The sequence below is a fragment of the Rutidosis leptorrhynchoides genome, chromosome 4 (assembly GCF_046630445.1).
Source record: "Rutidosis leptorrhynchoides isolate AG116_Rl617_1_P2 chromosome 4, CSIRO_AGI_Rlap_v1, whole genome shotgun sequence".
In the NCBI taxonomy this organism is placed as follows: domain Eukaryota; kingdom Viridiplantae; phylum Streptophyta; class Magnoliopsida; order Asterales; family Asteraceae; genus Rutidosis; species Rutidosis leptorrhynchoides.
In genome coordinates, this window is record NC_092336.1 from 584,433,830 (window position 1) to 584,505,918 (window position 72,089).

The following is a 72,089-nucleotide window of genomic DNA, read 5'->3' on the forward strand; positions in this document are numbered from 1 at the left end:
GTTTAGTTTATTGTTGGCTATATAAAGCCATTATTATTCGTTAGTTACTTACGGAGTAATAAATGTAGATTATTGGTTCCAAATAAATACTGTACTTGATTTCTTTTACTTGCATAATACATCAAAGCATTCATACAATAATTTGTTTCTGTAAGTACCTAGTTTGTAAGGGCCTGTCTAACAACCTCCAAGCAATCTAATGCTATAAATAAATATGATAACAAGATGGCCGCATTCTATTCTCATGTAATCAAAGAAAAATGAAGGAACTTGCTTTCGCTTTCTTGGCCTTCAGTTGTGTTGCTTTAGTGCCGTTTCTCTGGTGCATTGGTTGTATTGTTGATACAAAAAGAAAACCCAAGCTGTAACAACCACAAGACCACCAACCGTACGTCCATCCCTCCAAACTGATCGCGAACTTGAAGTTGGTAAAACAAACAAAACAAAAGAAAAGGATGCAGGAATGGTTATTCTTGCAGCAGGAGCTGCAACATCTATAGTTACACCTTCTGTGATTGTCGGCATTAGTGGTGGCAATAGAAGTAGTGGGGTAGGCGGATGTGGCGGTGGTGGGGTAGGCGGATGTGGCGGTGACGGTGGTGGATGTGGCGGTGGTGATGGGTGCGGAGGAGGTGGCTGTTGTTGATGAAGTTATAATCCCACTTCATTGGAAAATATGCATGTTATTATCCGGTGAAAAATCTATGATCGAAACTCAATGGGGTTCTATACAATTTAAGTGGTACTTTGTAGTATTTTAATTTTTTTTCAAAATATGAAATTTTCAAAACCAAAAGCTTGTACGTTCTTCAAGACTTTTCAAACTGTCACATTATACTGCAGTAGAGATAGAAAGAAGGGCATTTGGCTAACCGTTCAAATCTAGTTCAGGTAGAAACAAGTCAATGATTTTCAGGGGGTAAGACAAACCGGTTTGGGTTGGAGCGACCCACAAACAGCTTGACCCAACGCATTCATCCTAACATGTTAATAGGAAGCAGAAACAACCAGCTAACCGTAAAATCAAAAGATGGTAGAAACGAACATGTCTATTGTCAATGCCAAAGTCAATTAGGGAAACTGAGAAACATGTAAATAGAAAATAAATTAGAATCAGCAAAGAAAATGTCACCTCTTATCTGACTGGAAATTCCATAACGCAATTACCTTAAAAAGATAAACCTGATATCTAGAAAGAATTCTGAAGTCTGCCTCTGATCCCCATTCCTGTCTACTAGCATTCTTATCAAGTTCCTCGGTAAACTATCTAAACATGATTTAAATTTATTAGAATACAGAAATATATAATCGTCGAGTTCAACCTGGTAGCAACTGAAACAGTATAAGGCAATTATACATGGTTAGTGTGACAACCCGAAAATTTTCAATCAAATTTAAACTTAATCTTTATTTTTATTTCGATGATTCACGAACAAATAATTTTAAATAAATATATAAACTTGAAATATAATACGACTTAATTGTTATAACTAAAAATGAAAAACTTTATACAAGATAATATTGTTGTTATATTATTACTTTTATTATTATATTTAACAATATTATCATTATCATTTACAATTATCATTATCAGTATTGTCAAAAACAATATTATTATTAATATTTTTATTATTATTATCAAAATTATTATTATTATTATTATTATTATTATCGTCTATTATGATGGTTAGTAATATCATTAACATAATATATATCATTAACATTATTATTAGTATTATCATTTAAGTATTATCATTACTAATATTACTAATAGTATTATTATTATTGTTACTAATATTATTATTATTATTAATATTTTTATTTTTATCATTATTAATGTTATTTTTATTAATGATATTAAAAGCATTATTATTACTCTTATTATTAAATTTTTATTATTAATATCATTTTATTATTTTGAATATTATTATCATTAGTATAATTATTATTACAAATAATATTATTATTGATATGATTATTAGTATTATTTTGATATTAATATTATTATTAATATTATTAATTTTAGTATTATTATTAGTATTATTATTATTATATTTATTAATATTATACAAATAAATATAAAAAAAATATTATGAATACAACAGATACCTAATTGACCTAATCTGTTTATTTTTTTATTTATCGTGAGTCAGCTCCACATAATTTTTTTATCAGATTCGTGATCTGCTTTATTTTTATTTTTATATATAACGTGATTTGCTTTTCATTTTTTTATCAAATCGTGATTATTTTTTTAATCTCTCTACTGGTTATAAATTTGTCCTGGCAAGTTTCCTGGTTATAAAACTATTGATTTTCCATCATCATTATCAATATCAAATACAACAAGTTTAATTTGTTGAATTAAACAGAAAATAAAATAACAAACAGTTGAAACCGTATTCTCTGTTCTTGTTCAATTATTCAAAAGCTCAATTTCAAATCGTTTTTCAAAAACTAGAAATGCAGTTGTGTTAGGAATCTTCAAACAATCTTTCTGCAAAATTCAAAGCTCCAATTCATTCTATCGAACTCAAATTTTGAAGTCAAAGTTTCAATTTTAAAAAGTCAACCAAAGTGTTCATCAAGAAATTCAAGTTCTTTTTAATGTTTCCATTTCAATTAAGGATTTAGAAAGTTTCTAGGAATGATTTATAATCTTTTTCATGTAGAAATTTTCATTTAAAACGGCCTTAATATCGAATTCAAATTTTATGTTCTTCATTTTTTTTTCTTCACAGCGGCTGCTGTTCTTGATTTTTTTTTCTTTATTTATTTTTCTATTAATCACGATCACAACTGATTAATTATGCTTCATTTAGCACACCCTTTAAATTCTCTGTTATGATTAATTTGATTTTGGCCGATTATATTTGTGAAGAAGAATAAGGAATAGAACAGAAAGGAACGAGTTATATATATTTAGGATAGGATAAATTCAGAAAAACAGAAATAGATGAGTGGTCTTGGGTGTTAGCGGGTTATCGAGAGGTCGCGGGTTCGAGCCCGGTTCGTGGCATTTTTTTTATGAAAAGCTTTCCTAAGGTAGTTATTATTATTATTATTATTATTATTATTATTATTATTATTATTATTATTATTATTATTATTACTATTACTATTATTATTATTATTATTATTATTATTATTATTATTATTATATTATTATTATTATATTATTATTATTATTATTATTATGATAATTATTATTATTATCATTAATCTAATTAGTAGTATTATCATTATTATTATTACTAGTATTATCATTAAGTATTGTTATTATTATTATTATTATTATAGTTATTATTATTACTAGTATTAAAGTATTATTATCAAAATTATAATCTTCATTAAAAACTACTGCTATTATAATTATTATTATCAACATAAGTATAATTATTATTATTAGTATTGTTATTATTAAAATTATTATCGTTAATATCATTTTTACAAAAATTAACATTTTTGCTATCATCAAAATTATATTATTATTATTATTTTTAAAACCTTATTATGATTATTATCATTTTTACTACTAGTATTATTATTGTTATTACAAAATAATACAACTCTTTATTCACTATCATTATTGTTGGTTGAGAATCCAATTATAATATTCAAAAGTTAATCACTTTGTTTTGATGATGACACAAAAGAGATAAGTGCTTAATCATATGTAAGACGACATGAGTTCATAAGCCGACACTATCTCTAGCAAAAGATCAATACATAAATAATTAACTTGGTAAAATTGCTATGCGAATGCACCACGGTCGACCGTGGGTCTGACCGTGGATGCCCTGTACCAACGGCTGCAATCCTTCTCAAATTTATGATGTGCGGTCAAGTACACGGTCGACCGCAGTCCGACCGCAGTTTTCTCTGTTACCAAAATCGTCCACTTTACGTTAGACCACTTTGAGGCATCTATAATTTACAAAACCTTTTTAAACATACTTATAATAGTTGCCCTTTTTGATCTCAAAAGAGTTTTGAACCAAAAGATGTTAATCTTGATTAATCACACATAATGACACCTTAATGTCAATTTAACTTGAAACAAGATTAAACACACAAGTGTTATACCTTTTTATCCTATTAAATAATGTCATTTAAACATACTAATAATGGTCATTAAAGTCTTAATTAAAAGGTGCTCTCCCATTAGTTTTAAGTACCATTGTATGTATGTAAATGTAATTAGTTCAAGCTAGTCAAGATTGTAACAAGGATCATTAAGTTCCAACTAGATCCAAACTAGTTCAATTAAGATGTAAAAAGGTTCTAAAGAGCTAGATACTTCCATCAAAGAAAAGACAAATGGTTAAAGTCATGGGTTATGAAGTTTGGATGGTTTCTAATTGTCATGGAGCAAAATTCAGCATTTACCTCTTTTAGAATCAATGACAAAAGTCTCAAGAGAAGATGCTTTCCTCATTTGTAAGCAACCAATGGAGCTTGATACTTCCATCCATGTATTGACAAATTATTGAAGTCTTGGGATATGAAGTTTGGAGTATTATGGTTTGTCACAAGATTAGATGTTGACACATGCATATAAGTCTTACAAAGCATTTGGAAGGTTGCTACTTGTCAAGTACTTACTTGAATATCACATGCATGCTTACAAGAAGTATTTTGGAAGATTGCTATTTGGCAAGTATTATATGCATGCTTCCAAGATCAAATGTTGACACATGCATTGAAGGGTTATAATCAATGAATACTTCCAAGTCAAAGAGAATCTTTGTGTAAGTAACGTTAGGAAGAAACAAGACAAAAAAAAAGATGAAGAAGAAAACTCATCAACGGATATGTGTGCCCACTACTTTGCATTTCTATTGCCTATTTAAACAAGGATTGAAGACAATTGAAGACCACCTCTTTCTAACATACTTTCAAAGTCATATCAACTTATCTCCCAAGCCTTAAGCACAAATCTATGGAGAGATTATAAGAGAGAAAGAGAGATTCTACTTACATTAAGTAGAATTATAATGTAAACTTTATGCTTAACATTTGTATCTTTAAGTTTACATTGTGAGATACTTCCTTGGAGGGGTTAAGTAAGTTAAATGGTTCTTGCGATAGGAAACATCTATCTTACTTAATGATTCAACTTCCTTAAAGGGATCTAGGAAGTTGATTAATTTTATTGGGAATTAATACTTGTCCAATGTAATGACAAGTTTGATCTAAGTAAGATTAGTGTGACCTATTGAAGAACTATATGTGATTGTAAGCTTAGCTATAAGTTTACTTGTGAGCTATCTTCTTAAAGGGATCTAGAAGGTAGTTGTGATTTCACTAGGTTAGAGCATTAGGATCTTGTGGTAAGAGCTTTTGGTGATTGTGAATTCTTCAAAGAGACATAAGGGTTCATAAGTAGCGGCTTATCGAGGAGCTAGTGTTGTATCCGGACACTCCACCGGGTTTGGAGTATCATAGTGAAGAAAACTCTCAATTCGTAGAATTGGGGAGTGGATTAAGGTGAATTAGTTAACATCCACCCGAACCACTATAAATCCTTGTGTTTGTGCATTTTACTTCATTTCATATATAGTCTAACAAACACAAGCATACTATTTTGTTAAAACTAGTTCATTGGACTTGAAAACAACATCATTGTTGAACACAACATCCACGGTCACATCTACGGTCGACCGTAGGATATCCTAAACCAAAAAGTTTTAACAAATCAATTTTTTGGAACTATTCACCCCCCTCTAGTTCCTACAATTAGTATCGGAGCGGTTGCTCGAGCCTTTGCTCTAAAAACGTTTTTGCTTATGTCAAAAATTATTTTGTGCAAAAACCCGAGTTAAAAGGTCTTGGAACTAAACTCTTCATACTTTGGGGAAATCTTGATCCATGGAACTTTATTTAAATGGGGAGTTTGTGTATACAAAGTTCTCAACACGACAAGGGTCAAGTATGGGTTTGAAAAATTGAAGATGGGTCTCAAGAAGAACCTCAAAGGAAAAGTGTCATGGCAACTCAAGCTACATCAAATACAAATGGAACATAGAATGATGGTGAGTATGATGAAACTTGCCTTCTATGACAACACGATAGCGAGAGTCAAGAAAGGAACACGAATGCTCAAACTTACATCCATTACATTATCATCAGAGCATGATGTAATATCCGTGGAAAAACATGTCGACAAACAAATGCTCCACTGTTTTAAATCGATTTCCATATCTGTGATTCATTGTACCCAAATAATATTATATTATTATATTTAATTATTAGAATAGGATTCTTATATGAATATAATTCCTTCACATGTGCATATCCTTGATCCGTGAATGGAATGAGTAAATGTGATTGATATATCACTGTATGTGATTGGTGATTGATACATAATATTTTGTTTCATTCATTGACCATTCATTTAGGATATATATGTAATGTATAATTAAATGACATACACAAAAACATCTCAATATATATATATATATATATATATATATATATATATATATATATATATATATATATATATATATATATATATATATATATATGCTTACATTCTCCAATCCACCACTTCTCTACTTCTATTTTCTAATCAATCACCATTTAAACTACAAACCATCACCGGCCACCTTATAAAGACGACCACCATAATCCATCGTGATTCCATCCCTCAAACCCTTGTCAACTACCATCACCACGTTTTCTTCATCAATCAATAACGAGCGCCGCCTTCAAGATCACCATATCACCACCTTTAACAAACAACAATCCAAATTTCCTTTTCCTGGATTGTTGCTCGTTGGACACCAACACAAAACAAATGACCATCACAAACCCATTTAAATTGTTTCGGTTGCATACTAGTTGAACAAACACCAACTCGTTTACCTATTTTGATCGACAACCATCCACAACAGATCACCACCTTTGAAACCCAAAACACCTTCGACCACCGAAGAACCACCATGGACACATCACCATGAACCACCTTGCACACCTTCTATCTTCGGTTTTAGATTTTGTTTTCTATCGAAAGGATCAAACCACAACAATCACCACCGGAGTATATTCTATTTTGTTTTTCTTTTCTTCTTCTTCTACTCACGAACTGGTTCTATTTTTAACTTGCTTATCGAACACCAAACCAACCCAAATACCCATTTGAACACGTTGTTTTCTGTTACAAATCGAATAAACATTTGTCCTAACTACTGTATTGATGATGGCACGCTACTACCGTTCAACGGGTTGTATTTCTTTTCTTCTTCAAATCACTATGCTCTCGTTAACTAGTTGCTTCAGCTGCGTTCTTTTTATATGTGTTTCTGTTTACTATACGGATGATATTGATGATACGGTGACATGGATGTTTAAGTGATAATGATAATAGTTAATGATGAGACATTCCTCTAGGATATCACTTTATTAGGTCACCTTTTGAAATCTTCAAATATTAAACTAAAAAGAAAATTTCCAACGGCTTAGCTAATTATACGGTTAGGCTGAAAGTTTAAAAACACATAAGGCCATACGAAATTAAGCTTGAATGATTTGGGCTTTTATTAGTTTGATTTGTGTATGAAGAAGAGAGCAATAGAAAAATACGGGCTATAGTAATTAAGCGTGCAGGTTATTCACAAATTGACGAGTGGTTCAATGGTTTGGAGGATGTTTGTTGAATGAAGGGTCCTGGGTTCGAAACTAGCTGCTGCGTTTTTATTTATTTATTTAGCAACATGGGCTCATAGATTAAATTAGGCTTTAAGCGTTTAAATGTTGGACCGTGGTTACAGTTGGGCCGATTCCTTATTTGGTTGTTGGGCTTAGTTAATTAACAGCTTGATTAAAGTATTGGGCCGTAAACACGTTTTAGAAGTTGGGCCAAGAATGGTGATATACTAGTGTTTGTAAAAGGCAATGAAAACGGGAAAATACAGGATAAATAAATTTAGTCCTGACATTAAAACAGAAAAGCATGGGTAGTGACATGGTTAAGAGTGTGGGTGTCGAATGAAAGGTCGCGAGTTCGAGTCTCTCATGGAGCATTATATTTTTTTTTAGCTCTCAAAGAAGGTAGTTCTTTTTTTTTTTTTTTTTTGAAATATTTATCATTATTATCATTTTCATTATTATTATTATTATTATTAGTGTTATTGTTATTGCTATTGTTAGTATTGATACAAGTCTTGTAGTTATTATTATTATTAATACTAAAATAAATATTAGTTACCATTATTATTATTATTATTATTAATACTATTATTTTATGTATTAAGAAAATAAGTATTATTATTATTATTTTTATCATAAGTATTAGTATTATTATTAGTAGTATTATTATCATTATAGTTAGTAATATAAAAATTAGTATTATTATTATTATTAGTGAAATCATTATATATTTTATTATTATTATTATTATTATTCATTTACATTTTTAATATTAATGAAAGATATCATCTTTATCATTAATATTAAAAGTATCATTTTTAACTCTATTATCCTAGTTATTATTTTTATCATTTCTAATATTATTTTAGTATTATCATAATTTTAACAAACAAACGATATATATATATATATATATATATATATATATATATATATATATATATATATACATACGAAAATATATTTAATACATATATTTTCGTTTAACAAAAATGCTAGCATGTTCTGTGACGACCCAGAAATTTCCAACCAAATTTAAACTTAATCTTTATATGATTTCGACAAGATAAGCAGAGTCTGTAATGTTGAGTTACAAAATTTTGAAACAGTTTACATGTATTCATTTAACCTTTGACTGTTCCTGACGATTCACGAACAACTGTGTGTAAACAAATGTGAACATATATATATATATATATATATATATATATATATATATATATATATATATATATATATATATATATATATATATATATATATATATATATATATACACACACACACATATATAAATGAATGTTACATAATTCATAAATTGTAATATTAATATATGTAATTACAAGTTAAAATATAGTTATTATATTAATATTGTTAATATTACTTTCATTAGTATCATTCAAATAAATATTAATATTAACATTAGTATCATTCAAATAAATAGAATGGTGATATACTAGTGTTTGTAAAAGGCAATGAAAACGAGAAAATACGGGATAAATAAATTTAGTCCTGACATTAAAACAGAAAAGCATGGGTAGTGACATGGTTAAGAGTGTGGGTGTCGAATGAAAGGTCGCGAGTTCGAGTCCCTCATGGAGCATTATATTTTTTTTTAGCTCTCAAAGAAGGTAGTTCTTTTTTTTTTTTTTTTGAAATATTTATCATTATTATCATTTTCATTATTATTATTATTAGTGTTATTGTTATTGCTATTGTTAGTATTGATACAAGTCTTGTAGTTATTATTATTATTAATACTAAAATAAATATTAGTTACCATTATTATTATTATTATTACTATTATTTTATGTATTAAGAAAATAAGTATTATTATTATTTTTATCATAAGTATTAGTATTATTATTAGTAGTATTATTATCATTATAGTTACTAATATAAAAATTAGTATTATTATTATTATTATTATTATTATTATTATTATTATTATTATTATTATTATTATTATTAGTGAAATCATTATATTTTTATTATTATTATTATTATTATTCATTAACATTTTTAAAAGTATCATTTTCATGAAAGATATCATCTTTATCATTAATATTAAAAGTATCATTTTTAACTCTATTATCCTAGTTATTATTTTTATCATTTCTAATATTATTTTAGTATTATCATAATTTTAACAAACAAACGATATATATATATATATATATATATATATATATATATATATATATATATATACATACGAAAATATATTTAATACATATAACATAACAAAAATTAATATTTTCATTTATTTTAAATACATAAAAAATGAATATATGAAACATATAGGTTATTAATATAAAAATGATATAACGAATAAATTCATATATATATAAACTTGTTCGATTACAAGTATATGTGTTAATATATATATAAATGATATAGGTTCGTGAATCCGAGGCCAACCTTGCATTGTTCAGTTCCGTCGTATGCATATTTTTACTACAAAATATCGTATTGTGAGTTCATTTGAATCCCTTTTACTCTTTACAATTTTGGGCTGAGAATACATGCAAATGCTTTATTAACTGTTTTACAGTATTTATATGCGTGAGTTCATTTGATTCCCTTTTACTCTTTACATTTTTGGGACTGAGAATACATGCGCTGCTTTTACAATTGCATTATTAAATGCTTTTGAAATATATCTTGAACTGCGAATACATGAAATGCTTTTATAAATGTTTGACGAGATAGACACAAGCAAAACATTCCTCGAATGAATTATGTGGAAGTGATAATTACCACCATTGAATTATGTGGACGTGATAATTGCCACAATTGATATGAACATTTTTCCCCTGATTATTATTGCTTGGTAACCTAAGAATTAGGGAACATCACTAATTTTGAGAATTAGTGCACGCCTAATTGACGCGAATCCTAAAGGTAGCTACCGGGTTTAACACCCCCACCCAGAATGTTCATTAGACGGAAGGGCTAGTGGGCGTAGTGTTTAGTACTTCGAAGTTTATATGATTATTATACTGATGAGATGTTCTGTTTTGGGGATATTATTATGCGCATTATATGTTAAGGTCGGTTACCAAGCCAAACAATGAAAGTAAAGTGAATGTTATGTATCGAGAGAATGATTTTATACACAGGTTATGTGTATGATATTTTTGTGCACGGAATATGTGTACGGTTACTATGATTTATGAAAAATGGATTTCGTACACGAGAAATGTGTACTGTATTTAAAAGATATCGCATGTACATTACAGGTGGGTATAGGATTCGGGCCTATTTGTACCATGCAACATTTAAATCTTGTGGTCTATCAAAATGATGAATTTTATTGTTTTATGATAAACTTATGAACTCACCAACCTTTTGGTTGACACTTTAAAGCATGTTTATTCTCAGGTATGAAAAAAATCTTCCGTTGTGCATTAACTCATATTAGAGATATTACTTGGAGTCACTCATGACATATTTCAAAAGACGTTCCATTCGAGTCGTCGAGTTCATTAAGATTATTATTAAGTCAATTATAGTTGGATATATTATGAAATGGTATGCATGCCTGTCAACTTTCGATGTAATGAAAGTTTGTCTTTTAAAAAACGAATGCAATGTTTGTAAAATGTATCATATAGAGGTCAAGTACCTCGCAATGAAATCAACTATTGTGAATCGTTTGTAATGTATATGAACGGGTCATTTCACGCCCAACACCCCGCTCACTTGGGCGCTATTGGCAGCGAGTCGCCCAGGCCGCCGCCAACCTCTCTCTTGTCCTCATGTGAAATATTGTTGTACGGAATACTACGGAATATTATGAGGTACTTTTTACTTTTATACTTGTACACTTAATAATTAAATAATATAGGGAGTCTCAATTTTTGTGATGAAGTATGTCATTGTTGGTATTGTTTAGTCCTGAGTTAGTCCTAAGACAAAAGCGTTGACGTGACGCTGATGTGGCCGCTAATTCACAAAAGGAAGGAGGAGTACTCTAAGCACTAAAAAAATGTTTTTGTTATTTTGTGAGCTATTGTTTAGGGCAATTTCAGAAACAACAATATAGATGGAGGGGTAGTTATGAAACTCACCAAGGTTACATAATGCAGCAAAAGATGAAACACCCTTGGTGGTGGCGGCTGGCGGTAATGCATCCGTTAAAACTCCTTCCAGTTTCAGATCCAGCCATCCTCAATATAAATATCTATGTATTTCTACTGCATATTAGATAGTTTAATCTTAATATGTGGTTTTTGTTCGTTGAACAGAAGGGAGGTAATATGCTACAGTAAATAAAAGATGACAATGATGATGAAAAAAAAGTTGTCTGATTCTTTGCCTAAATAATAATTGAATTATTACTGCCCAGCTTTTTTTATTATTGCTGCAGGTGGTTTTAAATCTTATTATTATGGTTATCGGTTACATGATGTTAGGTTAACCTTACTCATCTGAGTCTTCTTTTTTGTTCATCATCTTTTGACCAAAAAGTCAAGAGCTTTTAGTTACAAAATATCGAATCTTTATATATAATGGTACATTGAAGCAATGTAATTTACTAATTTATTTAGGGCTGTTTTATGACTGACTCACTAATAGCAGTAATTAGGTCTTCAATATGATGAATTTAATTTAAATTTAATATTACAAAATGGAAGATGATGAAAGATAGCAGGTACTTATGAGGTATCATAATAAGGCTTAGATTAGATGTTCTCCTGGTGCAGCTGTTACAGTTGTGCTGAGCTTCTAACCTAACCTCTTATTATATTACTCCGTATATGCTAATGATTAAATATATTGCTTTCTGATTCCGTCAATGCACCAAAATATAGGCCTTTTTTGCTGATTTCATAACATGGTAATCAACAAATCATATTGGTTGGCTTCTATTGTCGTTTTGCTGCAAATCTATTTACCGAGTTACAATCAATGTTAACATATTACTTTATGTCTATAATTATAATAGTTCTTATTGATTTTTGATTTTTACGTGATAAAAATACTCATCTCACGTCTATGTAGGTTCAAATTCATGAGACGAAAGAAAAGTCCAGCAACCGATTGTAGTTTCGGTATAATGTTTTAATACATGATCTGTCTATTGATACTTGAAATCAATGGTAAATTAAAGATCTGCAACAAATGCTCTTAAAGAAGAAATCATCATCAATTCATCATGACCCATGTATGTTCATAGTTTAAACTGCCATATTTGCTAGTTGCATTTCACATGAACATAGGATTCTAGATTTTGATCACTCTGGCCGTAATTGAAAAAAAATAAATAAATGAAAAGCACAAATTTCTCAAACTATAACCGATTAATCAGTCATCATATACTAATTGGTAGTAATTATTACGAAGATTTTTGTCATCTACGGAAACAGGATAAGTTAGTCGAATGGGCAATTTGACACTGCAAACCAAGAACTTTGTGTGAACTTGACAGTAAAGGTATTTCAATTAAACTTCCCTGAAAATGTTGCATAGTTGACAATGGCATTAACCAATTTTTCAAAAGAATTTAGTTTCCATATCATTTCCCCTGTTTTGACAATATTAGTCATGTATACCACAAGTCAACTGACAAAACTACCCTTAAGAAAACCTGTTTGCATATTAACCTCCAAGCAATCTAATGCTATATATATGATAATAACAAGATAGCATTTTATTTTATTCTTATGTAATCAAAGAAAAATGAAAAAAAATGCTATCGCTTTCTTGGTCTGCGGTTCTGTTGCTTTAGTGCTAATGTTATCGTTCTTTTATTGGCTTGGTTGTACGAAAAAGAAAACGCAACCAACCGTACGCCCATCCGTCCGAACTGATCGCGACCTTGAAGTTGGTAAAACAAATAAAACCAAAGAGAAAGATGGAGGAATGGTTATTCTTGCAGCAGGAGCTGCAGCTTCTGTAGCTACAGCCACTGTAATTGTTAGCTCTAGTGGTGGCGGTGCAAGTAATTGCGGTGGTGGCGGTGGCGGATGTGGTGGTGGTGGTGGATGCGGTGGTGGCGGGTGTGGAGGTGGCTGTGGAGGTGGATGAAGTTATAATCACACTTGGTTGGATATTGGATACTCCTGTGTGTGAAATATGATATTTTCTTTCGTGTACACTATTTTAGTGCTCTAAACGTAATTATTACAATTTACAATGATGATTAAATAAGACTTTAATATGTTACAATTGCTTATAGCTAACAAATACAGTTATTATACTTGCATGGTTCTTTCAATTGATCCTCAACTGTCCAAAGTATGTTCATAATTTCGTAAAAAAATTCAATGCGAACGATCTCCTGATAAAAACAACTTATGGTAGTCATTTATCGTGATCCAACTACATCCAATACTCTTTATTAACCAAGATACATGTCTAGCTGCTAATTCTGCAAGATCAAAATGACAGTGGATATTTTTTTTTTTTTTAAAGGCAAGCCCCCCAAAGTGTAGCAAGTGGGGATTGAACTTGGGTCCTTTTGAAACTTTTCAAGCATCTTACTACCAAACCAACCCTTGAGGTTCTACTAGCACCCAGAAGCGCACCCCAAACTCCAGCATACGGCTCACATGGCATCTAGAAGATCGACCATGCACGCATAAGAACACCCAAAAACGTCACATTGTTTGGCGCTATACTACTCTATGCGATGATTTAATCAAGGCCGTCTCATTAATTTGTAATCTCTATTCGAGACTTATAAAATGGACCCCTATAAATGTTAAAGTTTTCATTACATACAAAAATAAAAATACAAAAAAAAAAAAAAAAAAAAAAAAAAAAAAAAAAATATATTATAAATAAAAAGTGAGCAAAACAATCATAGCAAATTATTTAATTCTAAAATAGTAATCATCTCTATATACGTAAACTACCATTTAAAACAAATATATGTATGTATAACAGATTTTTTAAATATTCTGGCCCTTTAAAAATTTCGGGCCCTGTTCTATTGCCTATCTTTGCACACCCTCTAAGACACCCCTATATTTCAATCATCACAAGATAGTCAACTGATTAGGGCCCTAAGTTCCTTGCAAGAGGTATCAAGTTCGAATCTTGTCTAGGACGAATATTTTGTGGTGACAAGGGAATAGCTGAAAACAGTCAAGGAGTGATCATGCTGGGCTGCGTACATCAGAGTATAGGGTTAGATTACTCGCCTTCCTGATGGAAAACCTTCTATCTTTTTTTTTTTTTTTTTTTTTTTTTTTTTTTTTTTTTTTTTTTTTTTAACATTACATACAAACTTAAGTTGATTCACTTCTGACCCATTTTACTCTCTACAGTTTTACGCATATGTATTTTATATTTTATGTGTTAACCCCCTATATATTCTAAACGTCGTGAATGTTATTGGTCCCTCAAAATACATTTGATGCACGTAAGCAGGGCCGGTCCTGCAATTTCGGATGCCCTGGGCGAGTCGAAAAATGATGCCCCTTATAAACAAATACTACGAATGCATTATATTTAGGAGTTTGGAACCTAGTCAAGCTAGGCAGCTCATCCCCACGCCGATTGTTATTATTATCTAGAAAATTTACAATATGAGGAGATAAACTCCAAATTACACGTTTATACATCACCTAAAACGTTGCCTTTGAGCATTTCTCGAAGCAAAATCATCAATTATCTTTTCATAATCAATATCAGCTAAAAACTTATTCTCAATACTCAAAATTGCTAATCCATTCAGCCGCTCTTGACTCATTGTACTCCGTAAATAGGACTTCAATAACTTTAATTTTGAAAAACTTCTTTCTGCTGATGCTACCGTGACTGATACGGTTAACAAAATCTTGTATGCAAGTAAGATGTTAGGAAACAAATCCATGTCCTTCGTAAACTCCATAATTTGAATAGATGTCCAAGGTCTTTCTCCCTCATACGCTTTTTTTGGCAACATGTCCTTCAAAACTTTTAACTCCATAAACAAGTCATTTCCATCTATATCAGAATCATTATCACATGTCAAAGCAGATTCAAGATTCATACAACATTCTTTCAACTTGACAATATCCAAATAAGCTAACTTTGATGCGTCAAACAAGAAACCAAAAATTGATTCAAAATTTTTCATTTGTTTAAATCTACTATTTAATTGTACAAGAGCCATATCAACTAAAACAATAAAGTAATCTGTTCTAAATTGATCTTTAGCAGATTGTTGTTCTCTTTCAGTATTTGAGATCTCATCAAATTGTTTTTTTCTACAAGATGCTCGTTTTACAGACAATTCAGGTTCTATTTCAACAGTTTCTGCAATTTGTTTAGCTTCGTTAATAGCGTTGTCCAACCCATTTTCCTATAATTTTTAAAATAATCAATCAATCCCTCCAAATTTTTTACTGCAACGTCAAGAAGCATATCTTTAGACTGTAGCTTCTTACTAACTAAATTAATTTTAAATAAAATTTCATACCAAATAACCAAACTCAAAATAAATTCAAAACTTGAAAATTCACCATTTATCAACGATTCGGCATCTCTACACACTTTTGCATCATTACTAACCTCTTTTAATTTTATTAAAGCTTTTTTTACTTTGGAAACTTGAGTTTTTATGGCTTTAACACTCTCTACACGACTTTCCCACCGAGTAACAGATAATGATTTTAAAGTTAGTTCATCAATATATTCATGTAAAATACTCCACCGTTTTGTAGAACTAGGGAAGACGTTATATATTGTTTGACATGTACCAAAAAAAGTCTTCGCTTTATGACAAGAATTTGCCATATCACACAATACCAAATTAAGACAGTGACAACCACAAGACATATAAAAAGCTCTTCGGTTTATTTCAAGTAATCTAGCTTGAACATCTGAATGTTGTCCCTTCATATTAGATCCATTATCGTACTCTTGTCCTCTAATATATTTAATATCTAAATCAAGAGATTTTAAAACATCTTGTAATACTTTAAAAAGACCTAAACCTGTTGTATCTTCTACAATCAAAAACTCTATAAAGAACTCTTCTACTTTAATAGGAGAACTCGACACATCAACACATCTAATAATTAGGGTCATTTGTTCTTGGTGACTTACATCAGGCGTGCAATCGAGAATTACTGAATAGTACCTTGCCTCTTTTATTTTCTTAAGTATTGCACTTTTTACTTTGTATGCTAACATGCTAATTAATTCATTTTGAATTTTATGACTTAGATAATGATAATATTTTGAATTCTTTGCAAATGTTCACTCATAATAGGATCAAATTCACCAATCATCTGAAGTATGCCTAAAAAGTTTCCATTAGAATTTTCGTAAAGTTTTTCATTTGTTCCACGAAACGTCAAATTATATTGTGATAAACATTTAACAACAGCGATTATTCTAACTAAAACGTCTTTCCAATGTTTAGTATCTTTTTTAATAAGCTCTTGCAAGTCTTTATCAATTGTTTGATTTGTACTTAACCTCAAACGCAACTCATACCATGTTTTCAAGTTAATCAAATGTTCAGAACTATTTTCATGCGAGTTTAAAGTATGAGAAAGATTTTTCCAAGCATTTATTCCTTTACTTGCCAACTGACTTTTCGATCTAGCATTTTTAAATAATTTACAACAAAAACAAAATACCCTATCAAGCTCTTTCTAAGATGATAGAAAGTGGTAAACTGCACGTGTCGTCATCTTAATAAATTTTTAACAGGGTCAATTATTTACTCATGTGGTCAACCTGGGCATGCCGCATGCAGTTTCTCAGTGATAACTGATAGCCATCAGCTTTCCTTCAGGCTATTCAAGTTAAGGTTGTAAAAATCGCTACTCGAGGAGTACTCGTGACTTTTTAGGGAGTCCTTGACCTAGTTTGACTTTGACCGATTTTAACCGAGTTTGACCGAATTTTCCTAGTACTCCCGAGTTTTGACCGAGTACTCGCCAAGTACTGCCCCAGTTGCAAAAACCGAGTACTCGCCGAGTTATTCCAATTTCTCCAACACTTTGCAAAAACCGAGTACTCGCCGAGTTATTCCAATTTCTCCAACACTCATTTAAAGCTTCTGTTTTCCTATCTGTTATTCTTTTCATGCCGTTAGCTTGTTTGGCATAGCATCCGATCATATCAGTTGACCCGGTTTCTCTTTGACAGAGCTTTCAGTAAGAGACTGCAAATTCAATATATCCTCAAAACATAATAGAAACATATATATTGACAATCAATCAATTAATAAGTCAAAAAGTTAAGATCCAAAACAGTGAAAATTAACGATAAACCTTTTGTCATTTACATATTCAACACCACCATCATGCAGCTTAAACACATGTATATAAACACAAAAATTACATCCACAGCTTAAAAGCATAATATATATAATCCATTATTTAGTCGAAGGAGACGAAGGTTTTTCCTCAGGTGTTCTTCTAGAATCATCAACCTCGCCTTTATCTATCGCATTTAAATCCAGATCATCAATTACAACCCCACTTGACCCATTCACAATGGTTGGGCTCAAAGGACTCAATGCAGCTTTAGTTGAACCCATTTGACCAGGACCAGATCCACCACCCGGACTCTGTAGCCCGTCTGGTGACGGAACGGACCCCACATCACCACAAGAGTCCGACTGAACATTCAAATCTATCTCTCTATCTTTATTAGACCCTTTACGCGAAATGGCGTGCATCAAACCACGAGCAGAATTACCAGTATGCTTCAGAATACCTTTGACTGTATCTTTGACTTTTCTCTTATCAGGGCTTTCTGGATCACTTCCTTCAGGGCTCTCTTCGAATCCAACTTTCAGGTTTTTAGGGTTTTCATCCATAACTAAGTTCACACCGATCCCCTTTTCCTTCACCGATCGTACATTATGATGTGGAGGAGAATCACAATCGTCATCAATCCGTGTTTTAGGGCTTTTCAATTGATCTTTATCTTTATCATCTACGGGCCTCGGGCTTCTATGAAACATAGAACCGAACTTATTGATTCCCCTTTTAACCATATTTTTAGACTTCGGTTTGTTACTACCTTCCAGGCTTTCATCAGTACTGCTTGAGTCATTCGGGTACGTATCCGACTTGATGCTACTGCTGACTGACAAGCTATCTTTCGGGACCCGATTTTTCCCCTTTCTCGGCTCCCATACTTGTGCTACCTCGGCCCCCGGGTGGTGAACCCATATGCCGGTCTCTCGTTGACCTTCCACATCAATTGGTACTAAAATATCCGTGTCCGTTTCTTTAGATTTTTCGGGTTTTAGCGACCCGTCTTCTTTCGCGTTGTCACACGGTTGTTCGAATAGCTTCTCTACACCTTCAATAACTCGTACTGCAAGATGCAACCTTCCCGTTTTAACGTTTTCAAGAGGTAACCACATGTCATGTCTCTCGCCATCTTTAAAATCATTAATCTTTATACAGCAAATGCTGCACAAAATACAAGTTAGTATACATATTAATAAGACAAAATTACACAGAAAGTCCCTGTAGTTTGTCATAGATTTCACAGATAGTCCATTTAACGAAAAATGTTAACGTTTCAGTTAACTATTGGATTATCTGTGAAGGAATTGCAAAGTAATGAACTATCCAGGTCAAACAAAAATTAGACTATCCACGAAATTTTTGACAAATCCACAAGGACTATCCGTGTAATGTTGTCTATTAACAACTAAAAGTAACAATCAAGAAAAAAGAAATAAGAATGATTCAAACGAACCCGAGGCTGTCATCAACAAAGTGGTCTTTATCACGGACTTCGATATCAAGAAGATTTGCTGAATCCCATGAAGAAATGGGAATCTTAAATTCTTCAAACCACTGAGGAGATAATGTCTTTTTATGTATCTTGGTTTTGAATCGGTATCCACCAAGATTGCCTTTTACGTAAGGATCAGCCAACCCTGTAAAGAAGTTACGTTAGCCAACACGTACACTAAACGAGACGTTTTAAAGTAAACTTACCGTTCATGTCCGAAGGTTTCATGTTAGATCCTTCCACAATTTCCACCAATGCATAACCAACCGGTTCCTTTGCATCGACCGAAAACCAAGGTTCTAAATTATCATAAGAAATTAGGTTACGAACACACACCAATTTTTTAGCTAACTTTTGGACAAGTAATTGTTTATACCTGGTTCCGGCGACACAAATTTTGCGACATCTACCACCAACATGTTAGGCTACAAAAACAGAGAAGGATAAGATTATAAACCAAAACTCTGCTAGCAATTAAACTTGTCAAATGTACTGATCGTCACCCAAGTGTATTTTTAATGCTTAATCAAGGTTGCAAAAATCGGTACTCGAGAAGTACTCGGTCGGGACTTTTGAAGGAGCAATCGGCGACTCGAAGAGTGATCAGATTGAATTTTTTATACATTTAAATAGTAAATTTCAAATTTATATGTATATATATACAAGAAATCCATAAACTTAAACATAATCGTTAACATATTTTTCTAGGCACATAAATATAATTTTCATTTGTTCAAATGCTCTAAAATTCTAATTCTAATTTAAATTTAAACTTATATTATATTAAAATGTCGACCAATATTGACTTTGACCGACTAAAATCAAATTTTGACCCATTGACCGTCATTGACAAATTAATTACTCGGATTTTGGTAAACCGGCTCGGCCGGTTCCCAAAAGGAGTACTACTCGTGGGGGGTACTCGACATTAATCGGGAAGTTTTATAACATTGTGCTTAATAAACCTCCAAAAAAGTTACTATATTGTAATAAAATAAGATCGGTAAGTAATCATATTTAACACGTTAAGTATTCCTGAAATTGGACATTAAAAATATATGAGGGTCAATGGTACCGCGGTTACACTTGTGTACTCGCAGGGCTAGAGGTCTCGGGTTCGAGCCTCGTCACCCGCTCTAGCAATTGAAATATATTCCTTGAAGGTGGCCCAAAGGGAAGGTTTTACCGACCCGCTCCGGGACTAAGATCCGGCCCGCCTGCCCCTCGGGATGGTTTAAAGGGTCGGATCCTCATAGTGTGGTTCTGGTTTCCTGCCCGAAAGCGAGTGTGTGTGTGCAAATGATGACTAGGCTTCGGTCCGGACTGATGCAAGCTTGCCTTTCAAAAAAAAAAAAAATATATATATATATATATATATATATATATATATATATATATATATATATATATATATATATATATATATATATATATATATGAGGGTCAATCCACCCGTACCACATATTGGACTACCTCTACCAAACTAGTAGTAGATAAGAAGCAAAAGAACATTACCTCAACCAATGTCTCCTCGAATGCAACTTGCAGAAGCTTATCCTAATTAAATTATAATAATTTTAAACAAATATATTAGAGTGTGTACGTGTAATCACAATTAGTGAAGTAATCACAATTAATGAAATACTAACCAGCCATCCAGCAATACCAGGAACTTCAGTAACATCAAGACCATGAGCAAATATCGGTTTTACCGTCATCTGAAAGTACGGTGGTTCGACAAAACACACCCTAAGACGTCCAAGAAACGGCCATCTTGGAAGAAACCTAATCCCCACCAAAACCTAAAACCAAATTTCAAATTTAAGAAACTATGTATTGTTTGTAATTTAACGTCTATATAACAAATTAGTGAAAACAACAAACAGACCTTTCCTTCAACATGCATTCCTGTCAAATGCATTTTTGCCGACATTCCAAAACCTAATCGTTTTGTCAGTTTGGCTGCTAATATTGCACTCATGTCATCCGCTGTTCTAAAATTTAGTCCCATCTCCAAAACCTTAATTCAACGAATTATTACAATCTAATTAAATATCAGTAAAAAGGTTAATATATGATAACCTCGTGCTAGGGAAGAAGTTAAATTACCAAATGATCGTCACCAGTAGATTGACGACACACCCTCATTTCAGTAATCATTGGTGGAGATCTTCCCATATACAAACTCTGAACTACAGCTTCTTTCTGCATATATTGTTGCACACAAATAATCAACCACTAGCAACTTCTTAATTTAATGCATACGTCAAATTGGGTAGACCCGACCCGAAACACTTTTTGTCCAAAAAACTTATTTTGTAAAGAAAATTAGTGTTCAAAATTTGACATACATATCAAAATGTCCAATCTTTAACAACTTGAGGTTCGGATCTTAAGATCCACAAATTTCAAGATTCTTACGTCTTTAGACAATCGGTTTATACGATAAAGTAACCGAATGCAATCAAGAAATTTCCTTCAATCACACTATGACTTAATACATTCACAATTTTTGACAATTTTTAAGCTTTTCGCTAAACCTGTCAAAGAAAGTATAGTCCTATAATACGACTCTTTTGTATGCCAAGAAATTTATCCCAAAAAAATTCTCTTTATAAGTGTGTGCCTAACAATCATTAGCAATCATACATCAAGGCCATTTTATGATATACAACGATCTACATCACGCATCTGCATGCGCAGCATGCTGCTTTAAAACACTAAAGCTTGTACATAAGGTGCTATGCAAAAATTTACTATAAACAAAGTAACGATTAAAAGAGCTCATGGTCATTTATACAAGTCCTATAAAAGAATAAAACCAAGGTCAAATTCATACCACAGTCCATGGTTTGTACTTCTGCAAGAACCAAGGTATGATTGGAAGCAGAATTTGTTGCGAGACAATATTTTCCATACATATTGGCCAAATCTTTTCAACCAAATGATTCAACCACCGTACCGATTCAGAATCAGATAGCACCTATATAGACAACAAAAAAGACTTGAACAAATAATGGACTACACTTTATAGAGCTAAAAATCCAATTATTAACCTATATCACAAGGAGTCGGTTATCTAATAAAGTAAAGAAAATAATAAAAGGGGGGATATTTTCTAAGGAACAAATAGCAATTCACTAAAGTAATCCTCTTTAATCTAAACTTTATGTTTCACTTTAAGCTTAATTGCAGGTATGATTAAAGCTTTTTGTAAAAGCAACAAAATGAATATAATTAAAGTTCAAAGATTCACCCTTTTTTGATTAGCCTGTCTTCTTTCTTCAAACCTCACTTTCTTCCTGAATCTTGTTGAAAAATTGTCATGAACCTTTAACAAAAATAGTAAAAACAATTAAAAGCCTGAGAATTTATGCAAATAAACACAATAACACAAAGTTATTGTATTCTGTATAATTTTTTTAGCTTACCAGATAAAGATAGATCAAAGATACAAAATAAACCAATGGGTGACAGTAATTGAATGAAGAAAGTAACCATATCATCAACAACACAATGCCCACATGATGAATAATTGAAACCTCTGTTATATCCATTTGGATTCAAATTCCAACCGTTGACCTTTGACGTTTTATTCTTCTTCAACTTAAACTACAAGATCTCTTTTTTTCAAATTAACCATTCAAATCCATAAAATTGAAGATCTTAAACCGACCCAGTTCATCATAATCTAAACTTTTTTCTCCGAACCCAATAACAAGATCAAGATTTAGGAAAACCCTAGGGTTTGAAATTTGAAAACTGGGATGGGTGTGTACCAAGAAGACAACTCCAGTACGTTAAGATAATGGTTTTGGTTGCAATATAGAAACAGAAATTTTATACAACAAATATGTGACTGTTTTATGTTGTAATTTTGGTTTTGATATTTATATGAGCTTGGTTGACTGAGCGGACGTTAGTAAAAAGACAAAAAGGGCTGCTGTCTTGGACCCGTATTGAACGGGTATGATACGTGTTTTGAAGGTGTATGGTTGGATTACAAATGGTGGCGTTTCACTGGATTATTACTCTAGCTTTATTTCAATCTTTCTCTATAGTATATCCATTTGGCGATGTCGGCGATCACACGTGTTATGTTTTGACTTGGATATACTTATGCAACTTTAAAACGAAAAATATTTCTATCTATTTGTATATTGTGTAGTATATACTTCCCAGTTTTCTTTAGAATGGAAAGGAAGTAGATATATCTATTTGACTTGGATATGCAACTTTAATACGAAAAATATTTCTATTTGTATATTGTGGAGTATATACTCTTGAGTTTTCTTTAGACCCCTTGTATCGGTTGGGGTTGGACGCCGTGGGTGATGAGGTGTGATGTTAAAGCAGAGGGGTACGAAATAGTTATATTTTTATTGCGAAATACTATTAAATACGATACAATTTTACACAAGTTATTTATTTATTTATAGAGTGGATATACCTAAACTTTGCTACAACACTATAGGCAGTGTACCTAATCGTACAGTAGTGTAGTTTTTAGTAAGTCCGGTTCGTTCCGCAGGGAGCTAGCCAAGTTTAACGCTATATTTTTAAACTATAGTTGTATATATATATATATATATATATATATATATATATATATATATATATATATATATATATATATATATATATATATATAAGTAGTATTATTATTATAATAAAAAAGGGGGTTTTACCGTTTAATGACTGGTTTGTCGATTTTAAAACTTTAGTCGCAGTTAAAACCTAATGTAAAATATTAAAAATAAATAGAGCTTAATTTAAAGCGTAAAATAAATAACGATAATTAAAGTGCGATAAATTAAAGTGCGATAAATAAAATGACAATAAATTAAAAGTGCGATAATTAAAAAGTACGATAATTAAAAATGCAATAAATAAAATGACAGTAAATAAAAGTGCGATGAAATATGAAATAAAGGAATTATGCTTGTTTAAACTTCCGTAATCATGATGTTTGACGTGTTGATTTTAGTTTATTACCATGGGTTAATTGTCATTTGTCCTGGATTTATTTGATACCTATCTGGTTTTTGTCTATAATAGTCCATCAGTCATAAATATAAAGTGCGAGTGTCCTCGTCAATTTATCCTTATATCCGAAGTCAAATATTCCAACTAATTGGGGACTTAAACTGTAATAAAGTTTTAATACTTTATTATCAATTACACCAAGTGTCATTGCATGTAATCCACCCCTGTTTTAATGAGTCAATTGACTATTAATCCATTCCCGTGTCCGGTTAAATGAACGATTATTAGTACTTATAAATATCCCGCCCATCGTGTCCGATCGAGTGTATGTGGTTATTTATAGATACGTCAAATTGTAAATCTTTATATTAAATTAACGAACTATCATTCAATTAAACAAATATAAAGCCCATTAATAGCCCATAGTCCAATTTCCACAAGTGTCGGTCTTTTGTCCAAACCCCAATTATGGTACAAAGCCCAATAACCCCGTCTTTAATATTTAGCCCAACATCATGATTACTTTGATTTAAATAAGCATAATAATAACTTAGCTACGATACATTAATTTAAAAAGGTTGAACATAACCTACAATGAGTAATAATAGCGTAGCGTTACACGGACAGAATTTCGACTTACACACTTACAACATTCGCTAACATAACCTTATTATTATTAATCTTAAATTAAAATTAAAATTATAAATTATATATATATATATATATATATATATATATATATATATATATATATATATATATATATATATATATATATATATATATATATATATATATATATATATATATATATCGTGAGAGAGATTGAAAAAGGAGTGATGAAATCGATCAGAATGCGCAGCCTTTTATAGGCCCACGTTTCACTGTAGAGCTCCGCGAGTGCTGAGCTTTTATGCTTTACACCTCCGCGAGTGCGGGGGTCTGGAATCCAGCTCATAGATGAAATCAAAACGTGGGTGATAATGCTAAAAACGAACATATATTTCATAGCATTATTCCTCAAGAAAGACAAGCTTTTAGTTGCAATTGTTCTATTTACAAGTGATATTCGTTTAAATAATAAAAGGTGAAGACAGAAGACAGATTCGACGATTTGAAGACGCAAACGACCAAAAAGCTCAAAAGAATAAAAGACAATCAAAAAGGTTCCAATTATTGATAAGAAACGTCTCGAAATCACAAGAGTACAAGATTCAAAACGCAAAGTACAAGATATTAAATTGTACGCGAGGACGTTCGAAAATCCGGAACCGGGACCAGAGTCAACTCTTAACGCTCGACGCAACGGACTAAAAATTACAAGTTAACTATGTATATAAATATAATATAATATATAATTAATTATATTAATTATATATATATTATATATATATATTAAAAACCGTCGGCAGCAAGAAACTCCAAGGGTGTGAGCTGTAAATATATCTCCGCGACTCGCGGAGTTTTAAGGGCATTTTGCCGCGAGTCGCGGAGCCCCAATTTTCAACTCTGGCTATAAAGCCAACCGAATTCTGATCAAATTTCATATCTTTTTTCTTCTCATTCATACGAGTAATATATATATATATAATTTATATTTTAATTTTAATTTTAATTTTAATTCTAATAATAAGGGTATGTTAGCGAATGTTGTAAGGGTGTAAGTCGAAATTCTGTCCGTGTAACGCTACGCTATTTTTAATCATTGTAAGTTATGTTCAACCTTTTTACATTAATGTCTCGTAGCTAAGTTATTATTATGCTTATTTAAAACGAAGTAATCATGATGTTGGGCTAATTACTAAAATTGGGTAATTGGGCTTTGTACCATAATTGGGGTTTGGATAAAAGAACGACACTTGTGGAAACTAGACTATGGGCTATTAATGGGCTTTATATTTGTTTAACTAAATGAAAGTTTGTTAATGTTAATATAAAGATTTACAATTGGGCGTCCCTATAAATTACCATATACACTCGATCGGACACGATGGGCGGGGTATTTATATGTACGAATAATCGTTCATTTAACCGGACACGGGAATGGATTAATAGCCACTAGAATAATCAAAACAGGGGTGAAATTACATTCAAGGGTAATTGGTGTAATTGTTAACAAAGTAGTAAAACCTTGGTTTACACGCAGTCGATAACCTGGTGTATTCATTAAACAAAGTATTAAAACCTTGTTACAATTCGAATCCCCAATTAGTTGGAATATTTATCTTCGGGTATAATAATAATTTGACAAGGACACTTGCAATTTATATTTATGACTGATGGACTGTTATGGACAAAAACCAGACGGACATATTGAATAATCCAGGACAAAGGACAATTAACCCATGGGCATAAAACTAAAATCAACACGTCAAACATCATGATTACGGAAGTTTAAATAAGCATAATTCTTTTATATCATATTTAATTTCCTTTATTTTATATTTAATTGCACTTCTAATTATCGCACTTTTATTTATTTTATTTTATCGCACTTTTAATTATCGTACTTTTTAATTATCGCAATTTTATTTTATCGCACTTTTATTATTCGCAATTTCATTATCATTATTTACTTTACGCTTTAATTTAAGTCTTGTATTTATTTTATATTTTACATTAGGTTTTAACTGCGACTAAAGTCTTAAAATCGACAAACCGGTCATTAAACGGTAAAAACCCCCCTTTATAATAATAATATTACTTATATATATATTTGTATTTTTATAAAAGTAAACTAATATAGCGTTGAGCTTTGTTTAAAGATTTCCCTGTGGAACGAACCGGACTTACTAAAAACTACACTACTGTACGATTAGGTACACTGCCTATAAGTGTTGTAGCAAGGTTTAAGTATATCCATTCTATAAATAAATAAATATCTTGTGTAAAATTGTATCGTATTTAATAGTGTTTTCCTAGTAAAATAATAACTATTTTATATACACCTCGCTTCGCACCAAGTTATTTTTGGCGCCGCTGCCGGGGAAAAACTCTTAAAAGCCGGAAGCGTAACGCTAATAATAAAAAAAAAAAAAGATTTTTAGTTACTTTTATTAAAAATTCGCTTTTGTAAAAATACGTTTTAATTATTCAAAAATATAAAAAGAAAAACAAAAATATTAGTATTTTTAAGATTTTGTTAAATATTTAAGTTTTATAAGTTTCTTTATTTCTATTTTAGTTTATAAAAATATAAATTTTATTAAACATCTTTTATTTATATAAAAAAACAGAAAACATAAAATAAAAAAAAAAAAATAAAAAAAAAAACGCGTAAAAACACAAAGCTGTCAACTGAATTCCTGAACCCCGCGACTCGCGGGGTGTTCTTCTTTATTTGCCGCAACTCGCGGAGACCTTCTGACACACGGACAAAACCCTAATCAAGCATTGATTACGGGTTATTTTTAATTATTATTAATTATTAAACCTAATTATAATTATTATTATTATTATTTTTAGTTTTAGTTTTATTTTTACTTTTTATTTATTTATGTATTTAGTATTAATTAAGTTTTTATTAAATTGTAAAATTAGTAGTTTAATAAAATAATAATATAAAAATAATATTTTTATAAAAATTGTACTTTTTACAACTTTTTGTATATTTTTATATTTTGTACCTTTTTAATCGTTGTAGCGTAATATTTGTATTTTTAGCTCATATTTAATTTTAAACTTAGTTTTTGCTATAGTTATTTTTACTCCTAGATTTTTAGGCTTTGCCGTAGAATTCCTTAAGTGCTTTTTCTTTAGACTAAGATTTAGGTGCTTTAGAATTTTGCGACGCCTTTTTAAGTTTTAGTTTCTTTTTAAGTTATTTCCATTTGGGATTTAGTTTTTCCTTGTAAGCTTTAATATTTTTAGACCTTTTACTATGTACCAATTATCATTCCAATTAGTAATTTCAATTTGCGATTATAATTTTAAGTTAGTTGTAGTAATAAGGTTAAATTAGTTAAGTATTTTTAAGTTTTTATAAGTTTCTTTTATTTTTCCGTCACCTTTTAATTTTTCAACCATTTTTCTTTTTCGACCTTTTGCGACGAACTCTTTGTCTTTCTTATTTCTCGCCATTCTAGTTTTTAGGACTTAGAATTTTATTCTACTTCTTATCTAAATTTCTTAAAATTACGAAAATTTATTTTGAGTAGTTAAATTGATAGACATCAAAATTTTCTGGTTCGTAGTAATAGTTGGATTTGTACGTGGACCGGGTTATTGGAGCCAAACAGTCCTCAATTATATTGAGACCAAACGAATCCTGCCCCTCTGCTGCATCTTTTGGCTATTCGAAACGTGGGCAAAATCAGAAAAGTCTATTGATTGGATAACTTATTATAATTTTTCTTTCCTTTTTAAAAAACTAATAAGATATTCAGTGAATGCACCGAGCAAGACGTTCATCACCTTTTGTACGTTCACCACCTGTAACTCGATCAAGACATCGTTTAACAAATATAACCGCCGTTGATTTTTCTTTAGAATCGTCATCCAGTCGACCAAGTACTTCAGTTCAAATTTCCGATAATCCATTTTTTGAACCCAACCTCACAATTGAGAATCCAGAGAATATTCAGGAACGGTTCGTAGATCCTGAACCATTAAACTTTCCTCCAGAACCACCAATCATTCAAACAGAGATTGTTGAGGAACGAACCATTAAATCTGAAGCATCTAGTGATACCGATTCAACAAATTCAATTATGGAGAATCTGGAACCTTTAAGTATGGAAGACCGAATGAGAGCTAAACGCACTGGCCAAGGTCACGCAATTACTCATCCAGACATTAATGCGCCAGATTATGAAATCAAAGGACAAATTCTACACATGGTGACTAATCAATGCCAATTTAGTGGTGCGCCGAAGGAAGATCTAAATGAACATCTACGTACCTTTAATAGGATCTGCACACTATTTAAAATACGAGAAGTGGAGGATGAACAGATATATCTCATGTTATTTCCCTGGACTTTAAAGGGAGAAGCCAAAGATTGGTTGGAATCGTTACCTGAAGGGGCGATCGATACATGGGACGTTTTAATTGATAAATTTCTTAAACAATTTTTTCCTGCATCTAAAGCCGTAAGACTTCAAGCAGAAATTGTTACGTTCACACAGAAACCAAATGAAACTCTATATGAGGCGTGGACAAGATATGGAAAGTTGTTAAGAGGATGTCCGCAACATGGTTTAGACACCTGTCAAATAGTACAAATATTCTACCAAGGATGCGACATCACTACAAGGAAAGACATAGATATAGCAGCTGGTGGTTCTATTATGAAGAAAACCGAAACTGATGCTTACAAAATTATTGATAATACTGCTTCCCACTCACATGAGTGGCACCAAGAAAAAGATATCATTAGATCATCTAAAGCAGCTAGAGCCGATTCTAGCCATGACTTAGATTCCATTTCCGCAAAGATAGATGCTTTCGAGAGACGAATGGAAAAGATGACTAAAGATATTCATGCTATAAGAATTAGTTGTGAGCAGTGTGGAGGACCACATTTGACAAAAGATTGTCTCAGTATTGAATTAACAATGGAACAAAGAGAGAATATTTCATACATAAACCAAAGGCCTGGAAATAATTATCAGAATAATTATCAACCGCCAAGACCGATTTACAATCAAAACCAGAATTATAACCGAAATATTCCATACAACAACCAACAAGGTCCTAGCAATCAACAAATATCCAATAATACTTACAATCAGCAAAGACCTAATTTTCAAAACAAACCACCACAACAAACCGATGATAAAAAGCCGAATTTAGAAGATATGATGACGAAGCTAGTTGAAACTCAAACGCAGTTTTTCACATCTCAAAAACAAACCAATGAACAAAATGCTCAAGCATTTAGAAATCAACAAGCTTCTATTCAAAATCTGGAACAAGAAGTAAGTAACCTAGCAAGGTTAATAGGTGAAAGAAAACCGGGAAGTTTACCTAGTGATACAAATGCTAACCCCCGGAATGAAACAGCTAAAGCCATTACCACAAGAAGTGGTACAACACTTAAACCACCTGAAATACCTGTAACTTCTGATGAAACTATTCCTACTCCACAAGAACCACAACCTGATCAAGATAAGGAAAAAGAACCGGTAGTTGAAAAGGATAATGAAGATAACACAGTTAAGGATAAACCTTATGTTAAACCATACCAACCACCACTTCCTTATCCGAGTAAAATGAAGAAAGAGAAACTTGAAGCCGAGCAATCCAAATTCTTGGATATGTTTAAACAGATAAATGTAAATCTTCCTTTCATTGATGTGATTTCAGGAATGCCAAGGTATGCTAAATTCTTGAAAGATCTAATCACAAATAGAAAGAAAATGGAAGAACTCTCGGCTGTTACTATGAATGCTAATTGTTCAGCAGTGCTGTTGAATAAGATACCAGAAAAACTATCTGATCCAGGAAGTTTCACAATTCCATGTTTTCTGGGTAGTCTTAGTTCAATAGAAGCATTGGCAGACTTAGGTGCTAGTATAAATCTAATGCCGTATTCACTATACGCTAAACTAGACCTTGGAGAATTAAAACCAACCAGAATAAGCATACAACTAGCCGATAGATCAATAAAATATCCTAGAGGGATAATGGAGAACATGCTAGTTAAAGTTGGTACTTTAGTATTTCCAGTAGATTTTGTTGTTTTGGACATGGAAGAAGATTCTCAAGTTCCTCTCATATTAGGAAGACCATTCTTAAACACGGCTAAAGCAATGATAGACGTGTTCGGTAAGAAACTGACCCTAAGTATAGAGGATGAGAGTGTTACCTTTTCAGTTGATAGAGCAATGCAACAACCACAATCTGCAGATGATACATGTTATTATATTCAAACTATAGATGCACATGCAGAATTATTAAAAGAATTTCCAGAATTACAAGGAACAGGAGAATGTTCTTTAGGAGAAGGTAATGAACCAATTGATGAAGCTGAAATGTTAGCTACACTTATAGCTAATGGATATGAACCAACAACAGAAGAAATTAAAATGCTAAAAGAAGAAGACAGATATCGATATAAATCATCGATAGAAGAACCTCCGAAATTAGAGTTAAAGCCACTTCCAAACCATTTGGAATACGCTTATTTACATGGTGAATCTGAATTACCTGTAATAATATCGTCTTCTCTTACTGAAAATGAGAAATCACAACTCATTTCTGTGTTGAAAGCTCATAAACCAGCCATTGCATGGAAGATTCATGATATTAAAGGAATAAGTCCTTCGTATTGCACACATAAAATCCTTATGGAAGAAGGTCATAAAACGTATGTGCAACGCCAACGAAGACTAAATCCTAATATGCAAGATGTAGTTAAGAAAGAGATTATTAAACTGCTAGATGCAGGTTTAATTTACCCAATTTCTGATAGTCCATGGGTAAGCCCAGTTCAATGCGTGCCTAAGAAGGGTGGCATGACTGTCATTACAAATGAGAAAAATGAGCTTATTCCTACTAGGACTGTAACAGGATGGCGTGTATGTATTGATTATAGAAAATTAAATGACGCCACCAGAAAAGATCACTTTCCCTTACCTTTCATAGATCAAATGTTGGAAAGATTAGCCGGAAATAGTTACTATTGTTTTCTAGATGGATTTTCCGGATATTTTCAAATTCCAATAGCACCCGAAGACCAAGAGAAAACCACATTCACGTGCCCTTATGGTACTTTTGCTTACAAACGCATGCCATTTGGACTTTGTAACGCCCCTGCAACCTTTCAAAGGTGCATGATGGCGATTTTTCATGACATGATAGAAGAATGCATGGAAGTATTCATGGATGACTTTTCAGTCTTCGGTGATACATTTAAATCATGTCTAGTTAATCTGGAACGAATGCTAATTAGATGCGAAAAATCAAATCTAGTACTTAATTGGGAGAAATGCCATTTCATGGTTAAAGAAGGCATCGTTCTTGGACATAAAATTTCAAAAGAAGGAATTGAAGTGGATAGAGCTAAAGTAGATGTAATTGCTAAACTTCCACATCCCACCAATGTTAGAGGAGTTAGGAGTTTTCTAGGGCATGCCGGTTTTTACCGACGTTTCATAAAAGATTTTTCTAAAATTGCCACTCCTATGAATAAACTCCTAGAAAAGGATGCGCCATTCATCTTTTCAGATGAATGTATCAAATCTTTTAATATTCTTAAAGAAAAACTCACTAATGCGCCAATCATGATAACACCAAATTGGAATCTACCATTTGAACTAATGTGCGATGCAAGTGATTTTGCAATGGGAGCCGTTTTAGGACAAAGGATTGAAAAACGATTTCAACCTATATATTATGCTAGTAAGACATTACAAGGAGCACAAACGAACTATACAACTACTGAAAAAGAACTCCTTGCTATTGTCTTTGCTTTTGACAAATTTCGATCATATCTCGTTCTAGCAAAAACGGTGGTCTATACCGACCATTCTGCTCTTAGATACCTATTTTCAAAACAAGATGCTAAACCAAGATTAATCCGTTGGATCTTACTCTTACAAGAGTTTGATATTGAAATCCGAGATAAAAGAGGAGCAGAAAATCTCGCCGCTGATCATCTTTCTCGTCTTGAAAATCCCGAATTAGAAGTTCTAAATGAATCGGCCATAAAAGACAACTTTCCTGATGAATATCTATTGAAGATAGATTATAAAGAAATCCCATGGTTTGCAGACTATGCAAACTACTTAGTTTGTGGATTCCTTGAAAAAGGATTATCGTACCAAAGACGAAAGAAATTCTTCAGTGATATAAAACACTATTTCTGGGAAGATCCACATCTGTTTAAAAGTTGTCCCGATGGAATAATACGCCGATGTGTATTTGGAGATGAAGCTAGTAAAATTTTAAACCATTGTCACACAGGACCAACAGGAGGGCATTATGGGCCTCAACTAACAGCAAGAAAAGTTTATGAAGCTGGATTCTATTGGCCTACAATTTACAAAGACGCACACCTTCTTTGCAAATCCTGTGATGCATGTCAAAGGGCCGGAAAAATAAGTCAACGTGATGAAATGCCACAAAATGTCATCCAAGTATGTGAAGTATTTGACATTTGGGGTATTGACTTTATGGGTCCATTTCCAAAATCTCATAATAATCTATATATACTCGTAGCCATTGATTATGTATCTAAATGGGCGGAAGCACAAGCTCTCCCAACTAACGATGCACGAGTTGTAGTCAACTTTTTAAAACGTCTTTTTGCAAGGTTTGGAACACCGAAAGCTTTAATAAGTGATCGGGGTACTCATTTCTGTAATAATCAACTTGAGAAAGTTCTTAAAAGATATGGAGTAACTCATAAAATCTCCACCGCATATCATCCACAAACAAGTGGACAAGTTGAAAATACAAACCGAGCTTTAAAACGTATTCTAGAGAAAACCGTAGGATCAAATCCGAAGGAATGGTCCATTAAATTGGAGGATGCACTCTGGGCTTTTAGAACAGCCTACAAAACTCCAATTGGAACCACACCTTTTAGACTTGTGTATGGAAAAGCATGTCATCTTCCAGTAGAAATTGAACACAAAGCATTTTGGGCTTTGAAAACATGTAATCTTGATTTACATGAAGCCGGACGTCTACGATTAAGTCAACTAAACGAATTAGAAGAATTAAGACATGAAGCATACGAAAATTCGTTAATCTATAAAGAAAGAACGAAGAAATGGCATGATAAAAGAATCAGAAGTTCAAAAGAATTCAAAGAAGGAGACAGAGTTCTTCTTTTCAATTCACGATTCAAGCTATTTCCTGGAAAATTGAAATCAAGATGGTCTGGACCATTCATAGTCAAAAGAGTTTTCCCATACGGAACGATAGAATTGATAAATTCAAATGGGATTGAATTTAAAGTTAATGGTCACAGAGTTAAACATTACATACATGGTCCGATGGAAGTCGACAACGAAGTTAATCACAATTTCAACACCACAGCTAACTAAGTGTGGGGAGAATCAAGTCTTTAAAGGATAATATGTATTTCTGTTAGAGTTAGATTGTCTGTTTTCGTGTAGTTCTCGAAAATGGAACACGTATGGTCTTTCCCTAGCAGACCCTAAAGAACTAGTCTTCTCCCCCCATTCTGAATTTTTATTTTTTTTAGGTTTTTACAAAATGAAGACTGCCTGTGAACTAAACCATGGTCTAATGCTACACGCTTTGATCACTAAAAGAAATAATGACATACTACCGAGTGAATTAGTATCAGTAATCAGAGAAAGAATGGACGGAGTTAGAAAAGGATCCAGATGCGAAGATAATAAGTTACAATTTGGTAAAGGAAAATCAAAATCCGCAGCGAAAAGAAGAGCACGACACCTAGAACGATGTCACAAATGCGGAAAATGGTCACATGGAGGTAAATGTTCAAATAATCAAACCTATTCAAATACCGAATTTGTTACTTTATGCAGAGACGGACCGTTCATATGTTTAGAAGAAAAGACAATGAATGCTCGAGGTTACGCCTATGCAGCCATGGAAAATCAATTAAACCGACTATCTTATGAATATAATAGATCATATAACTAAGAAATCTATTTCACAGGTATGTCTGTACAGTTTTTATTTTTATTTTTATTTTTAACCTTTTGATAATAAACGCTAATTTGTTCGCTAAAAAGTATTAAATTGGTATTGAATAAAATTAGGTTTGGCGACCGAAATTATTGATATCATTCAAAAATTTATTACATCACTGCGAAATTTAACGTTTATTCTTAAGGTATAAATATCTTTAATCAATCAACCCAAAATATTTCAAAAATTCGTCATGAGTTAAATTAGGTCTTGGAACCGAAATTACTTTACCGAAAAGAGGGGCGCATATTTTTGATAATATTTGATTGATTAAAGTGGGATAAAAAGACAAAAAGATTTTTAATTTTATTTTTACCATGTTTTTAAAATTAATATTTAAATCTTAAATTAATATTGTAAACTTTGTAAAAACAATATATTTAAAATTGTAAATATTTGAAAAATTAATATAAGTTTGATATGAATTTATAAATTTTTAAATTAAGTTTGGTGTGAATTTTTAATATGAAATTTTAATTTTATGCATTTCAAATTTTGAGTTTGGTGTGATTTTTTAATTTTTAATTTTTAATTTTGAATTTTATATTTAAGTTGTGTGAATTTAAAAACAAAAATTTACTTTATCTCATTAAGTTAAGAATATGATTTTTAAAATTCGTCGTAAGTTGAAGACTAGGTCTTTGAACCGAAATTGCTTTACCCGAGGGAGGGACGAGAACTTTTATTATCATTATTTTTAATCTTATTGATTTAAAGTATGCCAAAAACATTGAAAAAACCCAAAAATCTTAGCTTTTAAAACAATCGCTACAAAAAGACAAATTTTAAAATTTTGTCGAGGGACGGACTAGGACATCGATCCGAAACGACCTCGTCCTAAATAACAAGGGAAACAAAATTTTAAAATTAATTTCTTAATTGTTTTATAAGTTAAAGATTATAAAAAAAAAAAAAAAAAAAAAAAAGGGTAAACTCCGCGACTCGCGGAGTTTGCAGTGCAAAACCTCCGCGACTCGCGGAGGGTCCAAAACCCAGAAAAAAAAAATAAAAGAGCTGCTCGATCAGTCACTCCCCCACACACAAACACACTGCATAAACACTCGAAACTGCACCCGAAAACCACCGAAAATCACCCCCAAAAATCTCAATTTTTAACCGTTAATCACCAAATTTTTTTGCTAAAATCATGTTGAGAAGGATGATATCTAAGAACTACTCAAGAAAAACAGTAAATTTCTACACCTAAACACCATTTAATTCGAATTTTAGTGTTCTTGAGCTATTTTTCCCCAATTTGATTTTGATGCTTTTTAGTGTAATTAGACTTAAATTGTTTATGTATTATGCTTGTATAACCTAGATTGATGCTGTTTAACATGATTAGAAGCCTTAAACTTCAAATTTTGAATAATCTAGGGTTTGTGTTCTTGAGCAATTTGGGGCTTTTTGATATAAACAGGTTATGGCCGATTTTTGTCATGAATTGTTGCTAAATTGAGTAGTATAACATGTCTAGGTAGTTAAATGATCCAAACTTTGAGCCTAAACATGATTTTGAGAATTAAAGTGGACTTTTTCAAGTCCAAAATTCATGAACTTGATTTTTGAAAGATAATGCCATTTGAAACTTGTTTATTTGCTAGTAATGATTATTTTGACATGTTATTTGAGTTGAATGCTTATGAACTTGGCAAAAATTTTCATATATGCTTATTTGAAAAAGTGTAGATTTGATAAAAATGTGAAAATAAGCTTAAGTTTGATATAAATTAATAATGTCATTGTAATTATTTTGATTGATGATTTTGCTGACACTAATGCATATTTGGATGCACAAAATTTGTGTTTGATGTGTTTTGCAGAATGAAAGGGGTGAATCTTCATCCCAAGCCCGCCATGCTCCTGCTGAGAACTTGGAACAACAGGAGGTAGATAACTACTACAAGCAGGATGTACCTCATCCAGTCATGACCTTTTCAGATATGCACTTGGAACAGTTGCACCCGAACCTGCGATTTGACAGACTTTGGATAGATTATCCAAAATATCAACGGGGTTTGCATACTCTTCATTCCAAGGTTGTTGAGGTACCGAGGGTCATAGAATGGGGACCCTTGGAAGCTGTAGAATTGGCCGGGCCAATTAGGGAATTACTGGTACAGAGGTATGGTAATTCTTCTTTTAATGACTGGATATGTTTATTCACCATACGCAGACCTGTATATAAAGTATGGTGTGAAGAGTTGTTATGTAGTATAGAGTTGAATGATCGGGTAGCTAATTTAACCGATCGTTCTTTTATTAGATTTTTGTTAGGCGGTTCGATGCGCCACATGTCTTTACTGGACATGGCTCAGGCTTTACGTATATATACGCCTGAGGAGTTAGCGTCTGCCGATTGTAGAGGATTGATACTAAACGGTAGAAGGATAGATGAGAATTTTGATACACACGGTGTGTGGAGTCAAATGACAAGCCATCACCGTTTTAAAGGAGGAAACTACTCTTATTTGGATATATTTAGAGCCGAATTAAGAGTAATACATAGGTTTTTAGCTAATTCGATTACACAAAGGGGTAAAAACAAAGAAAAGGTAAATGAACAAGATTTGTTTTACCATATGTGTATTCGAGACCCACACAGCGCTGTAAGTATACCATATTGTGTGGGTTATTATTTATCAGCTATGGTTCGGGGGATGCGTCCACATAGCATAATAGGAGGTGGTATTTTTATTACTTTGATTGGTGAATATCTCGGTGTGGATATAAGTCGGGGGGGATTATTAGTAGAAGAGCCGGAACCCCGCGACACTATAGGTTTAAATGTATACCATGGTGCGAAAGTTTTGAAGCGGCGAAATAACGCCGCAGTACGATACAATGGTAGACATCCACAGGTGGAGAGAAACCAGGAACAAGGTAATGTAGGAGGGGGGAATGAGATGCAAGAAATGCATAGGTTTATAGCTTCTCAGGAATACGAAAATGCTAGACAGAGAGCATTTGAAGATTGGCAAGTTCATCAGAACCAGATCATAGCTCATTGCCAACATATAGGTAGAAACTATATTCCTACACCGAAACCCGTCTTCCCTCCTTGGTCGATAGAGATGCAGCCACCATATCCTACGTATGATCCTGCCGAAGCATTCTATAGCACGTATGGTTATGCCTGGAACCCCTATTGGTACCAATATCATCCTTAGTTTACTTATTAATTTTTTTTATTATTTTGTAATTTGTAATTATTGATATGTTTAATACTTTTGTTAATATTGTAATCATTTTTATAATTATCTAACTTTTATTCTTAGATTTTAATAATTTTTGAATGTGGGGTAATATACCAAACTTCAAAAATATGTATATATGTTTGCAGTTTATCTTATGTACACAACAGGGTAAAACAACGCATTTTCAAAGACTGGCATTAAGTTCAGCAAAAGCAACTAATTTTGACGACAAGATGCAAAATACATGTGAAATAACAACAAGACGGAATGAACAAATGATGTGCACCATTTATCATTCAGCAAACAAACGCCAATATATTTGGAAACTTTGGTAAAAATTTAATCATTTTCACACAAATCACCCTCAAATAATTTAAATTGTTACTGATTTCTTGCAAATGAGGGCATTGCAAGATCTTAAGTGTGGGAAGGGATTAAATTCTTTCGAATTTTAAAAATTTTATATTAAACACTTGGTTACCATTAAAAATACTAGTAAAGCAGTAGTTGTATTAGAATCTAGTGCTCTCTGATAAAAAAGAACAGCCCTAGTCTTATATACTGACTACCCAATTCTAGTAAAAATTTTCAATTAAATGAATTAAAATCATGTTTATACATATTTATGAACGATAAAACTAGGTTTTAACACCGAAATTATTGTTACCTCGGAAAGGACATAAATTGAGAAACAAACTAAAATGTTAAAATTCATTTAAAATGGAATAGAGGACGATAAAAAGGAAAATAAAAGCCAAGTGTGGGAAAATTTACCAAGTTATTTTAAACATATGTCACATATATTTGTAACAAATAACTGAAAATACTTTTGCTTTGGACTAAACTAAACTGTTTTACCCGATGAAAGAAAAGAAGAGATGGATCTACACGATGAATCAATTCCATCATTAAAAGGAAGTAAAGTCTTCCGAAAAAGAAACGCGCTTCTTGATTTAGGTCATGAAGTTGTCGTCCAGACCAGCTGTAGGTTGACGAAAAATCTAGAAAAGTCATCACTAAAATCAGCAGGAAATCCACGGACCTCAGCATCAAACAGGGTCGCCAAGTGGTCAGATTTATCCTAACCATGAGAAGGATTTATCTCGTACAATGGGGGGGCACCATGCAAATTAGCTGGATAAGACTAATGAATCAGATCCCCAGAAAGGATAATCTCCTTAAAGATTAAAAATCAGCTTTTAAGACTAATATTACTCAATCCTAGAGATTGACCTTAAAGATTGAGAATTACAAACTCATGGAATTCAATGATATCTAAGCTCGAGCTTAAACGAGAAAATATTTTGATCAAAATTATAAACCGATTTGTTTTCTGAAAACCCTATTTTCAATGCGTTCATTACCATTGAACGTAAAATCCTAGGAATTCACCTGGAATTCATTAGGTCACCTGAACTAAATCGGGTGTCAACCGTAAGAACGGTGGTTGCATAGCATGGTCAAAGACAGGACCTTGTGCCAGACCGAAAAATTATAAGGGTGAGCTTTACTATTGCTCCTACCAAGGATAGTAATTGCGTCCGACACGTTATAGACCATAATCAAAAGCATGTCACGGGACATTGCCTTAACAGTTGCTTGTTCAACGCTTTCCTTTACAACCGGACGGTAGTTTGCCGAAAGGTAATATACGGAACAAGTAAACTGGACGTGTTGCTTTCCAAATACAAGGTTAGCAAGTGGGTGACACAAAACCGCAAGTTTTGAGCTAAAATTTTCAAATCTGAAACCCACCAAACCCACAAATATTTTGCAAACACCGGTAAAGGGTTATTCCGGAAAACTTATCTAGGGTAAAAACTAGATTTAATTTTCAAAAGATCAAATGTTTTCATAAAGATCCAATTTCCTTAATGGATCTAAATTTTTATAGTCATGTGGGACTGTAAACCATATCGTTACTACCATTGTTTATACCGCCATATAGAAATCACTGATGTACAAAGTGTGAAGAATAAAGAAGTGATTCTAGTATTTCAAGACAATATTGCTTGAGGACAAGCAACGCTCAAGTGTGGGAATATTTGATAATGCTAAAAACGAACATATATTTCATAGCATTATTCCTCAAGAAAGACAAGCTTTTAGTTGCAATTGTTCTATTTACAAGTGATATTCGTTTAAATAATAAAAGGTGAAGACAGAAGACAGATTCGACGATTTGAAGACGCAAACGACCAAAAAGCTCAAAAGAATAAAAGACAATCAAAAAGGTTCCAATTATTGATAAGAAACGTCTCGAAATCACAAGAGTACAAGATTCAAAACGCAAAGTACAAGATATTAAATTGTACGCGAGGACGTTCGAAAATCCGGAACCGGGACCAGAGTCAACTCTTAACGCTCGACGCAACGGACTAAAAATTACAAGTTAACTATGTATATAAATATAATATAATATATAATTAATTATATTAATTATATATATATTATATATATATATTAAAAACCGTCGGCAGCAAGAAACTCCAAGGGTGTGAGCTGTAAATATATCTCCGCGACTCGCGGAGTTTTAAGGGCATTTTGCCGCGAGTCGCGGAGCCCCAATTTTCAACTCTGGCTATAAAGCCAACCGAATTCTGATCAAATTTCATATCTTTTTTCTTCTCATTCATACGAGTAATATATATATATAATTTATATTTTAATTTTAATTTTAATTTTAATTCTAATAATAAGGGTATGTTAGCGAATGTTGTAAGGGTGTAAGTCGAAATTCTGTCCGTGTAACGCTACGCTATTTTTAATCATTGTAAGTTATGTTCAACCTTTTTACATTAATGTCTCGTAGCTAAGTTATTATTATGCTTATTTAAAATGAAGTAATCATGATGTTGGGCTAATTACTAAAATTGGGTAATTGGGCTTTGTACCATAATTGGGGTTTGGATAAAAGAACGACACTTGTGGAAACTAGACTATGGGCTATTAATGGGCTTTATATTTGTTTAACTAAATGAAAGTTTGTTAATGTTAATATAAAGATTTACAATTGGGCGTCCCTATAAATTACCATATACACTCGATCGGACACGATGGGCGGGGTATTTATATGTACGAATAATCGTTCATTTAACCGGACACGGGAATGGATTAATAGCCACTAGAATAATCAAAACAGGGGTGAAATTACATTCAAGGGTAATTGGTGTAATTGTTAACAAAGTAGTAAAACCTTGGTTTACACGCAGTCGATAACCTGGTGTATTCATTAAATAAAGTATTAAAACCTTGTTACAATTCGAATCCCCAATTAGTTGGAATATTTATCTTCGGGTATAATAATAATTTGACAAGGACACTTGCAATTTATATTTATGACTGATGGACTGTTATGGACAAAAACCAGACGGACATATTGAATAATCCAGGACAAAGGACAATTAACCCATGGGCATAAAACTAAAATCAACACGTCAAACATCATGATTACGGAAGTTTAAATAAGCATAATTCTTTTATATCATATTTAATTTCCTTTATTTTATATTTAATTGCACTTCTAATTATCGCACTTTTATTTATTTTATTTTATCGCACTTTTAATTATCGTACTTTTTAATTATCGCAATTTTATTTTATCGCACTTTTATTATTCGCAATTTCATTATCATTATTTACTTTACGCTTTAATTTAAGTCTTGTATTTATTTTATATTTTACATTAGGTTTTAACTGCGACTAAAGTCTTAAAATCGACAAACCGATCATTAAACGGTAAAAACCCCCCTTTATAATAATAATATTACTTATATATATATTTGTATTTTTATAAAAGTAAACTAATATAGCGTTGAGCTTTGTTTAAAGATTTCCCTGTGGAACGAACCGGACTTACTAAAAACTACACTACTGTACGATTAGGTACACTGCCTATAAGTGTTGTAGCAAGGTTTAAGTATATCCATTCTATAAATAAATAAATATCTTGTGTAAAATTGTATCGTATTTAATAGTGTTTTCCTAGTAAAATAATAACTATTTTATATACACCTCGCTTCGCATCAGTGGGCTGCGTATAATTATAATATATAATAATATATATAATTAATTATATATTATATTATATTATATTCTTGTGCATAGTTGACTTGTAATTTTTGGTCCATTGCGTCGCGCGCTGAAAGTTGGTTCATGTCTCGGTTCCGAATTTTCGAACGCCTTTTCGTACAATTTAATATCTTGTACTTTGTGTTTCACTGCTTGTACTCTTGTAATTTTTAGACGTTTCTCATCAATAATTTGAACCACTTGGATTGTACTTTGTACTTTTTAGCTTTTTGGTCATTTGCGTCTTCAATTCGTCGAATCTGTCTTTTGTCTTCACCTTTTATTATTTAAACGAATATCACTTGTAAATAGAACAATTGCAACTAAAAGCTTGTCTTTCTTGAGGGATAATGCTATGAAATATATGTTCGTTTTTAGCATTATTAAATATTCTCACACTTGAGCGTTGCTTGTCCTCAAGCAATATAGAACTTGACTATAATTTTACTAGAATCACTTCTTTATTCTTCACACTTTGTACATCAGTGATTTTAATACGGCGGTATGAACAATGGTAGTAACGATGTGGTTTACAGTCCCACATGACTATAAAAATTTAGATCCTTTAAGGAAATTGGATCTTTATGAAAACTTTTGATCTTTTTGAAAATTCAATTTAGCTTTTACCCTAGATAAGTTTTCCGGAATAACCCTTCACCGGTGTTTGCAAATTATTTTTATGGGTTTCAGATTTGAAAATTTTAGCTCAAAACTTATGGTTTTGTGTCACCCACTTGCTAACCTTGTATTGGGAAAGCAACACGTCCAGTATACTTGCTCCGTATATTACCTTTCGGTAAACTACCGTCCGGTTGTAAAGGAACGCGTTGAACAAGCAACTGTTAAGGCAATGTCCCGTGACATGCTTTTGATTATGGTCTATATTGTGTCGGATGCAATTACTATCCTTTGTAGGAGCAATAGTAAAGATCACCCTATAGTTTTTCGGTCTGGCACAAGGTCCTGTTGAAAGGACCCGTTCATATACATTATAAACGATTCACAATAGTTGATTTCATTGCGAGGTACTTGACCTCTATATGATACATTTTACAAACATTGCATTCGTTTTTAAAAGACAAACTTTCATTTACATCGAAAGTTGACGACATGCATTCCCTTTCATAATATATCCATCTATAAGTGACTTAATAATAATCTTGATGAACTCGACGACTCGAATGCAACGTCTTTTGAAATATGTCATGAATGACTCCAAGTAATGTCTCTAATATGAGCTAATGTACAGCGGAAGATTTCTTTCATACCTGAGAATAAACATGCTTTAAAGTGTCAACCAAAAGGTTGGTGAGTTCATAGGTTTATCATAAAACAATAAAATTCATCATTTTGATAGACCACAAGATTTAAATCCTGCATGGTACAAATGGGCCCGAATCCTATACCCACCTGTAATGTATATGCAATATCTTTTAAATACAGTACACCTTTCTCGTGTACGAAATCATCTTTCATAAATCTTAGTAATCGTACACATATCTCGTGCACAAAAATAACATACACATAACCTGTGTATAAAATCATTCTCTCGATACATAACATTCACTTTTCATTGCTTTCATAGCTTGGCTTGGTAACCGATCTTAACATATAATGCGCATAATAATATCCCCAAAACAGAACATCTCGTCTGTATAATAATCATATAAACTTCGAAGTACTAAACACCACGCCCACTAGCCCTTCCGTCTAGTGAACATTCTGGGTGGGGGTGTTAAACTCGGTAGCTACCTTTAGGATTCGCGTCAATTAGACGTGCACTAATTCTCAAAATTAGTGATGTTCCCTAATTCTTAGGTTACCAAGCAATAATAATCAGGGAAAAAATATTCATATCAATTGTGGCAATTATCACGTCCACATAATTCAATGGTGGCAATTATCACGTCCAAATAATTCATTCGAGGAATGTTTTGCTTGTGTCTATCTCGTCAAACATTTATAAAAGCATTTCATGTATTCGCAGTTCAAAATGTATTTCAAAAGTATTTAATAAAGCAGTTGTAAAAGTAGCGCATGTATTCTCAGTCCCAAAAATGTAAAGAGTAAAAGGGAATCAAATGAACTCACAATACTGTATTTTGTAGTAAAAATACATATGAAGACATTGAACAATGCAGGGTTGGCCTCGGATTCACGAACCTATATCATTTGTATATTTATTAATACATATACTTGTAATCGAATAATTTCATGTATTATATATATATATATATATATATATATATATATATATATATATTTAATTTTGTATATATATATTCAAAAAGATTAATATTTATATGACTTTATTAATATATATATATATATATATATATATATATATATATATATATATATATATATATATATATATATATATATATATATAACTTATTATTTTAAAACTACCTAATTTGTTATATATAACTCTTTATATATATATAGATTGTTAATATGATTAATACATATTTATATGTAATATTACTTTTAAGTATAGTTTTGTATAACTAATATTTATTTAGTAAAATAACGTTTATAATAGAAATAAAAGTCGTATTTGATCATGATGATAACAATACTGATAATAATATTAATTATATTAATGATATTAGTAATGATAATAATAACAATACTTATAACAAAAACTAAATCATAAGTTTTCTACTAATTATAATAATAATGATAATTATAATAATAATAACTATAGTATCTATAATAATACTTTTAATATTAATAATAATATTAATAGTAATAGTTATAGTTATTATATTAATAATAATAATGATAAATAATAATTGTAACTATAATCATGATGGTAATAATAAATAATATCTAATTCTTATATTAATAACAATTAATAATAACAATAGCATTAACAATAATAATAATAATAATGAAAATGAAAATGATGCTTATGTGTGTGTGGAAGCACATATATATATATATATATATATATATATATATATATATATATATATATATATATATATATATATATATATACATATGTGGGTGTGTGTGTGTGGGTGTGTGTGTGTGTTTTTTGATTGTTTGCATGTTTACTGGAATTTACATATTACTGCGCATTATATTATTCATGCTATCTGTCATACTGCTGTGCATTACTGTTATATGTGTTTTCTTTTTGGCTACTTTGTATGGTTGCATCTTCCCACGCGCACATAACTCTTACAGGTACGTATGCCCGCACTATAGCGTTTTAATGGGTTTTTCTTGGCCGGAGGTCCTTTAGCAAGCAATCTCTTGGCTCTCGAGTAGAGGGTGGGAGATCTTATCTAGTCGCGGGTTCTATACCCGTGGGTGGAGTAGTGACTTCCCTCTAATCTAGGGTTCGAGGAATGATTGTCTACACTCCACCTCCCCCATACCCTACACTCGTGGGATTGGGTATTGTTGTTGTTGTTGTTGTTGTTGTATAATAATAATAATAATTTTGATAAAAAGGAACTACCTTCTTTAAGGAAGGCTTTAAAAAAAATATATTGCTCCATGAGGGACTCGAACCCGAGACCTCTTGAATACCCCAAACATACACAACCATTCCTCCAATTCTTTCTTTCTGAAATTAAACCCAAGTTATATATATTTAAACCGTTATTATTTTGTCTAAATTTCCTCCTTCATCTTCTTCTTCTAACCAACTGGAAATCGTATGCTCACTTACAGATTTGAATTGGACATGATTCTAAAATAGAAACGAACGTATAAGGAATTGGAATAAATCAGAGGATGAAAGAATAGAATTAATAAAGTAAAAAAATAAAAATAAATAAATAAACACATAAGAACAAGGTTGCTGTTCGCTATTGTAAGAGAAAAAAAAATGATTTCAAAATATAGAGCGTTTTGGACAATATTTAAAACATGAAATATGAAATGTCCCGTTCTTATTGATTAAAAACGTTCCATATTAATTGATTTTGTTGCGAGGTTTTGACCTCTATATGAGACGTTTTTCAAAGACTGCATTCATTTTTAAAACAAACCATAACCTTTATTTCATAAATAAAGGTTTAAAAAGCTTTACGTAGATTATCAAATAATGATAATCTAAAATATCCTGTTTACACACGACCATTACATAATGGTTTACAATACAAATATGTTACATCGAAATCAGTTTCTTGAATGCAGTTTTTACACAATATCATACAAACATGGACTCCAAATCTTGTCCTTATTTTAGTATGCAACAGCGGAAGCTCTTAATATTCACCTGAGAATAAACATGCTTTAAACGTCAACAAAAATGTTGGTGAGTTATAGGTTTAACCTATATATATCAAATCGTAACAATAGACCACAAGATTTCATATTTCAATACACATCCCATACATAGAGATAAAAATCATTCATATGGTGAACACCTGGTAACCGACATTAACAAGATGCATATATAAGAATATCCCCATCATTCCGGGACACCCTTCGGATATGATATAAATTTCGAAGTACTAAAGCATCCAGTACTTTGGATGGGGTTTGTTAGGCCCAATAGATCTATCTTTAGGATTCGCGTCAATTAGGGTGTCTGTTCCCTAATTCATAGATTACCAGACTTAATAAAAAAGGGCATATTCGATTTCGATAATTCAACCATAGAATGTAGTTTCACGTACTTGTGTCTATTTTGTAAATCATTTATAAAACCTGCATGTATTCTCATCCCAAAAATATTAGATTTTAAAAGTGGGACTATAACTCACTTTCACAGATTTTTACTTCGTCGGGAAGTAAGACTTGGCCACTGGTTGATTCACGAACCTATAACAATATATACATATATATCAAAGTATGTTCAAAATATATTTACAACACTTTTAATATATTTTGATGTTTTAAGTTTATTAAGTCAGCTGTCCTCGTTAGTAACCTACAACTAGTTGTCCACAGTTAGATGTACAGAAATAAATCGATAAATATTATCTTGAATCAATCCACGACCCAGTGTATACGTATCTCAGTATTGATCTGTAATGACCCGGAAATTTCCGACCAAAATTAAACCTTAATCTTTATATATTTCCGACACGATAAGCAAAAATCTGTAATGTTGAGTTTAGAAAGTTTGAAATCTATATTTGGATAATCAGTTACCCTTTGACCAAGCCTGATGATTCACGAACAATTAATTGTAAATAGAATATCAATGTTACTAATATTATTATTATCATCATTAATAACATTATTAATATAATTAGTATTATGAGGTTGTAATTAATAAAATTATTATTATCTTTATCAATATGATTATTGTTATTAATGTCATTATTATTCTTATAATTATTATTAAAAGGAAATAATACAATATATTATTATTAATAATAATATTATCATGATATATTTTTTTTATCATTGTTATTTATTAATATAATTGTTACTACTAAAATGCTTATTGATATTTATTATATTATAAATATCATTATCATTATTATTGATTATTATTATTATTATTATTATTTTTAGTATTATTATTATAATATTTATTAAATAATAAAATCAATTATATACAATCTGCTAAAGAACAGATAACATCGCGTATGTATTAATCAGTTTTATTTTTATTTGTTTTTATCTGCTTCCTGTTGAACCGTGACTCTATGTCGAGCAATATCTTCCCTTTATATAAATCGATTACTTCAGCATCTGGAAAAAAAAACTTAACCGATTAATTTTTTTTTTTTCCACAATCACTCTCCATCTCTTTCTCTTCTATTCGTGAACCATCTTCCATTTTTCTTTCTTCCTATTCTCTCCGTGAACCTAACTACAAAGCACACACTCAATTACTTTGCTTCTCTTCTTCAAATACTACATACAACATACACATGTGTGCTAATAAAATCCATAATCAATCATCTCTACTGTTGATAACAGTTTCGATTTCTAGTGAACCCAGATAAAAAAAACAATTACCTTCATCCTCTCTTTCTCTTATACATAAGCACACATATTCTTATTCAAATTTAAAACACATACCTATAAACACGATCACAACACCCTTGATCACTTTTCTTCGTTGAATCACCATAACTCTCACCACCTTTGAAAATCCACATCAAACCCATTTGATCATCAATTGAAAATCCATAAGCTGCCACCTTTTAGTCACCACTAAACAACTATGAATCATCATCAAACTGCTGACCTATTACTCGCATGTTCCTTTCTTATTCTTTCTGATCAAACACCACTTGAACACATTAACTCTGCTGCAAAAGTCGACCTATACCTACAAACTTGTTGATCCTTATTCGAACACCACCTCAAATAACCATCACAAACCTTGTTAAAATTCGGTTTCTATTCGAAAAGCTTCAAACTAACCGAAGACACCCACAATTTTTTTTTTCTGTTTTGGAGTTTTGTTAAGAATGAAAGGAGCTTGAACGTATGAATGTTACATGTATATATAATTGTCTTTCGATATTTTTTTTCTTGTACCCCACAACCACCGAAAATTCACTCACCAATATTGTAATCCCAATTGTTAGCTTGTAACCCCACCATGTTTATACCTATTAAAGTTAATCGACAGATGGGGTAGCATATGGGTTGTCAATTGAGTATCCAAGGAATTTATTTATATATACTCTTTTAAAACCGTCCCACTGAGATCACAGAAATCGAATTGCTTTTGCTCTATGTTATGGGCTGTTTCAAATTGGATCTAATGTTTTAAATTTGTTTTGTTGGGCTGTGACCCAACTTAAGCCATTTGGTTGGGCTACTGCTATGCCGTGTTCCTGCTGTGGATCGAAGATACAACCGCCACATGGTATCTCTTTAATTGTTGCCATTTTCTGTTAGAAGTGGAAAACCACGAAGGTTGATACAAGAAATCACGATGATGTACGGTTGATGTTATGAAATTGGTGATTAAACGAATTTAGTATTTAAGACAATGATGATATTAGCGAAAAAGATTAAGATGGTGATGATGTTGTGATTGAGGATAATATTGTTAGGATTATGATGATTATGATTAGGATGTGGTGATAAATAATGATGAGTTTATTAGATGATAAAAAGGGTGATTAAAAATAAAAATGATTATGACTTATGTAGATATTGATCACGACAATTGGTTCCTTGGTTATTCGAGTTATAAGAGAAGAAATAGAAACAGAGTACAAGGGTTAAATATATATGGGTGGTGAATATAATCAAAAACGCAAGGTGAGAGGAATTCTTAAGGGTATTAGCGGGTTAATGGGACGTCGCAGGTTCAAACCCGGACTTGGGCATTATAATTAGGGCTACTACCTTAAGGTATTATTTATTTATTAGTATTATTATTATTATTATTATTATTATTATTATTATTATTATTATTATTATTATTATTGGAATAGAATTAAAATTAGGATTTATAATTAGAATTAAAATTATCAAAATTATTATTATTGTTATTTTATGAATATTATTATCATTATTATTATTATTATTATTATTATCATTTTTAATATTATCTTGATATTATTAATACTATTTTAACAAACAAATGAAATATAAATATAAATATAAATATATACCATATTTAATGCCTACCACATAACAAAAAGTATATTTTATTATATATAAATGAAAATATATTAATAATGGAATATATAAGTTACTAATATAAAAATTATATCATTAATAATAATATATATAATATATATAATTATTCGATTGCAATTATGTGTATTAATAATATACAAATGATATAGGTTCGTGAATCGAAGGCCAACCTTGCACATGTAAAATGATGTTATATGTATTTTTACTACAAAATACAGTATGGTGAGTATATAGTCCCTTTTAAACTCTAAATATTTTGGGATGAGAATACATGCATTTTATGATTTACGTTATGGACACAAGTGATCAAAAACAAATTCTATGTTGAGTTGTACCATGGCATATTTCTTTATACTTGGTAGCTAATATTTACATGAGGAATGTAAACGCGAATTCTGTTGATAGATCTATCGGGCCTGACAACCCCAACCGGGCTGGACGACCAGTTTTAAACGGTTGCACAGTACTTCGTTTCTGTATACTACACTTGGTACGGTGTGGTGATTATTTAAGAATATGCTGCGATGATTTAAATGTTAAGTATGGTTACCAAGTGCTCAACTACTTTTACATACACTTGCGAGTGTATTATGTTTATCTATATAAAATCTTGTGGTCCATAGTTATAACGCTGCTAGCATCAAACCTATATCTCACCAACTTTATGTTGACGTTTTAAAGCATGTTTATTCTCAGGTACGAATTAAGTCTTCCGCTGTGCATTAGCTCATATTAAAGACATTACTTGGAGTCGATCATCGCAATGGAACCAAATGTTGAAGACTTTGTCCAGGTAGATAAGGACGGGTCCTTTCAGTTGGTATCAGAGCGGTGGTCTTAGCGAACCAGGTCTTGCATTAGTGTGTCTGACTAGTAGTTGTTAGGATACATTAATGAGTCTGGACTTTGACCGAGTCTACATGCCAAAAGTTTTGCTTATCATTTCTAGTCGGAAATTATCTGCTTATCATCTTTAGGAAATTACCTGCTTATCATTCTTAAGTCTAGACACGTCATACTGCATTTAGTGCATCGATAGTGTATAGACAAAATTCATATCTTAGCGTATCTGATAATTTATATCTTAGCGCATCTGTAGACTTGTCGGACATATGCCGTAGGTTCCTCTGTAGTCTACGAAATCTTTAGTATTATATATATAGATATTCTATATAACTAGAATATCATCCGATATCTGAAAATTATTTCACATCGAGGATCCTTTCCATCCACTAAATTGCCCTCTTGACGATGAACCTGAAGCACTTACCGGCGAACCTGTTCGAGAAACTATTTTTTTCTCTCATTTCCAGAGTGTCTCGTCACGATTATATACTATCCCATATTTCGAATCTTATTCATCCGCTCGCTCCAACTGTCAATCATTCCGGTGTACTAGCAGAAGTTAATAAACTTCGCGCTTGCGTGACGGCTTTGGAGAATATGGTGCGAAGGTTACAAACACCAGCAGCAGCACCAGCAGCATAATTAGCACCACCATCATCAACGTCAACAGTACTCTTATCACCCAATCACAACCGCGTCATAAACCTCCACATCATAAACTGTACCTCGGATATCAACCTCGCACGCTTTAATATCACCATCTGTACTTCGAGTATGATCTTTGTTCTACATACCGTTCTACATCGAATATCTTCGCTTCACGTATCATTTTACCTCATTTATCTTCGTTCGACATGGCGATTATGTAATTTCTAAAGTATTAGAGATTATGTAATCAAGTACTAACGATAAATCAAATGAGTTTAATATCTTATTGACTCATTAAATTCATAATTACATCCGAAGAAAATATATATGCAAGTATATTTTCATAAAGATTGTAATTAAAAATTTCTTTCGTACAAACTATTAATGATGAAAATATTTTAACGGGTAGGTAGTACAAGAGGAATATTTAGATTTCACATTAATAAGTTACACTGTACATTCTTCGAATCTGATTCAACGATCATTTACTATCCTACTTACAACCATCGATATACGTATCCGTTCACCACAGAACAACCATTTCCATTCATATTACATATTTGGATTTTGACCTATCAGAATCCAACAAGTGGCATAACGAAGAAAACATTGGACAAAATAAAAAGTGTTAGAAACAAACGGATTAACTAATTGAAATATTGTTAAGATTCCACGCTAACTGTTCCTAGCTAACTGTTCCCAGCTAACTGTTAATTACGTATTACATTTTATCGCAATTTAATTTATTGTCATTTAATTTCTGTTATTTAATTTTATGCACTTTAAATCGGGACACATGTACACAATACGTCGGATTAATTTTGAGACAATACGTTGTACACGGGTCATGATATATATTTATTTATTTTACGCACTATAAATAACGGGACATGTATACAAGGTTTCGACCTATCATATCGACTCATCTATATATATATTTCGAAACAACCATAGACACTCTATATGTGAAGGTGGGAGTTGGCTATACAGGGTTGGAGTTGATTCCAAAATATATATATGGTTTGAGTTGTGATCAATACTGAGACCGATACACGGGTCACGATACGTATTAAATAATTATATATTAAATTATATATGAATTCATTGCACTATTGGACAATTGGACTATTGGACTGCTAACTTTGGACAATTAAAATGAATTAAAATATTGATTATAACATATGAAACTAAACAATTCTTCAAGTTTGCCACTTGATTTCATCTTAAACCTCATTTGTACCCCGACAATTTCAATCCGCGTACAAACCTATCATGATTCTTGAAAACACCTTGATCAAGAGGATGAACCAGCCGCACGTCATCTATGGAAGAAAAGATTGATGCATATAACCATGCACCTGGAAAAAAAAAAACCCTCGAAAACTGGGTAAACGTTTAACACGTAGCTGTGTTAATTCCTCTAGTGTTATTATTATCCAAAATAATTTGGTAATCTCTTTCCAAAATAGCCAATTTTTGTCACAGCTTCAACAAATCAACTCCGACTTTCAACCGAATAAGCCTTGTTATAACCTTGATATATATGTTTACCTTTCGTCATTGTTACCAGGGAACCTTTCATATTCCACCATATTACCATCAACGTTTAATCATCTAAAAACACAAACCTCCTAAAACTACCTCGGTTTGATAACCGATGACCCAGATACGTTAACTTTGAAAAGGCTGACGAAGCAGCATGTTGTAGATGGTCTTAATGGCCAAGAGTTGATGATAAAGAAGGAAGTGTTAGGAACGCTCGATAGAAAATTTAGTGCCAAAAAGCGGATTATGTGAAATTATGAAGGAGGCCGTAGACAAATCATAAAGAATAAGTTTGACTTCAAAGAATCCAAATGATTCAGTGTCTGCTGAAACCGTTAACAAGAATCTTACTCTTTATTCTGAACCTTCACAGACAGATATTTTTCATCATCATCTCATCTTAAATATTATAAGATATCATCATATCTTTCATTATAAATATCCTCAATATTTCTGAAGATATTTTCACAACTATTCTTATCTGAGATCATGTATTTCTCCGTAATATATGCGTTACAACATAAAAGAAACTGTGTTAGTTTCTAAATTCTGAAACCTTCGAGTTTAAAATATGAATGTTTTGAAGTAGTGTTGGGAACTGATACATGAATTAGTATAATATAATGACACTTGATCAACGTCATTATATTACAGTAAGTCATGTTGAGTTTCTAATGAAGCATGATGATTCTCAGTACCGTCATCATGTGCCATGTTACACGACTCTTACATTCTATCCAATCCCCAAACATATTAGCAACATATCATCTTGATAGTTCTATCTTTTCCGGGATATTCTGGTAGTTTGGCAAATCAAATTTTTTTTTCCATTATCATTTCTACCTTAGAGCATTAGCTATGTTCATTCTGAATCTCATACCTACGAATTCTGGACCATTACTCACTTGATTCGAAGTCGGGAAGAGAAAACGAAAGCATGAAGTTCCGAAAAATAATGAAGGATATAAAACCCAACAACCACCCAGAATTTACAAATCATGTATATCGATGCAGATAGCAATATAGAGACACGGGAGAACTAGAAACACTATAAACACAAGAGTATAGTAGAAGTAAATAGATTCTTCTAGTGGTAGATAAAAAAGAAGAATGACAGATGTGAAAATTAAGAGTATATCAAGGATCAGAATGGGATGGAGCATATTGACGAATGTCTTAAAGTAGGAATTAAGGAGAAAGAGTGTAAGATGTGAGTTGTGGAAAATAAGGAAACGAAGGGGTGGATTTATAGTGAAGTATCCGACAGAGAAATCAAAACAGATTGCCGCATTAAATCAAAGAAGATCCTGATCGTCGAAGAACCAAATCTTATTACGTAAGATTTTCTTTAAATCCCATGAATTCCGGAAGTCAATCATAACTATGTCATCGGTTAAAACAAATATATATTTACTCATTTCATTCTTTTGTGATAGCTTCACTCGTACGCTTCACATGATCGAATCGTTTTATCTATATCTCTCAATAATGATAAAACTTCATTATTACCTCATATACGTCATGAAAACATTCCTATTGTTATCCATGACGACCTCTATCAAATTTCGGGGACGAAATTTCTTTAACGGGTAGGTACTGTAATGACCCGGAAATTTCCGACCAAAATTAAACCTTAATCTTTATATATTTCCGACACGATAAGCAAAAATCTGTAATGTTGAGTTTAGAAAGTTTGAAATCTATATTTGGATAATCAGTTACCCTTTGACCAAGCCTGATGATTCACGAACAATTAATTGTAAATAGAATATCAATGTTACTAATATTATTATTATCATCATTAATAACATTATTAATATAATTAGTATTATGAGGTTGTAATTAATAAAATTATTATTATCTTTATCAATATGATTATTGTTATTAATGTCATTATTATTCTTATAATTATTATTAAAAGGAAATAATACAATATATTATTATTAATAATAATATTATCATGATATATTTTTTTTATCATTGTTATTTATTAATATAATTGTTACTACTAAAATGCTTATTGATATTTATTATATTATAAATATCATTATCATTATTATTGATTATTATTATTATTATTATTATTTTTAGTATTATTATTATAATATTTATTAAATAATAAAATCAATTATATACAATCTGCTAAAGAACAGATAACATCGCGTATGTATTAATCAGTTTTATTTTTATTTGTTTTTATCTGCTTCCTGTTGAACCGTGACTCTATGTCGAGCAATATCTTCCCTTTATATAAATCGATTACTTCAGCATCTGGAAAAAAAAACTTAACCGATTAATTTTTTTTTTTTTCCACAATCACTCTCCATCTCTTTCTCTTCTATTCGTGAACCATCTTCCATTTTTCTTTCTTCCTATTCTCTCCGTGAACCTAACTACAAAGCACACACTCAATTACTTTGCTTCTCTTCTTCAAATACTACATACAACATACACATGTGTGCTAATAAAATCCATAATCAATCATCTCTACTGTTGATAACAGTTTCGATTTCTAGTGAACCCAGATAAAAAAAAACAATTACCTTCATCCTCTCTTTCTCTTATACATAAGCACACATATTCTTATTCAAATTTAAAACACATACCTATAAACACGATCACAACACCCTTGATCACTTTTCTTCGTTGAATCACCATAACTCTCACCACCTTTGAAAATCCACATCAAACCCATTTGATCATCAATTGAAAATCCATAAGCTGCCACCTTTTAGTCACCACTAAACAACTATGAATCATCATCAAACTGCTGACCTATTACTCGCATGTTCCTTTCTTATTCTTTCTGATCAAACACCACTTGAACACATTAACTCTGCTGCAAAAGTCGACCTATACCTACAAACTTGTTGATCCTTATTCGAACACCACCTCAAATAACCATCACAAACCTTGTTAAAATTCGGTTTCTATTCGAAAAGCTTCAAACTAACCGAAGACACCCACAATTTTTTTTTTCTGTTTTGGAGTTTTGTTAAGAATGAAAGGAGCTTGAACGTATGAATGTTACATGTATATATAATTGTCTTTCGATATTTTTTTTCTTGTACCCCACAACCACCGAAAATTCACTCACCAATATTGTAATCCCAATTGTTAGCTTGTAACCCCACCATGTTTATACCTATTAAAGTTAATCGACAGATGGGGTAGCATATGGGTTGTCAATTGAGTATCCAAGGAATTTATTTATATATACTCTTTTAAAACCGTCCCACTGAGATCACAGAAATCGAATTGCTTTTGCTCTATGTTATGGGCTGTTTCAAATTGGATCTAATGTTTTAAATTTGTTTTGTTGGGCTGTGACCCAACTTAAGCCATTTGGTTGGGCTACTGCTATGCCGTGTTCCTGCTGTGGATCGAAGATACAACCGCCACATGGTATCTCTTTAATTGTTGCCATTTTCTGTTAGAAGTGGAAAACCACGAAGGTTGATACAAGAAATCACGATGATGTACGGTTGATGTTATGAAATTGGTGATTAAACGAATTTAGTATTTAAGACAATGATGATATTAGCGAAAAAGATTAAGATGGTGATGATGTTGTGATTGAGGATAATATTGTTAGGATTATGATGATTATGATTAGGATGTGGTGATAAATAATGATGAGTTTATTAGATGATAAAAAGGGTGATTAAAAATAAAAATGATTATGACTTATGTAGATATTGATCACGACAATTGGTTCCTTGGTTATTCGAGTTATAAGAGAAGAAATAGAAACAGAGTACAAGGGTTAAATATATATGGGTGGTGAATATAATCAAAAACGCAAGGTGAGAGGAATTCTTAAGGGTATTAGCGGGTTAATGGGACGTCGCAGGTTCAAACCCGGACTTGGGCATTATAATTAGGGCTACTACCTTAAGGTATTATTTATTTATTAGTATTATTATTATTATTATTATTATTATTATTATTATTATTATTATTGGAATAGAATTAAAATTAGGATTTATAATTAGAATTAAAATTATCAAAATTATTATTATTGTTATTTTATGAATATTATTATCATTATTATTATTATTATTATTATTATCATTTTTAATATTATCTTGATATTATTAATACTATTTTAACAAACAAATGAAATATAAATATAAATATAAATATATACCATATTTAATGCCTACCACATAACAAAAAGTATATTTTATTATATATAAATGAAAATATATTAATAATGGAATATATAAGTTACTAATATAAAAATTATATCATTAATAATAATATATATAATATATATAATTATTCGATTGCAATTATGTGTATTAATAATATACAAATGATATAGGTTCGTGAATCGAAGGCCAACCTTGCACATGTAAAATGATGTTATATGTATTTTTACTACAAAATACAGTATGGTGAGTATATAGTCCCTTTTAAACTCTAAATATTTTGGGATGAGAATACATGCATTTTATGATTTACGTTATGGACACAAGTGATCAAAAACAAATTCTATGTTGAGTTGTACCATGGCATATTTCTTTATACTTGGTAGCTAATATTTACATGAGGAATGTAAACGCGAATTCTGTTGATAGATCTATCGGGCCTGACAACCCCAACCGGGCTGGACGACCAGTTTTAAACGGTTGCACAGTACTTCGTTTCTGTATACTACACTTGGTACGGTGTGGTGATTATTTAAGAATATGCTGCGATGATTTAAATGTTAAGTATGGTTACCAAGTGCTCAACTACTTTTACATACACTTGCGAGTGTATTATGTTTATCTATATAAAATCTTGTGGTCCATAGTTATAACGCTGCTAGCATCAAACCTATATCTCACCAACTTTATGTTGACGTTTTAAAGCATGTTTATTCTCAGGTACGAATTAAGTCTTCCGCTGTGCATTAGCTCATATTAAAGACATTACTTGGAGTCGATCATCGCAATGGAACCAAATGTTGAAGACTTTGTCCAGGTAGATAAGGACGGGTCCTTTCATGATCACAACTCAAACTATATATATTTTGGAATCAACCTCAACCCTGTATAGCTAACTCCAACATTCACATATAGAGTGTCTATGGTTGTTCCGAAATATATATAGATGTGTCGACATGATAGGTCGAAACATTGTATACGTGTCTATGGTATCTCAAGATTACATAATATATAATACAAGTTGATTAAGTTATGGTTGGAATAGATTTGTTACCAATTTTCACGTAGCTAAAATGAGAAAAATTATCCAATCTTGTTTTACCCATAACTTCTTCATTTTAAATCCGTTTTGAGTGAATCAAATTGCTATGGTTTCATATTGAACTCTATTTTATGAATCTAAACAAAAAAAGTATAGGTTTCTAGTCGGAAAAATAAGTTACAAGTCGTTTTTGTAAAGGTAGTCATTTCAGTCGAAAGAACGACGTCTAGATGACCATTTTAGAAAACATACTTCCACTTTGAGTTTAACCATAATTTTTGGATATAGTTTCATGTTCATAATAAAAATCATTTTCTCAGAATAACAACTTTTAAATCAAAGTTTATCATAGTTTTTAATTAACTAACCCAAAACAGCCCGCGGTGTTACTACGACGGCGTAAATCCGGTTTTACGGTGTTTTTCGTGTTTCCAGGTTTTAAATCATTAAGTTAGCATATAATATAGATATAGAACATGTGTTTAGTTGATTTTAAAAGTCAAGTTAGAAGGATTAACTTTTGTTTGCGAACAAGTTTAGAATTAACTAAACTATGTTCTAGTGATTACAAGTTTAAACCTTCGAATAAGATAGCTTTATATGTATGAATCGAATGATGTTATGAACATCATTACTACCTTAAGTTCCTTGGATGAACCTACTGGAAAAGAGAAAAATGGATCTAGCTTCAATGGATCCTTGGATGGCTCAAAGTTCTTGAAGCAAAATCATGACACGAAAACAAGTTCAAGTAAGATCATCACTTGAAATAAGATTGTTATAGTTATAGAAATTGAACCAAAGTTTGAATATGATTATTACCTTGTATTAGAATGATAACCTACTGTAAGAAACAAAGATTTCTTGAGGTTGGATGATCACCTTACAAGATTGGAAGTGAGCTAGCAAACTTGAAAGTATTCTTGATTTTATGAAACTAGAACTTTTGGAATTTATGAAGAACACTTAGAACTTGAAGATAGAACTTGAGAGAGTTCAATTAGATGAAGAAAATTGAAGAATGAAAGTGTTTGTAGGTGTTTTTGGTCGTTGGTGTATGGATTAGATATAAAGGATATGTAATTTTGTTTTCATGTAAATAAGTCATGAATGATTACTCATATTTTTGTAATCTTATGAGATATTTCATGCTAGTTGCCAAATGATGGTTCCCACATGTGTTAGGTGACTCACATGGGCTGCTAATAGCTGATCATTGGAGTGTATATACCAATAGTACATACATCTAAAAGCTGTGTATTGTACGAGTACGAATACGGGTGCATACGAGTAGAATTGTTGATGAAACTGAACGAGAATGTAATTGTAAGCATTTTTGTTAAGTAGAAGTATTTTGATAAGTGTATTGAAGTCTTTCAAAAGTGTATAAATACATATTAAAACACTACATGTATATACATTTTAACTGAGTCGTTAAGTCATCGTTAGTCGTTACATGTAAGTGTTGTTTTGAAACCTTTAGGTTAACGATCTTGTTAAATGTTGTTAACCCAATGTTTATAATATCAAAAGAGATTTTAAATTATTATATTATCATGATATTATGATGTACGAATATCTCTTAATATGATATATATACATTAAATGTCGTTACAACGATAAACGTTACATATATGTCTCGTTTCAAAATCATTAAGTTAGTAGTCTTGTTTTTACATATGTAGTTCATTGTTAATATAATTAATGATATGTTTACTTATCATAATATCATGTTAACTATATATATAACCATATATATGTCATCATATAGTTTTTTACAAGTTTTAACGTTCGTGAATCACCGGTCAACTTGGGTGGTCAATTGTCTATATGAAACCTATTTCAATTAATCAAGTCTTAACAAGTTTGATTGCTTAACATGTTGGAAACATTTAATCATGTAAACATCAATCTCAATTAATATATATAAACATGGAAAAGTTCGGGTCACTACAGTACCTACCTGTTAAATAAATTTCGTCCCGAAATTTTAAGCTGTTGAAGGTGTTGACGAATCTTCTGGAAATAGATGCGGGTATTTCTTCTTCATCTGATCTTCACGCTCCCAGGTGAACTCGGGTCCTCTACGAGCATTCCATCGAACCTTAACAATTGGTATCTTGTTTTGCTTAAGTCTTTTAACCTCACGATCCATTATTTCGACGGGTTCTTCGATGAATTGGAGTTTTTCGTTGATTTGGATTTCATCTAATGGAATAGTGAGATCTTCTTTAGCAAAACATTTCTTCAAATTCGAGACGTGGAAAGTGTTATGTACAGCCGCGAGTTGTTGAGGTAACTCAAGTCGGTAAGCTACTGGTCCGACACGATCAATAATCTTGAATGGTCCAATATACCTTGGATTTAATTTCCCTCGTTTACCAAATCGAACAACGCCTTTCCAAGGTGCAACTTTAAGCATGACCATCTCTCCAATTTCAAATTCTATATCTTTTCTTTTAATGTCAGCGTAGCTCTTTTGTCAACTTTGGGCGGTTTTCAACCGTTGTTGAATTTGGATGATCTTCTCGGTAGTTTCTTGTATAATCTCCGGACCCGTAATCTGTCTATCCCCCACTTCACTCCAACAAATCGGAGACCTGCACTTTCTACCATAAAGTGCTTCAAACGGCGCCATCTCAATGCTTGAATGGTAGCTGTTGTTGTAGGAAAATTCTGCTAACGGTAGATGTCGATCCCAACTGTTTCCGAAATCAATAACACATGCTCGTAGCATGTCTTCAAGCGTTTGTATCGTCCTTTTGCTCTGCCCATCAGTTTGTGGATGATAGGCAGTACTCATGTCTAGACGAGTTCCTAATGCTTGCTGTAATGTCTGCCAGAATCTTGAAATAAATCTGCCATCCCTATCAGAGATAATAGAGATTGGTATTCCATGTCTGGAGATGACTTCCTTCAAATACAGTCGTGCTAACTTCTCCATCTTGTCATCTTCTCTTATTGGCAAGAAGTGTGCTGATTTGGTGAGACGGTCAACTATTACCCAAATAGTATCAAAACCACTTGCAGTCCTTGGCAATTTAGTGATGAAATCCATGGTAATGTTTTCCCATTTCCATTCCGGGATTTCGGGTTGTTGAAGTAGACCTGATGGTTTCTGATGCTCAGCTTTGACCTTAGAACACGTCAAACATTCTCCTACGTATTTAGCAACATCGGCTTTCATACCCGGCCACCAAAAATGTTTCTTGAGATCCTTGTACATCTTCCCCGTTCCAGGATGTATTGAGTATCTGGTTTTATGAGCTTCTCTAAGTACCATTTCTCTCATATCTCCAAATTTTGGTACCCAAATCCTTTCAGCCCTATACCGGGTTCCGTCTTCCCGAATATTAAGATGCTTCTCCGATCCTTTGGGTATTTCATCCTTTAAATTTCCCTCTTTTAAAACTCCTTGTTGCGCCTCCTTTATTTGAGTAGTAATGTTATTATGAATCATTATATTCATAGATTTTACTCGAATGGGTTCTCTATCCTTCCTGCTCAAGGCATCGGCTACCACATTTGCCTTCCCCGGGTGGTAACGAATCTCAAAATCGTAATCATTCAATAATTCAATCCACCTACGCTGCCTCATATTCTGTTGTTTCTGATTAAATATGTGTTGAAGACTTTTGTGGTCGGTATATATAATACTTTTGACCCCATATAAGTAGTGCCTCCAAGTCTTTAATGCAAAAACAACCGCGCCTAATTCCAAATCATGCGTCGTATAATTTTGTTCGTGAATCTTCAATTGTCTAGACGCATAAGCAATCACCTTCGTTCGTTGCATTAATACACAACCGAGACCTTGCTTTGATGCGTCACAATAAATCACAAAATCATCATTCCCTTCAGGCAATGACAATATAGGTGCCGTAGTTAGCTTTTTCTTCAATAACTGAAACGCTTTCTCTTGTTCATCATTCCATTCAAATTTCTTCCCTTTATGCGTTAATGCAGTCAAGGGTTTTGCTATTCTGGAAAAGTCTTGGATGAACCTTCTGTAGTAACCAGCTAGTCCTAAAAACTGGCGTATGTGTTTCGGAGTTTTCGGGGTTTCCCACTTTTCAACAGTTTCTATCTTTGCCGGATCCACCTTAATACCTTCTTTGTTCACTATGTGACCGAGGAATTGAACTTCTTCCAACCAAAATGCACACTTTGAAAACTTAGCGTACAATTCTTCCTTCCTCAATACTTCTAACACCTTTCTCAAATGTTCACCGTGTTCTTGGTCATTCTTTGAGTAAATAAGTATGTCATCAATGAAAACAATGACAAACTTGTCAAGGTATGGTCCACACACTCGGTTCATAAGGTCCATGAACACAGCTGGTGCATTAGTTAAACCAAACGGCATGACCATAAACTCGTAATGACCGTAACGTGTTCTGAAAGCAGTCTTTGGAATATCATCTTCTTTCACCCGCATTTGATGATACCCGGAACGTAAGTCAATCTTTGAATAAACAGACGAGCCTTGTAGTTGATCAAATAAGTCGTCGATTCTCGGTAGTGGGTAGCGGTTCTTGATGGTAATTTTGTTCAACTCTCGGTAGTCGATACACAACCTGAATGTACCATCTTTCTTCTTGACAAACAAAACAGGAGCTCCCCACGGTGATGTGCTTGGTCGAATGAAACCACGCTCTAAAAGTTCTTGTAATTGGCTTTGCAGTTCTTTCATCTCGCTGGGTGCGATTCTGTAAGGAGCACGAGCTATTGGTGCAGCTCCTGGTACAAGATCTATTTGAAATTCAACGGATCGATGTAGGGGTAATCCCGGTAATTCTTTCGGAAATACATCGGGAAATTCTTTTGCAATGGGAACATCATTGATGCTCTTTTCTTCAGTTTGTACTTTCTCGACGTGTGCTAGAACAGCATAGCAACCTTTTCTTATTAGTTTTTGTGCCTTCAAATTACTAATAAGATGTAGCTTCGTGTTGCCCTTTTCTCCGTACACCATTAAGGGTTTTCCTTTTTCTCGTATAATGCGAATTGCATTTTTGTAACAAACGATCTCCGCTTTCACTTCTTTCAACCAGTCCATACCGATTATCACATCAAAACTCCCTAACTCTACTGGTATCAAATCAATCTTAAATGTTTCGCTAACCAGTTTAATTTCTCGATTCCGACATATATTATCTGCTGAAATTAATTTACCATTTGCTAATTCGAGTAAAAATTTACTATCCAAAGGCGTCAATGGACAACTTAATTTAGCACAAAAATCTCTACTCATATAGCTTCTATCCGCACCCGAATCAAATAAAACGTAAGCAGATTTATTGTCAATAAGAAACGTACCCGTAACAAGCTCCGGGTCTTCCTGTGCCTCTACCGCATTAATATTGAAAACTCTTCCACGGCCTTGTCCATTCGTGTTCTCCTGGTTCGGGCAATTTCTAATAATGTGGCCTGGTTTTCCACATTTATAACAAACTACATTGGCATAACTTGCTCCGACACTACTTGCTCCGCCATTACTCATTCCGACACCATTTGTTCCTTTCGTTCTATTAACCCCTGGTCCGTAGACCTCACACTTCGCCGCGCTATAACCATTTCTTTTACACTTGTTGCAAAATTTGGTGCAGAACCCCGAGTGATTCTTTTCACACCTTTGGCATAGTTGCTTCTGATTGTTGTTGTTGTTGCGGTTATTATTGTTGTTGGGATGATTGTTGTAGTTGCTGTTGTTGTTGTTGTTGTTGTTGTTGGGCCGTTTGTTGTAGTTGCGATTGATGTTGCGATTGTTGGGATAATTGTTGCGATTATTGTTGTAATTGCTGTTGTTGTTGTATTGGTGATTCTTATCACCGTTTTCCTCCCACTTTCTTTTGACTTGCTTCACATTGGCCTCTTCAGCAGTCTGTTCTTTAATTCTTTCTTCAATCTGGTTCACTAGTTTGTGAGCCATTCTACATGCCTGTTGTATGGAGGCGGGCTCGTGTGAACTTATATCTTCTTGGATTCTTTCCGGTAATCCTTTCACAAACGCGTCGATCTTCTCTTCCTCATCTTCGAATGCTCCCGGACACAATAGGCACAATTCTGTGAATCGTCTTTCGTACGTGGTAATATCAAATCCTTGGGTTCGTAACCCTCTAAGTTCTGTCTTGAGCTTATTGACCTCGGTTCTGGGACGGTACTTCTCGTTCATCAAGTGCTTGAATGCTGACCATGGTAGTGCGTACGCATCGTCTTGTCCCACTTGCTCTAGATAGGTATTCCACCATGTTAACGCAGAACCTGTGAAGGTATGCGTAGCGTACTTCACTTTGTCCTCTTCAGTACACTTACTTATGGCAAACACCGATTCGACCTTCTCGGTCCACCGTTTCAATCCGATCGGTCCTTCGGTTCCATCAAATTCCAAAGGTTTGCAGGCAGTGAATTCTTTGTAGGTGCATCCTACACGATTTCCTGTACTGCTAGATCCAAGGTTATTGTTGGTATGTAGCGCAGCCTGTACTGCGGCTATGTTTGAAGCTAGAAAAGTACGGAATTCCTCTTCATTCATATTCACGGTGTGTCGAGTAGTCGGTGCCATTTCCTTCAAAATAGTTAAATGGAACAAGTTAATCATACAGAATATTAAGAGTAGTTAATAGTATTTCGTAGCATAATATGAACTCATTTATAAAAGCTTTTTCTTCATATTAGCGTTTTATAAGTTTAAATTCGGGTAGTACCTACCCGTTAAGTTCATACTTAGTAGCTAATATACAATTCAACTACTACAATTCTATATGAAAAACTGATTATAATAATATTTCGCGTTCAAACTTTTATACAATATTTTACAAACTTACAATACCGCTTATTTTACATAAAGCATGAAATATAGCACACAATAACTTTGATACAAGATAGTTGTGAAGACAATTCTAGCTAGTACACAAGTCGTTCGGCAAAGGCAATAAAGACACGTAATTCATACGTCCAGAAACAAGTCATGCATTCTGGTTTTACTAGGACTACTTCCCATCCTTGGTCTTGTGTAACATAACCGTTATGGCCGTTGATAAGACAGCGTGTTGTAACGTCATCAAAGGGACGAGGGTTACGTAATGTCCAACAGTCCCGTAATAATCTAAAAACCTCATTTCTTACCCCAATTACCGACTCCGTCACTTGTGGAAACATTTTGTTTAATAGTTGTAGCCCGATGTTCTTGTTCTCACTTTGGTGAGAAGCGAACATTACTAATCCGTAAGCATAACATGCTTCTTTATGTTGCATGTTAGCCGCTTTTTCTAAATCACGAAGTCCAATATTCGGATATATTGAGTCAAAATAATTTCTTAACCCGTTGCGTAAAATAGCATTTGGGTTCCCCGCAATATATGCGTCAAAGTAAACACATCGTAACTTATGGGTTTCCCAATGTGATATCCCCCATCTTTCAAACGAAAGTCTCTTATAAACCAAGACATTCTTGGAACGTTCTTCGAATGTCTTACAAACTGATCTCGCCTTAAATAGTTGTGCCGAAGAATTCTGGCCGACTCTAGACAAGATTTCATCAATCATGTCTCCGGGTAGGTCTCTTAAAATATTGGGTTGTCTATCCATTTTGTGTTTTTAAACTGTAAAATAGACAAGAGTTAGATTCATAAAAAAAATACTTATTAATACAAGCAATTTTTACATATATCATAAAGCATAAGAACACTATATTCCATATATTACACCACACGAATACAACTATCTTATTCCGACTCGCTCGTTTCTTCTTCTTCGGTTTTGGTTCGTTTTGCCAAGTTTCTAGGGATATATGATGTTCCCCTAATACGAGCCGTCGTTGTCCACATTGGTTTAGAAAAACCTGGTGGTTTAGAGGTTCCCGGGTCATTGTTACAACTTAAGGACTTCGGGGGTTGACGATACATATAAAGTTCATCGGGGTTGGAATTAGATTTCTCTATTTTTATGCCCTTTCCCTTATTATTTTCTTTTGCCTTTTTAAATTCAGTTGGGGTAATTTCTATAACATCATCGGAATTCTCGTCGAAATCCGATTCATCGGAGAATTGGTAATCCTCCCAATATTTTGCTTCCTTGGCGGAAACACCATTGACCATAATTAACTTTGGTCGGTTGGTTGAGGATTTTCTTTTACTTAACCGTTTTATTATTTCCCCCACCGGTTCTATTTCTTCATCCGGTTCCGATTCTTCTTCCGGTTCCGATTCTTCTTCCGGTTCCGACTCTTCTTCCGGTTCCTCTTCGGGAACTTGTGAATCAGTCCACAAATCATTCCAATTTACATTTGACTCTTCATTATTATTAGGTGAGTCAATGGGACTTGTTCTAGAGGTAGACATCTATCACATAATATCAAACACGTTAAGAGATTAATATATCACATAATATTCATATGTTAAAAATATATAGTTTCCAACAAAAATGTTAAGCAATCATTTTTAAAGAAAACACGGTCGAAGTCCAGACTCACTAATGCATCCTAACAAACTCGATAAGACACACTAATGCAAATTTTCTGGTTCTCTAAGACCAACGCTCGGATACCAACTGAAATGTCCCGTTCTTATTGATTAAAAACGTTCCATATTAATTGATTTCGTTGCGAGGTTTTGACCTCTATATGAGACGTTTTTCAAAGACTGCATTCATTTTTAAAACAAACCATAACCTTTATTTCATAAATAAAGGTTTAAAAAGCTTTACGTAGATTATCAAATAATGATAATCTAAAATATCCTGTTTACACACGACCATTACATAATGGTTTACAATACAAATATGTTACATCGAAATCAGTTTCTTGAATGCAGTTTTTACACAATATCATACAAACATGGACTCCAAATCTTGTCCTTATTTTAGTATGCAACAGCGGAAGCTCTTAATATTCACCTGAGAATAAACATGCTTTAAACGTCAACAAAAATGTTGGTGAGTTATAGGTTTAACCTATATATATCAAATCGTAACAATAGACCACAAGATTTCATATTTCAATACACATCCCATACATAGAGATAAAAATCATTCATATGGTGAACACCTGGTAACCGACATTAACAAGATGCATATATAAGAATATCCCCATCATTCCGGGACACCCTTCGGATATGATATAAATTTCGAAGTACTAAAGCATCCAGTACTTTGGATGGGGTTTGTTAGGCCCAATAGATCTATCTTTAGGATTCGCGTCAATTAGGGTGTCTGTTCCCTAATTCATAGATTACCAGACTTAATAAAAAAGGGCATATTCGATTTCGATAATTCAACCATAGAATGTAGTTTCACGTACTTGTGTCTATTTTGTAAATCATTTATAAAACCTGCATGTATTCTCATCCCAAAAATATTAGATTTTAAAAGTGGGACTATAACTCACTTTCACAGATTTTTACTTCGTCGGGAAGTAAGACTTGGCCACTGGTTGATTCACGAACCTATAACAATATATACATATATATCAAAGTATGTTCAAAATATATTTACAACACTTTTAATATATTTTGATGTTTTAAGTTTATTAAGTCAGCTGTCCTCGTTAGTAACCTACAACTAGTTGTCCACAGTTAGATGTACAGAAATAAATCGATAAATATTATCTTGAATCAATCCACGACCCAGTGTATATGTATCTCAGTATTGATCACAACTCAAACTATATATATTTTGGAATCAATCTCAACCCTGTATAGCTAACTCCAACATTCACATATAGAGTGTCTATGGTTGTTCCGAAATATATATAGATGTGTCGACATGATAGGTCGAAACATTGTATACGTGTCTATGGTATCTCAAGATTACATAATATATAATACAAGTTGATTAAGTTATGGTTGGAATAGATTTGTTACCAATTTTCACGTAGCTAAAATGAGAAAAATTATCCAATCTTGTTTTACCCATAACTTCTTCATTTTAAATCCGTTTTGAGTGAATCAAATTGCTATGGTTTCATATTGAACTCTATTTTATGAATCTAAACAAAAAAAGTATAGGTTTCTAGTCGGAAAAATAAGTTACAAGTCGTTTTTGTAAAGGTAGTCATTTCAGTCGAAAGAACGACGTCTAGATGACCATTTTAGAAAACATACTTCCACTTTGAGTTTAACCATAATTTTTGGATATAGTTTCATGTTCATAATAAAAATCATTTTCTCAGAATAACAACTTTTAAATCAAAGTTTATCATAGTTTTTAATTAACTAACCCAAAACAGCCCGCGGTGTTACTACGACGGCGTAAATCCGGTTTTACGGTGTTTTTCGTGTTTCCAGGTTTTAAATCATTAAGTTAGCATATCATATAGATATAGAACATGTGTTTAGTTGATTTTAAAAGTCAAGTTAGAAGGATTAACTTTTGTTTGCGAACAAGTTTAGAATTAACTAAACTATGTTCTAGTGATTACAAGTTTAAACCTTCGAATAAGATAGCTTTATATGTATGAATCGAATGATGTTATGAACATCATTACTACCTTAAGTTCCTTGGATGAACCTACTGGAAAAGAGAAAAATGGATCTAGCTTCAATGGATCCTTGGATGGCTCAAAGTTCTTGAAGCAAAATCATGACACGAAAACAAGTTCAAGTAAGATCATCACTTGAAATAAGATTGTTATAGTTATAGAAATTGAACCAAAGTTTGAATATGATTATTACCTTGTATTAGAATGATAAACTACTGTAAGAAACAAAGATTTCTTGAGGTTGGATGATCACCTTACAAGATTGGAAGTGAGCTAGCAAACTTGAAAGTATTCTTGATTTTATGAAACTAGAACTTTTGGAATTTATGAAGAACACTTAGAACTTGAAGATAGAACTTGAGAGAGTTCAATTAGATGAAGAAAATTGAAGAATGAAAGTGTTTGTAGGTGTTTTTGGTCGTTGGTGTATGGATTAGATATAAAGGATATGTAATTTTGTTTTCATGTAAATAAGTCATGAATGATTACTCATATTTTTGTAATCTTATGAGATATTTCATGCTAGTTGCCAAATGATGGTTCCCACATGTGTTAGGTGACTCACATGGGCTGCTAAGAGCTGATCATTGGAGTGTATATACCAATAGTACATACATCTAAAAGCTGTGTATTGTACGAGTACGAATACGGGTGCATACGAGTAGAATTGTTGATGAAACTGAACGAGAATGTAATTGTAAGCATTTTTGTTAAGTAGAAGTATTTTGATAAGTGTATTGAAGTCTTTCAAAAGTGTATAAATACATATTAAAACACTACATGTATATACATTTTAACTGAGTCGTTAAGTCATCGTTAGTCGTTACATGTAAGTGTTGTTTTGAAACCTTTAGGTTAACGATCTTGTTAAATGTTGTTAACCCAATGTTTATAATATCAAAAGAGATTTTAAATTATTATATTATCATGATATTATGATGTACGAATATCTCTTAATATGATATATATACATTAAATGTCGTTACAACGATAAACGTTACATATATGTCTCGTTTCAAAATCATTAAGTTAGTAGTCTTGTTTTTACATATGTAGTTCATTGTTAATATAATTAATGATATGTTTACTTATCATAATATCATGTTAACTATATATATAACCATATATATGTCATCATATAGTTTTTTACAAGTTTTAACGTTCGTGAATCACCGGTCAACTTGGGTGGTCAATTGTCTATATGAAACCTATTTCAATTAATCAAGTCTTAACAAGTTTGATTGCTTAACATGTTGGAAACATTTAATCATGTAAACATCAATCTCAATTAATATATATAAACATGGAAAAGTTCGGGTCACTACAAAATAGGTTATAAAACGTTCATGAAAACTTTACAAATTATCAATTTAACTTGATTTGTAACGGATAACACGAATTTGCTTGAAGAACAAAGTTTGACTTTTAAAAACTAAAGGTTTGACTTCGAAATTGGAATTCATTAGAGAGAGTTGGAACTTGAGATTTTACAGAGAGTTTGAGTGCAGGATTCCTAACAAGATTGCATTAACACATCTTGAAATTTCGTTCAAAATAGAAATATGGTTATACAGTAACAATAACAGAGGCACAGGACTCGTTTTCTAAAATTTTTATGAACATTCTTTAATTAACTAACTGTTATTGATGATTGTAGTTGGTAATGAAGAAGGAAAATCAATTGAAGTCTTTTCCAACTGAATTGACCGACTGCAGTATATAATTGAATGTTTGACATGAGTAATTTACTCATGACATAAAAGGATAAAAAGAAGAAAAGGATTGAAAACAGATTTTGGTTGTTTGTGTTGAAATCACTCGACTGATAATCACTTTTTAGAGACAAAAACAAATATATGAAACAGTGTGAAAGTGAAGCAAAACATAATTTAACTCTGCATAAGGTTTCATTTTTAATAAATTTTAATATTAATATTTAGTAAATATAAATATATTAATAATAATAATAATATTGATATTATTAGAATTAATAAAATTTCCGATAATTATAATGAAAAAAATAATAATAATAATATTACTAATCAAAATAACACAAAAAAATGATGTCAACTTTAATGTTATTTGATAATAATAATAATAATAATAATAATAATAATAATAATAATAATAATAATAATAATAATAATAATAATAATATAAATCACAAGAATAATGATATTTATAATAATGTTAATAGTATTAGTAATAATTATAATAACATTCATGATAATAATAAGTTGTATAAAAATATATCAACACTTATAATAATTTTAACAATCTCAGTGATAATAGTAATGATATGATATTATTCATATTAATATTTGTAGTAATAATGATATTAATAACCTATGCGTATCAATTTTCATGCCTATATATTTAATAATATTGATACTAATATTATTATTGATATTGATATTAATAATAATACTGAAAGTAAGTATAACAATCATATTCAAACTTGTAGTTTAATATAATACATTTGATTAATTATATCATATATACAATGACACCATTTATTATATATTGAATATTTATATTTTATATTACAATATAGTACTAATTTTTTTTAATAGGAATCATATATATATATATATATATATATATATATATATATATATATATATATATATATATATATATATATATATATATATATATATTCATCTATAGATTTATTTTAAATTTTACTTAATTATGTTGTATCTTATTTTATATATTTAATTCTAACGTTTAACTCATATTTTATAATTTTAGATTATTATATATATATATATATATATATATATATATATATATATATATATATATATATATATATACATATTTATTTGCAAACCATGGTTCGTGAATCGTCAGGAATAGTCAAAGGGCATTTGATTACTTGAACACAGTTTAAACTTTTTGAGATTCAATTAAATAGGCTTTGCTTATCGTGTCAAATTCATATGAAGATTAAGTTTAAATTTGGTTGGAAATTTCCGGGTCGTCACAGTACCTACCCGTTAAAGAAATTTCATCCCGAAATTTGAGTGAGGTGGTCATGGCTAACAATAAACCTGTTTTCATGATGAATATGAGTTGATAAATAGAGTTTTATCATCATTAAGTATTATGGATAAAACAATTCGATTATTCGAAGAGTACGAATGAATCTATCACTAAATAGTGAAATGAAAAAGACAAGTTTCATCATAACTTTTGACTAGTCATGGTTGAATTTTGGAAAATAAGGTTCGTCTTAACTTTTGACGTTGTCTCGATTGAATTCCAAAATTCAAGGGATTTAACGAAAATCTTCGAAATCTAAAAGATTTGATTATTCGGTGAATAAGGAAATTAAGATCTCTATAATTAAATACGGTGATCTACCTCAATTACTCTGTCTGATATTTTCATTATAAATTAAACTCTTCCGTTCCATTATTCTCACCATTCCTATACTTTCTTTCTTAGTTCGTACATCCAAAAGATTGTGGAAAATGCTTAATCCAGTTCTGATCCTTGTACTCATCCTGACTATTGTATCTGTTATTCTTCTTTTCCAA

General features: G+C 31.9%; 2 protein-coding genes across 2 annotated transcripts; both read right to left on the reverse strand.

Moving 5' to 3' along the window:
• Positions 1–15,226: 15,226 nt before the first annotated feature.
• Positions 15,227–16,677, reverse strand: LOC139842862 (uncharacterized). Its single transcript, XM_071832963.1, has 2 exons — positions 16,396–16,677; positions 15,227–15,949 (listed from the first exon to the last, which is right to left on the reverse strand). The coding sequence occupies exons 1-2, from the start codon at positions 16,675–16,677 to the stop codon at positions 15,227–15,229; spliced, it is 1,005 nt and encodes a 334-aa protein (XP_071689064.1).
• Positions 16,678–17,839: 1,162 nt separating this feature from the next.
• On the reverse strand, positions 17,840–23,232 carry LOC139839733 (C2 domain-containing protein At1g53590-like). Its single transcript, XM_071829876.1, has 11 exons — positions 22,791–23,232; positions 22,616–22,690; positions 22,199–22,342; positions 21,469–21,564; positions 21,248–21,379; positions 21,009–21,161; positions 20,875–20,916; positions 19,736–19,784; positions 19,566–19,658; positions 19,321–19,504; positions 17,840–19,028 (listed from the first exon to the last, which is right to left on the reverse strand). The coding sequence occupies exons 1-11, from the start codon at positions 22,914–22,916 to the stop codon at positions 17,978–17,980; spliced, it is 2,145 nt and encodes a 714-aa protein (XP_071685977.1). The 5' UTR covers positions 22,917–23,232; the 3' UTR covers positions 17,840–17,977.
• Positions 23,233–72,089: the final 48,857 nt, after the last annotated feature.

Excerpts from the sequence above, each read along its gene's own strand:
- LOC139842862 (XM_071832963.1), bottom strand. The coding sequence starts at position 16,677 with ATGACCCTAATTATTAGATGTGTTGATGTGTCGAGTTCTCCTATTAAA. Across the intron at positions 15,950-16,395 it reads GTTGTCACTGTCTTAATTTG|GAAAATGGGTTGGACAACGC; the intron begins GTATTGTGTGAT and ends TAAAAATTATAG.
- LOC139839733 (XM_071829876.1), bottom strand. The coding sequence starts at position 22,916 with ATGGATATAACAGAGGTTTCAATTATTCATCATGTGGGCATTGTGTTG. Across the intron at positions 22,343-22,615 it reads GACAGGCTAATCAAAAAAGG|GTGCTATCTGATTCTGAATC; the intron begins GTGAATCTTTGA and ends TTGTCTATATAG. Across the intron at positions 21,565-22,198 it reads AGTACAAACCATGGACTGTG|AAAGAAGCTGTAGTTCAGAG; the intron begins GTATGAATTTGA and ends CAATATATGCAG.